A 72089-nucleotide genomic window follows, 5' to 3' on the forward strand; every position below is an offset into this window, starting at 1 on the left:
AGGCAAGTGCAGGGAAACACTAGTCTGAAGGAAGAAAATGCATTACAAACACGTGCATAGGGACTGCCCTGGTGGCGCAGTGGTTAAGAATCCGCCTGCCGACGCAGGGGACACGGGTTCGAGCCCTGGTCCAGGAAGATCCCACATGCCACGGAGCAACTAAGCCCGTGCGCCACAACTACTGAGCCTGTGCTCTAGAGCCCGCGAGCCACAACCGCCGAAGCCCGCACGCCTAGAGCCCGTGCTCCCCAACAAGAGAAGCCAAAAATAAATAATAAAATAAATTTACAGGAAAAAAAAACAAAAACAAAACACGTGCATAGCCCCTAGCTGTTTATAAAGTTCTTGAATATGTGTGCCCCCTTCCGATTCTCACGTCTTTCCGTTTTGCAGATAAGCAAACGGAAGTTCAGAGCATTTAAAGGACTTGCTCAAGCTGGGAGGTGATGGTGCAGAGAGGGAGCTACCTCAGTGCAACAACTTTCAGACAGTGTGCCACCCCGGTCCCGCACAGAGGTGCACAGATGGTGGAGGAGACAGGCCAGCACGAGTAATGATCACAACTCTGAGGGACAGATACAATGAGAGACGTGTGTTTGGGGACGGGATCTATTCAGAGGAGGGCTTCTGGGGCATGGGAAGGAGTTATGGGTTAGGGAAGGCTTCACAGGGGAATTGGCACTCACCATCGTCCACGTTTCCTGAGATTTTATGAAAGGACACACTAAGGATCGCCACTGCCAACTCTGCCTTATTCAATACAATTAAACCATGAGCTGAAATGGTTCCAATTGAGCCCAGCGTCTTACATTCCTATCGATTCCACCCAGTAGCTGAATTTGGGGGAGGCAAAGAAAAAGGACCCACACAAAACTTTCCCAGTTGAAGACATTTTTATTTTGGTAACGCACCTGAGTCCCTGGCAGGATGGGCCTGTCCTCCGCGGGGGCAATGGGGTGTTTGGGAGAGGATGGGGGCCCTGCCCTGAGGGGGCAGCTGGGGGATGAGGCAAAGGGCTTTGCGACCGTGATACGTCACAAAGGGCATCAGAGGATAAATAGGCTGTGCCAGGGGGTTAGGCTGAGAAAGTGGTTACTTCTCTCACTAGGACGGAAGTTCACCACAGCCTCTTGGGGAGATAAAAACCCAGAAGCAGAAGTGAGGTGAGGCGGAGGGCAGCCTACCATAGCTCTCGACACACTTGAAGAGATTCAGCCTGGGCTCCAGGCGCCCTGCAGCGTCCCCGCTGGGATCATCTGTGCCCCTACCCACACCCCTGCCTCTGGGAGACCCTGAGGCAAACGTGGGGGCCTGTGGGGCGGGCTTGGAAGACCTGCCGTGGGGCCGCCTGTGTGCCGCAGGAGCGTCGCAGCTCGCTCTTCTGCCCGTGAGGCCGAGGGAGGGAGGAGCCAGGGACCCGCCTTCACCGCGCTGCCTGTCGGGATCAAAGACAGCCATGAGTGGGGACTCTCTGCTCCCGTATCACACGGCCCGGAGCAGCACCTGGGTGGACCTGTTCCACACCACCACGGGGAAGCTGCAGCGGCAACTGCACAAGGGCGAATACGACATATTCAAGTGCGCAGCCGTATTCGAGAGCGACTTTATCCAGGTCACGAAGAGGGGAGACGCGATTGACGTGCACAACTGGGGCGGCATGGTGACCATGGGCATCACATCCAGCAGCCCCGTCCTCCCACTCCCAGACATCATGCTGCTGGCCCGACGGGCCACCGGCTGTGAAAAGCACGCCGAGCGCAGCCAGGCCACCAAGGGGAAGAGCCACAAGGCTGCAAAGACCTTAGAGCTCACCAGGCTCCTTCCCTTGGACTTCGTGAGGATCTCCACTCACAATCGTGAGAAGCAACAGCTGCGCGTGAAGCTTGCCACTGGCCGCTGCTTCTACCTGCAGCTGTGTCCCCCGCTGGACGCGCGGGAAGACCTCTTCGCCGAGTGGGAACAGCTCATTGACCTCCTGCGACCACCAGTGGACAGCGAAAGCCACACCTATGCCGTTCCCGTCTGGGACATGACCTGCATGCCTGTGCTCGAGGAGGAGCAGGACGGGAGGAGCCCGGCTGTGGAGGATTTCCAAGGAAAGGGGCATCGGGACCAGGTGAGCGTCAGCAGCTTCCACACGTGCCCTGAGGTGGCCGGGGCCACGCCTGCAGCTTCTGCTGGGGGGCACGGAATCCAACTGGACTCCCACCAGCCCGACACCATGCCCGATGTGGCCACTGCGAAAGCACAGCCTACTACACGGCTTGACAAAGCGTCAGCATCGCAGTCAACGACAAAGGTGGAGACAGCACGGGTGGCAGGAGGCACCGCAGCGGGTGCTTTGAGCACGGCAGTGATCAAGTCTCCTGCCGCTGAAGAGCGGAGCACGGCCATAGCAGCCACAGCCAGCGACGGGCCCGGAGGAAGCGAAACCACCATAGCCACTGGGGACACTGCCAGAACATCCCTGAGGAGCGGGAAAACGGCCTTGGCAGGTGCTGAGAACAATTCACAGTATGCTTCCAGCACGTCCACCAGCCTCTCCGCAGGGGCCGGCATGACTGTGGTCGGAGCAGAACCTACCAGCAAGACTGTCAAAGGAAGAGCCGACAGGGAGGATGAGGGGACCCTCGTCTCAAGCTTGCCACAGGAAGGCAAAGTGAGCGAACAGGATGGCAGCTCACAGAGAGTGTCCCAGGCCCGCAAGGGAAGAAGGGAGAGGAGGGAGCACTGGGGAGAGGACAGAGCTCTTACGAGCCCCTCGCTCTGCAGTTCCGTGGAAAGCCACCAGGAGGCAGCGGGGAGCAAGACCATCCCCAAAGCAGCTGGCCCGTGCTCAGGCGGCCGCAGAGCCACTAGAGATGACCAAAAGGCCAAAGGCCACGGCAGCCCGGGGGGCAGCGAGCAGGGCACTGCTCCCAAAGGCATCAACCGTGCTCCCATCACCAGTGAGTCCAAGACCTCGCACAAATCGGGCAGGAGCACATCTCCAGCGCGTTCAGGTCCCACCAGCAAGAGACTCAGCAGGATCAGCGCTTTCTTCAGGAACATGAGAGCCAGACTTACCAGAAAGACAGTGGCCTCATCATGAAATAAACATGGGAGCATCCTGGCGAAGCCAGTGCAAGGGACCCGAATGGAGGCCATCCCAGAGACAGCAGAGAGTGGCCAGGGGCTGGATATCGCTGGTGTGACATCTTAGACCATGGAGCCAGTGACCGTTGAAGGCCATCAATAGGACCTAGAGCTGGGAGCTGCAAAGGGGACCAGGGCTCTGGGAAATACCCCTGGAGAGCCCATTTCAGCTTCCTTACTGCAATTTAAATAAAAAACCATACACTCTGAGAATGCATGCAGTGTTTTGTCTGAATTTCTAGGTCCCGAAGCCCAGCCGTAGCCTCACAGTGGATTCTGTGATGTCAGCTGTGCCACAGTCTGAGACCCAGTGTCCAGGCAAGGGCAGCCCCACCTCACACACATGCTCAGCGCCAACAGCAGTGCTCCATCTGGCTTCGACTCCTTTGTGGCTTTGCCCCTCAGAGCCATGGCTCAAAGTCAGACTATGGTCTGGGAAGCTCTCTTTCACTATCCCCCTATTCTTTTTTTTTTTTTTTTTTTTTTTTTTTGCGGTACACGGGCCACTCACTGTTGTGGCCTCTCCCATCGCGGAGCACAGGCTCCGGACGCGCAGGCCCAGCGGCCATGGCTCACGGGCCCAGCCGCTGCGCGGCATGTGGGATCTTCCAGGACCGGGGCACGAACTCATGTTCCCTGCATCGGCAGGTGGACTCTCAACCACTGCGCCGCCAGGGAATCCCCCCCCCCCTATTCTTTGTATAAACGCTTATTCCCCCGGAAGGTCTGTAAACAGAGCCAGAACAGGACTCACGGCCCCTCGGGCTATTCAGTGGACAGAAATAAGGGTGGCAGTATTAGCTAGCAGTCAGAACAGCAAGCACTCTCATCTAGACTTAGCCGTTCCCTGCCCAGGTATATACCCTGGAGAAACACACATGTTCTAAGAAACAACTCTGAGAATGTTTAGGGCAAAAATAACTTAACAGCAAAACACGGGAAACAGCCCAAATTTCCATCAGCAGAATTAATACAGCAGGATATGAAGAGACTGGAATATTCAATAGTGAAACATAAATGAGCTACACCCATTAGCATAGATCAACTTCTCATGATTTTTAAAAACATCCAAAGAATGGGATACAGTTCCACTCATGGAACCATTCTGAAACAAGCTCAAACAATGGATTGCATAGGGTACATGTTTAAAAACAACGGTAGCTAAAAATGAGGGAAGAGTAAACACAAACTTGAGGACAGTTTTCTCTAGGGTGGAAAGGCTAGGTCAAGGAGGTTGACACAAGGCTGTTAGTGCTGCTGGGAATTGTTCTGTCTCTTAAGCAAGATGGTAGGTACACAGGTGTTGTATTTTTCACATTTTACTCACTCTGAAATCAGGATGGTCCTACGATCACCGTGGCAGTTGTGAGGAAGTTATTGCCAATGCCTCTCTCTTTTCATCACTTGTATTTATGCACAAAAATGATGTCAGAAAGGCTTAGCATCTTTAAATTACATTGATTTCAGGTAAAGTACAAGAACACTTGTTTGGCTATTAGGAAAAGAGGGAACGATATGCCTATTTTACAGATGAGAACACTGAGGCTCAGAGAAGGTAACCTGCTCCAGTCGCACAATGGGATCTTTGCAGAACAGTGATCCACCAGCCCACTTCTCTATGCAAAGCCCTGTCTGTAGTGTGCGAAGGAAGCAAGCAGACAAGCCTGAGATAGGACCAGCACAGGAACCCGAGGCACCAGCATTCTTACCATCATGTTCCAAAGCTACAGAGATGAGCATCCATTTTTACTAGATTGAGGGGAGGGAGGGGTGGGGGCTGGGAGCCGGCTTTCGAACTTCAGTGAGCTCACAGCTCTTAGCTGGCCTTATCTGGAGAGCATCCATTCCACCCTTGAGCTGTGTCTGGCTCCCAGGCTTCTACCTCTAGCCTCTGGCATGACCCGGGCTGCAGCCAGAAACAGGCTCCCACCTGAAATTCCAGCGTTCACTCCTGGAACGTCCAGCATCCAGTCCTCCTCCGGACACTAATTAAACTTTTGAATGCCCTGCTCAGAAGGGTTTCTCCACACCAAATCTGCAGGAACTTTTTTCTTCTGGGGCTCCAAAACCAAATCCTTAAAGCTCACATGAGGGAGAGTATTTGTTAGGTCAGAGCATCCTTGTTGATTGGACCTTCAGTTTGTGACTTCCACAGACCTCATCACGGGAGGGTGGGGAGAGGTCTCTTCTGTTGGTGGACGGAATGATGGGCACTTGGTGGGGAGCACTGATGAGAAATGGAGACAGCCCAGGACCTACACATCTGCACTCTTTCCCCTGGCCAAACAAGGTTCCTGACCCCAGAATTAACCCAGAGTTTCCGACAAGACTAGGAGCTGCAGGGAGACACAATTAACGGTTTACTCTCCACCAGCTTTTCCTTGGACCCAAGGAGGAGAAATTACAAAAAGATCACATCACACTCCTTTGATCTTATGATTTCCACACAGGCAAGTGCAGGGAAACACTAGTCTGAAGGAAGAAAATGCATTACAAACACGTGCATAGGGACTGCCCTGGTGGCGCAGTGGTTAAGAATCCGCCTGCCGACGCAGGGGACACGGGTTCGAGCCCTGGTCCAGGAAGATCCCACATGCCACGGAGCAACTAAGCCCGTGCGCCACAACTACTGAGCCTGTGCTCTAGAGCCCGCGAGCCACAACCGCCGAAGCCCGCACGCCTAGAGCCCGTGCTCCCCAACAAGAGAAGCCAAAAATAAATAATAAAATAAATTTACAGGAAAAAAAACCAAAAACAAAACACGTGCATAGCCCCTAGCTGTTTATAAAGTTCTTGAATATGTGTGCCCCCTTCCGATTCTCACGTCTTTCCGTTTTGCAGATAAGCAAACGGAAGTTCAGAGCATTTAAAGGACTTGCTCAAGCTGGGAGGTGATGGTGCAGAGAGGGAGCTACCTCAGTGCAACAACTTTCAGACAGTGTGCCACCCCGGTCCCGCACAGAGGTGCACAGATGGTGGAGGAGACAGGCCAGCACGAGTAATGATCACAACTCTGAGGGACAGATACAATGAGAGACGTGTGTTTGGGGACGGGATCTATTCAGAGGAGGGCTTCTGGGGCATGGGAAGGAGTTATGGGTTAGGGAAGGCTTCACAGGGGAATTGGCACTCACCATCGTCCACGTTTCCTGAGATTTTATGAAAGGACACACTAAGGATCGCCACTGCCAACTCTGCCTTATTCAATACAATTAAACCATGAGCTGAAATGGTTCCAATTGAGCCCAGCGTCTTACATTCCTATCGATTCCACCCAGTAGCTGAATTTGGGGGAGGCAAAGAAAAAGGACCCACACAAAACTTTCCCAGTTGAAGACATTTTTATTTTGGTAACGCACCTGAGTCCCTGGCAGGATGGGCCTGTCCTCCGCGGGGGCAATGGGGTGTTTGGGAGAGGATGGGGGCCCTGCCCTGAGGGGGCAGCTGGGGGATGAGGCAAAGGGCTTTGCGACCGTGATACGTCACAAAGGGCTTTGGGACCGTGATACGTCACAAAGGGCATCAGAGGATAAATAGGCTGTGCCAGGGGGTTAGGCTGAGAAAGTGGTTACTTCTCTCACTAGGACGGAAGTTCACCACAGCCTCTTGGGGAGATAAAAACCCAGAAGCAGAAGTGAGGTGAGGCGGAGGGCAGCCTACCATAGCTCTCGACACACTTGAAGAGATTCAGCCTGGGCTCCAGGCGCCCTGCAGCGTCCCCGCTGGGATCATCTGTGCCCCTACCCACACCCCTGCCTCTGGGAGACCCTGAGGCAAACGTGGGGGCCTGTGGGGCGGGCTTGGAAGACCTGCCGTGGGGCCGCCTGTGTGCCGCAGGAGCGTCGCAGCTCGCTCTTCTGCCCGTGAGGCCGAGGGAGGGAGGAGCCAGGGACCCGCCTTCACCGCGCTGCCTGTCGGGATCAAAGACAGCCATGAGTGGGGACTCTCTGCTCCCGTATCACACGGCCCGGAGCAGCACCTGGGTGGACCTGTTCCACACCACCACGGGGAAGCTGCAGCGGCAACTGCACAAGGGCGAATACGACATATTCAAGTGCGCAGCCGTATTCGAGAGCGACTTTATCCAGGTCACGAAGAGGGGAGACGCGATTGACGTGCACAACTGGGGCGGCATGGTGACCATGGGCATCACATCCAGCAGCCCCGTCCTCCCACTCCCAGACATCATGCTGCTGGCCCGACGGGCCACCGGCTGTGAAAAGCACGCCGAGCGCAGCCAGGCCACCAAGGGGAAGAGCCACAAGGCTGCAAAGACCTTAGAGCTCACCAGGCTCCTTCCCTTGGACTTCGTGAGGATCTCCACTCACAATCGTGAGAAGCAACAGCTGCGCGTGAAGCTTGCCACTGGCCGCTGCTTCTACCTGCAGCTGTGTCCCCCGCTGGACGCGCGGGAAGACCTCTTCGCCGAGTGGGAACAGCTCATTGACCTCCTGCGACCACCAGTGGACAGCGAAAGCCACACCTATGCCGTTCCCGTCTGGGACATGACCTGCATGCCTGTGCTCGAGGAGGAGCAGGACGGGAGGAGCCCGGCTGTGGAGGATTTCCAAGGAAAGGGGCATCGGGACCAGGTGAGCGTCAGCAGCTTCCACACGTGCCCTGAGGTGGCCGGGGCCACGCCTGCAGCTTCTGCTGGGGGGCACGGAATCCAACTGGACTCCCACCAGCCCGACACCATGCCCGATGTGGCCACTGCGAAAGCACAGCCTACTACACGGCTTGACAAAGCGTCAGCATCGCAGTCAACGACAAAGGTGGAGACAGCACGGGTGGCAGGAGGCACCGCAGCGGGTGCTTTGAGCACGGCAGTGATCAAGTCTCCTGCCGCTGAAGAGCGGAGCACGGCCATAGCAGCCACAGCCAGCGACGGGCCCGGAGGAAGCGAAACCACCATAGCCACTGGGGACACTGCCAGAACATCCCTGAGGAGCGGGAAAACGGCCTTGGCAGGTGCTGAGAACAATTCACAGTATGCTTCCAGCACGTCCACCAGCCTCTCCGCAGGGGCCGGCATGACTGTGGTCGGAGCAGAACCTACCAGCAAGACTGTCAAAGGAAGAGCCGACAGGGAGGATGAAGGGACCCTCGTCTCAAGCTTGCCACAGGAAGGCAAAGTGAGCGAACAGGATGGCAGCTCACAGAGAGTGTCCCAGGCCCGCAAGGGAAGAAGGGAGAGGAGGGAGCACTGGGGAGAGGACAGAGCTCTTACGAGCCCCTCGCTCTGCAGTTCCGTGGAAAGCCACCAGGAGGCAGCGGGGAGCAAGACCATCCCCAAAGCAGCTGGCCCGTGCTCAGGCGGCCGCAGAGCCACTAGAGATGACCAAAAGGCCAAAGGCCACGGCAGCCCGGGGGGCAGCGAGCAGGGCACTGCTCCCAAAGGCATCAACCGTGCTCCCATCACCAGTGAGTCCAAGACCTCGCACAAATCGGGCAGGAGCACATCTCCAGCGCGTTCAGGTCCCACCAGCAAGAGACTCAGCAGGATCAGCGCTTTCTTCAGGAACATGAGAGCCAGACTTACCAGAAAGACAGTGGCCTCATCATGAAATAAACATGGGAGCATCCTGGCGAAGCCAGTGCAAGGGACCCGAATGGAGGCCATCCCAGAGACAGCAGAGAGTGGCCAGGGGCTGGATATCGCTGGTGTGACATCTTAGACCATGGAGCCAGTGACCGTTGAAGGCCATCAATAGGACCTAGAGCTGGGAGCTGCAAAGGGGACCAGGGCTCTGGGAAATACCCCTGGAGAGCCCATTTCAGCTTCCTTACTGCAATTTAAATAAAAAACCATACACTCTGAGAATGCATGCAGTGTTTTGTCTGAATTTCTAGGTCCCGAAGCCCAGCCGTAGCCTCACAGTGGATTCTGTGATGTCAGCTGTGCCACAGTCTGAGACCCAGTGTCCAGGCAAGGGCAGCCCCACCTCACACACATGCTCAGCGCCAACAGCAGTGCTCCATCTGGCTTCGACTCCTTTGTGGCTTTGCCCCTCAGAGCCATGGCTCAAAGTCAGACTATGGTCTGGGAAGCTCTCTTTCACTATCCCCCTATTCTTTTTTTTTTTTTTTTTTTTTTTTTTTGCGGTACACGGGCCACTCACTGTTGTGGCCTCTCCCATCGCGGAGCACAGGCTCCGGACGCGCAGGCCCAGCGGCCATGGCTCACGGGCCCAGCCGCTGCGCGGCATGTGGGATCTTCCAGGACCGGGGCACGAACTCATGTTCCCTGCATCGGCAGGTGGACTCTCAACCACTGCGCCGCCAGGGAATCCCCCCCCCCCTATTCTTTGTATAAACGCTTATTCCCCCGGAAGGTCTGTAAACAGAGCCAGAACAGGACTCACGGCCCCTCGGGCTATTCAGTGGACAGAAATAAGGGTGGCAGTATTAGCTAGCAGTCAGAACAGCAAGCACTCTCATCTAGACTTAGCCGTTCCCTGCCCAGGTATATACCCTGGAGAAACACACATGTTCTAAGAAACAACTCTGAGAATGTTTAGGGCAAAAATAACTTAACAGCAAAACACGGGAAACAGCCCAAATTTCCATCAGCAGAATTAATACAGCAGGATATGAAGAGACTGGAATATTCAATAGTGAAACATAAATGAGCTACACCCATTAGCATAGATCAACTTCTCATGATTTTTAAAAACATCCAAAGAATGGGATACAGTTCCACTCATGGAACCATTCTGAAACAAGCTCAAACAATGGATTGCATAGGGTACATGTTTAAAAACAACGGTAGCTAAAAATGAGGGAAGAGTAAACACAAACTTGAGGACAGTTTTCTCTAGGGTGGAAAGGCTAGGTCAAGGAGGTTGACACAAGGCTGTTAGTGCTGCTGGGAATTGTTCTGTCTCTTAAGCAAGATGGTAGGTACACAGGTGTTGTATTTTTCACATTTTACTCACTCTGAAATCAGGATGGTCCTACGATCACCGTGGCAGTTGTGAGGAAGTTATTGCCAATGCCTCTCTCTTTTCATCACTTGTATTTATGCACAAAAATGATGTCAGAAAGGCTTGGCATCTTTAAATTACATTGATTTCAGGTAAAGTACAAGAACACTTGTTTGGCTATTAGGAAAAGAGGGAACGATATGCCTATTTTACAGATGAGAACACTGAGGCTCAGAGAAGGTAATGGGATCCGCACATTGTCCTTCGCACAATGGGATCTTTGCAGAACAGTGATCCACCAGCCCACTTCTCTATGCAAAGCCCTGTCTGTAGTGTGCGAAGGAAGCAAGCAGACAAGCCTGAGATAGGACCAGCACAGGAACCCGAGGCACCAGCATTCTTACCATCATGTTCCAAAGCTACAGAGATGAGCATCCATTTTTACTAGATTGAGGGGAGGGAGGGGTGGGGGCTGGGAGCCGGCTTTCGAACTTCAGTGAGCTCACAGCTCTTAGCTGGCCTTATCTGGAGAGCATCCATTCCACCCTTGAGCTGTGTCTGGCTCCCAGGCTTCTACCTCTAGCCTCTGGCATGACCCGGGCTGCAGCCAGAAACAGGCTCCCACCTGAAATTCCAGCGTTCACTCCTGGAACGTCCAGCATCCAGTCCTCCTCCGGACACTAATTAAACTTTTGAATGCCCTGCTCAGAAGGGTTTCTCCACACCAAATCTGCAGGAACTTTTTTCTTCTGGGGCTCCAAAACCAAATCCTTAAAGCTCACATGAGGGAGAGTATTTGTTAGGTCAGAGCATCCTTGTTGATTGGACCTTCAGTTTGTGACTTCCACAGACCTCATCACGGGAGGGTGGGGAGAGGTCTCTTCTGTTGGTGGACGGAATGATGGGCACTTGGTGGGGAGCACTGATGAGAAATGGAGACAGCCCAGGACCTACACATCTGCACTCTTTCCCCTGGCCAAACAAGGTTCCTGACCCCAGAATTAACCCAGAGTTTCCGACAAGACTAGGAGCTGCAGGGAGACACAATTAACGGTTTACTCTCCACCAGCTTTTCCTTGGACCCAAGGAGGAGAAATTACAAAAAGATCACATCACACTCCTTTGATCTTATGATTTCCACACAGGCAAGTGCAGGGAAACACTAGTCTGAAGGAAGAAAATGCATTACAAACACGTGCATAGGGACTGCCCTGGTGGCGCAGTGGTTAAGAATCCGCCTGCCGACGCAGGGGACACGGGTTCGAGCCCTGGTCCAGGAAGATCCCACATGCCACGGAGCAACTAAGCCCGTGCGCCACAACTACTGAGCCTGTGCTCTAGAGCCCGCGAGCCACAACCGCCGAAGCCCGCACGCCTAGAGCCCGTGCTCCCCAACAAGAGAAGCCAAAAATAAATAATAAAATAAATTTACAGGAAAAAAAAAAAAAAACAAAACACGTGCATAGCCCCTAGCTGTTTATAAAGTTCTTGAATATGTGTGCCCCCTTCCGATTCTCACGTCTTTCCGTTTTGCAGATAAGCAAACGGAAGTTCAGAGCATTTAAAGGACTTGCTCAAGCTGGGAGGTGATGGTGCAGAGAGGGAGCTACCTCAGTGCAACAACTTTCAGACAGTGTGCCACCCCGGTCCCGCACAGAGGTGCACAGATGGTGGAGGAGACAGGCCAGCACGAGTAATGATCACAACTCTGAGGGACAGATACAATGAGAGACGTGTGTTTGGGGACGGGATCTATTCAGAGGAGGGCTTCTGGGGCATGGGAAGGAGTTATGGGTTAGGGAAGGCTTCACAGGGGAATTGGCACTCACCATCGTCCACGTTTCCTGAGATTTTATGAAAGGACACACTAAGGATCGCCACTGCCAACTCTGCCTTATTCAATACAATTAAACCATGAGCTGAAATGGTTCCAATTGAGCCCAGCGTCTTACATTCCTATCGATTCCACCCAGTAGCTGAATTTGGGGGAGGCAAAGAAAAAGGACCCACACAAAACTTTCCCAGTTGAAGACATTTTTATTTTGGTAACGCACCTGAGTCCCTGGCAGGATGGGCCTGTCCTCCGCGGGGGCAATGGGGTGTTTGGGAGAGGATGGGGGCCCTGCCCTGAGGGGGCAGCTGGGGGATGAGGCAAAGGGCTTTGCGACCGTGATACGTCACAAAGGGCATCAGAGGATAAATAGGCTGTGCCAGGGGGTTAGGCTGAGAAAGTGGTTACTTCTCTCACTAGGACGGAAGTTCACCACAGCCTCTTGGGGAGATAAAAACCCAGAAGCAGAAGTGAGGTGAGGCGGAGGGCAGCCTACCATAGCTCTCGACACACTTGAAGAGATTCAGCCTGGGCTCCAGGCGCCCTGCAGCGTCCCCGCTGGGATCATCTGTGCCCCTACCCACACCCCTGCCTCTGGGAGACCCTGAGGCAAACGTGGGGGCCTGTGGGGCGGGCTTGGAAGACCTGCCGTGGGGCCGCCTGTGTGCCGCAGGAGCGTCGCAGCTCGCTCTTCTGCCCGTGAGGCCGAGGGAGGGAGGAGCCAGGGACCCGCCTTCACCGCGCTGCCTGTCGGGATCAAAGACAGCCATGAGTGGGGACTCTCTGCTCCCGTATCACACGGCCCGGAGCAGCACCTGGGTGGACCTGTTCCACACCACCACGGGGAAGCTGCAGCGGCAACTGCACAAGGGCGAATACGACATATTCAAGTGCGCAGCCGTATTCGAGAGCGACTTTATCCAGGTCACGAAGAGGGGAGACGCGATTGACGTGCACAACTGGGGCGGCATGGTGACCATGGGCATCACATCCAGCAGCCCCGTCCTCCCACTCCCAGACATCATGCTGCTGGCCCGACGGGCCACCGGCTGTGAAAAGCACGCCGAGCGCAGCCAGGCCACCAAGGGGAAGAGCCACAAGGCTGCAAAGACCTTAGAGCTCACCAGGCTCCTTCCCTTGGACTTCGTGAGGATCTCCACTCACAATCGTGAGAAGCAACAGCTGCGCGTGAAGCTTGCCACTGGCCGCTGCTTCTACCTGCAGCTGTGTCCCCCGCTGGACGCGCGGGAAGACCTCTTCGCCGAGTGGGAACAGCTCATTGACCTCCTGCGACCACCAGTGGACAGCGAAAGCCACACCTATGCCGTTCCCGTCTGGGACATGACCTGCATGCCTGTGCTCGAGGAGGAGCAGGACGGGAGGAGCCCGGCTGTGGAGGATTTCCAAGGAAAGGGGCATCGGGACCAGGTGAGCGTCAGCAGCTTCCACACGTGCCCTGAGGTGGCCGGGGCCACGCCTGCAGCTTCTGCTGGGGGGCACGGAATCCAACTGGACTCCCACCAGCCCGACACCATGCCCGATGTGGCCACTGCGAAAGCACAGCCTACTACACGGCTTGACAAAGCGTCAGCATCGCAGTCAACGACAAAGGTGGAGACAGCACGGGTGGCAGGAGGCACCGCAGCGGGTGCTTTGAGCACGGCAGTGATCAAGTCTCCTGCCGCTGAAGAGCGGAGCACGGCCATAGCAGCCACAGCCAGCGACGGGCCCGGAGGAAGCGAAACCACCATAGCCACTGGGGACACTGCCAGAACATCCCTGAGGAGCGGGAAAACGGCCTTGGCAGGTGCTGAGAACAATTCACAGTATGCTTCCAGCACGTCCACCAGCCTCTCCGCAGGGGCCGGCATGACTGTGGTCGGAGCAGAACCTACCAGCAAGACTGTCAAAGGAAGAGCCGACAGGGAGGATGAGGGGACCCTCGTCTCAAGCTTGCCACAGGAAGGCAAAGTGAGCGAACAGGATGGCAGCTCACAGAGAGTGTCCCAGGCCCGCAAGGGAAGAAGGGAGAGGAGGGAGCACTGGGGAGAGGACAGAGCTCTTACGAGCCCCTCGCTCTGCAGTTCCGTGGAAAGCCACCAGGAGGCAGCGGGGAGCAAGACCATCCCCAAAGCAGCTGGCCCGTGCTCAGGCGGCCGCAGAGCCACTAGAGATGACCAAAAGGCCAAAGGCCACGGCAGCCCGGGGGGCAGCGAGCAGGGCACTGCTCCCAAAGGCATCAACCGTGCTCCCATCACCAGTGAGTCCAAGACCTCGCACAAATCGGGCAGGAGCACATCTCCAGCGCGTTCAGGTCCCACCAGCAAGAGACTCAGCAGGATCAGCGCTTTCTTCAGGAACATGAGAGCCAGACTTACCAGAAAGACAGTGGCCTCATCATGAAATAAACATGGGAGCATCCTGGCGAAGCCAGTGCAAGGGACCCGAATGGAGGCCATCCCAGAGACAGCAGAGAGTGGCCAGGGGCTGGATATCGCTGGTGTGACATCTTAGACCATGGAGCCAGTGACCGTTGAAGGCCATCAATAGGACCTAGAGCTGGGAGCTGCAAAGGGGACCAGGGCTCTGGGAAATACCCCTGGAGAGCCCATTTCAGCTTCCTTACTGCAATTTAAATAAAAAACCATACACTCTGAGAATGCATGCAGTGTTTTGTCTGAATTTCTAGGTCCCGAAGCCCAGCCGTAGCCTCACAGTGGATTCTGTGATGTCAGCTGTGCCACAGTCTGAGACCCAGTGTCCAGGCAAGGGCAGCCCCACCTCACACACATGCTCAGCGCCAACAGCAGTGCTCCATCTGGCTTCGACTCCTTTGTGGCTTTGCCCCTCAGAGCCATGGCTCAAAGTCAGACTATGGTCTGGGAAGCTCTCTTTCACTATCCCCCTATTCTTTTTTTTTTTTTTTTTTTTTTTTTTTGCGGTACACGGGCCACTCACTGTTGTGGCCTCTCCCATCGCGGAGCACAGGCTCCGGACGCGCAGGCCCAGCGGCCATGGCTCACGGGCCCAGCCGCTGCGCGGCATGTGGGATCTTCCAGGACCGGGGCACGAACTCATGTTCCCTGCATCGGCAGGTGGACTCTCAACCACTGCGCCGCCAGGGAATCCCCCCCCCCTATTCTTTGTATAAACGCTTATTCCCCCGGAAGGTCTGTAAACAGAGCCAGAACAGGACTCACGGCCCCTCGGGCTATTCAGTGGACAGAAATAAGGGTGGCAGTATTAGCTAGCAGTCAGAACAGCAAGCACTCTCATCTAGACTTAGCCGTTCCCTGCCCAGGTATATACCCTGGAGAAACACACATGTTCTAAGAAACAACTCTGAGAATGTTTAGGGCAAAAATAACTTAACAGCAAAACACGGGAAACAGCCCAAATTTCCATCAGCAGAATTAATACAGCAGGATATGAAGAGACTGGAATATTCAATAGTGAAACATAAATGAGCTACACCCATTAGCATAGATCAACTTCTCATGATTTTTAAAAACATCCAAAGAATGGGATACAGTTCCACTCATGGAACCATTCTGAAACAAGCTCAAACAATGGATTGCATAGGGTACATGTTTAAAAACAACGGTAGCTAAAAATGAGGGAAGAGTAAACACAAACTTGAGGACAGTTTTCTCTAGGGTGGAAAGGCTAGGTCAAGGAGGTTGACACAAGGCTGTTAGTGCTGCTGGGAATTGTTCTGTCTCTTAAGCAAGATGGTAGGTACACAGGTGTTGTATTTTTCACATTTTACTCACTCTGAAATCAGGATGGTCCTACGATCACCGTGGCAGTTGTGAGGAAGTTATTGCCAATGCCTCTCTCTTTTCATCACTTGTATTTATGCACAAAAATGATGTCAGAAAGGCTTGGCATCTTTAAATTACATTGATTTCAGGTAAAGTACAAGAACACTTGTTTGGCTATTAGGAAAAGAGGGAACGATATGCCTATTTTACAGATGAGAACACTGAGGCTCAGAGAAGGTAATGGGATCCGCACATTGTCCTTCGCACAATGGGATCTTTGCAGAACAGTGATCCACCAGCCCACTTCTCTATGCAAAGCCCTGTCTGTAGTGTGCGAAGGAAGCAAGCAGACAAGCCTGAGATAGGACCAGCACAGGAACCCGAGGCACCAGCATTCTTACCATCATGTTCCAAAGCTACAGAGATGAGCATCCATTTTTACTAGATTGAGGGGAGGGAGGGGTGGGGGCTGGGAGCCGGCTTTCGAACTTCAGTGAGCTCACAGCTCTTAGCTGGCCTTATCTGGAGAGCATCCATTCCACCCTTGAGCTGTGTCTGGCTCCCAGGCTTCTACCTCTAGCCTCTGGCATGACCCGGGCTGCAGCCAGAAACAGGCTCCCACCTGAAATTCCAGCGTTCACTCCTGGAACGTCCAGCATCCAGTCCTCCTCCGGACACTAATTAAACTTTTGAATGCCCTGCTCAGAAGGGTTTCTCCACACCAAATCTGCAGGAACTTTTTTCTTCTGGGGCTCCAAAACCAAATCCTTAAAGCTCACATGAGGGAGAGTATTTGTTAGGTCAGAGCATCCTTGTTGATTGGACCTTCAGTTTGTGACTTCCACAGACCTCATCACGGGAGGGTGGGGAGAGGTCTCTTCTGTTGGTGGACGGAATGATGGGCACTTGGTGGGGAGCACTGATGAGAAATGGAGACAGCCCAGGACCTACACATCTGCACTCTTTCCCCTGGCCAAACAAGGTTCCTGACCCCAGAATTAACCCAGAGTTTCCGACAAGACTAGGAGCTGCAGGGAGACACAATTAACGGTTTACTCTCCACCAGCTTTTCCTTGGACCCAAGGAGGAGAAATTACAAAAAGATCACATCACACTCCTTTGATCTTATGATTTCCACACAGGCAAGTGCAGGGAAACACTAGTCTGAAGGAAGAAAATGCATTACAAACACGTGCATAGGGACTGCCCTGGTGGCGCAGTGGTTAAGAATCCGCCTGCCGACGCAGGGGACACGGGTTCGAGCCCTGGTCCAGGAAGATCCCACATGCCACGGAGCAACTAAGCCCGTGCGCCACAACTACTGAGCCTGTGCTCTAGAGCCCGCGAGCCACAACCGCCGAAGCCCGCACGCCTAGAGCCCGTGCTCCCCAACAAGAGAAGCCAAAAATAAATAATAAAATAAATTTACAGGAAAAAAAACCAAAAACAAAACACGTGCATAGCCCCTAGCTGTTTATAAAGTTCTTGAATATGTGTGCCCCCTTCCGATTCTCACGTCTTTCCGTTTTGCAGATAAGCAAACGGAAGTTCAGAGCATTTAAAGGACTTGCTCAAGCTGGGAGGTGATGGTGCAGAGAGGGAGCTACCTCAGTGCAACAACTTTCAGACAGTGTGCCACCCCGGTCCCGCACAGAGGTGCACAGATGGTGGAGGAGACAGGCCAGCACGAGTAATGATCACAACTCTGAGGGACAGATACAATGAGAGACGTGTGTTTGGGGACGGGATCTATTCAGAGGAGGGCTTCTGGGGCATGGGAAGGAGTTATGGGTTAGGGAAGGCTTCACAGGGGAATTGGCACTCACCATCGTCCACGTTTCCTGAGATTTTATGAAAGGACACACTAAGGATCGCCACTGCCAACTCTGCCTTATTCAATACAATTAAACCATGAGCTGAAATGGTTCCAATTGAGCCCAGCGTCTTACATTCCTATCGATTCCACCCAGTAGCTGAATTTGGGGGAGGCAAAGAAAAAGGACCCACACAAAACTTTCCCAGTTGAAGACATTTTTATTTTGGTAACGCACCTGAGTCCCTGGCAGGATGGGCCTGTCCTCCGCGGGGGCAATGGGGTGTTTGGGAGAGGATGGGGGCCCTGCCCTGAGGGGGCAGCTGGGGGATGAGGCAAAGGGCTTTGCGACCGTGATACGTCACAAAGGGCTTTGGGACCGTGATACGTCACAAAGGGCATCAGAGGATAAATAGGCTGTGCCAGGGGGTTAGGCTGAGAAAGTGGTTACTTCTCTCACTAGGACGGAAGTTCACCACAGCCTCTTGGGGAGATAAAAACCCAGAAGCAGAAGTGAGGTGAGGCGGAGGGCAGCCTACCATAGCTCTCGACACACTTGAAGAGATTCAGCCTGGGCTCCAGGCGCCCTGCAGCGTCCCCGCTGGGATCATCTGTGCCCCTACCCACACCCCTGCCTCTGGGAGACCCTGAGGCAAACGTGGGGGCCTGTGGGGCGGGCTTGGAAGACCTGCCGTGGGGCCGCCTGTGTGCCGCAGGAGCGTCGCAGCTCGCTCTTCTGCCCGTGAGGCCGAGGGAGGGAGGAGCCAGGGACCCGCCTTCACCGCGCTGCCTGTCGGGATCAAAGACAGCCATGAGTGGGGACTCTCTGCTCCCGTATCACACGGCCCGGAGCAGCACCTGGGTGGACCTGTTCCACACCACCACGGGGAAGCTGCAGCGGCAACTGCACAAGGGCGAATACGACATATTCAAGTGCGCAGCCGTATTCGAGAGCGACTTTATCCAGGTCACGAAGAGGGGAGACGCGATTGACGTGCACAACTGGGGCGGCATGGTGACCATGGGCATCACATCCAGCAGCCCCGTCCTCCCACTCCCAGACATCATGCTGCTGGCCCGACGGGCCACCGGCTGTGAAAAGCACGCCGAGCGCAGCCAGGCCACCAAGGGGAAGAGCCACAAGGCTGCAAAGACCTTAGAGCTCACCAGGCTCCTTCCCTTGGACTTCGTGAGGATCTCCACTCACAATCGTGAGAAGCAACAGCTGCGCGTGAAGCTTGCCACTGGCCGCTGCTTCTACCTGCAGCTGTGTCCCCCGCTGGACGCGCGGGAAGACCTCTTCGCCGAGTGGGAACAGCTCATTGACCTCCTGCGACCACCAGTGGACAGCGAAAGCCACACCTATGCCGTTCCCGTCTGGGACATGACCTGCATGCCTGTGCTCGAGGAGGAGCAGGACGGGAGGAGCCCGGCTGTGGAGGATTTCCAAGGAAAGGGGCATCGGGACCAGGTGAGCGTCAGCAGCTTCCACACGTGCCCTGAGGTGGCCGGGGCCACGCCTGCAGCTTCTGCTGGGGGGCACGGAATCCAACTGGACTCCCACCAGCCCGACACCATGCCCGATGTGGCCACTGCGAAAGCACAGCCTACTACACGGCTTGACAAAGCGTCAGCATCGCAGTCAACGACAAAGGTGGAGACAGCACGGGTGGCAGGAGGCACCGCAGCGGGTGCTTTGAGCACGGCAGTGATCAAGTCTCCTGCCGCTGAAGAGCGGAGCACGGCCATAGCAGCCACAGCCAGCGACGGGCCCGGAGGAAGCGAAACCACCATAGCCACTGGGGACACTGCCAGAACATCCCTGAGGAGCGGGAAAACGGCCTTGGCAGGTGCTGAGAACAATTCACAGTATGCTTCCAGCACGTCCACCAGCCTCTCCGCAGGGGCCGGCATGACTGTGGTCGGAGCAGAACCTACCAGCAAGACTGTCAAAGGAAGAGCCGACAGGGAGGATGAGGGGACCCTCGTCTCAAGCTTGCCACAGGAAGGCAAAGTGAGCGAACAGGATGGCAGCTCACAGAGAGTGTCCCAGGCCCGCAAGGGAAGAAGGGAGAGGAGGGAGCACTGGGGAGAGGACAGAGCTCTTACGAGCCCCTCGCTCTGCAGTTCCGTGGAAAGCCACCAGGAGGCAGCGGGGAGCAAGACCATCCCCAAAGCAGCTGGCCCGTGCTCAGGCGGCCGCAGAGCCACTAGAGATGACCAAAAGGCCAAAGGCCACGGCAGCCCGGGGGGCAGCGAGCAGGGCACTGCTCCCAAAGGCATCAACCGTGCTCCCATCACCAGTGAGTCCAAGACCTCGCACAAATCGGGCAGGAGCACATCTCCAGCGCGTTCAGGTCCCACCAGCAAGAGACTCAGCAGGATCAGCGCTTTCTTCAGGAACATGAGAGCCAGACTTACCAGAAAGACAGTGGCCTCATCATGAAATAAACATGGGAGCATCCTGGCGAAGCCAGTGCAAGGGACCCGAATGGAGGCCATCCCAGAGACAGCAGAGAGTGGCCAGGGGCTGGATATCGCTGGTGTGACATCTTAGACCATGGAGCCAGTGACCGTTGAAGGCCATCAATAGGACCTAGAGCTGGGAGCTGCAAAGGGGACCAGGGCTCTGGGAAATACCCCTGGAGAGCCCATTTCAGCTTCCTTACTGCAATTTAAATAAAAAACCATACACTCTGAGAATGCATGCAGTGTTTTGTCTGAATTTCTAGGTCCCGAAGCCCAGCCGTAGCCTCACAGTGGATTCTGTGATGTCAGCTGTGCCACAGTCTGAGACCCAGTGTCCAGGCAAGGGCAGCCCCACCTCACACACATGCTCAGCGCCAACAGCAGTGCTCCATCTGGCTTCGACTCCTTTGTGGCTTTGCCCCTCAGAGCCATGGCTCAAAGTCAGACTATGGTCTGGGAAGCTCTCTTTCACTATCCCCCTATTCTTTTTTTTTTTTTTTTTTTTTTTTTTTTGCGGTACACGGGCCACTCACTGTTGTGGCCTCTCCCATCGCGGAGCACAGGCTCCGGACGCGCAGGCCCAGCGGCCATGGCTCACGGGCCCAGCCGCTGCGCGGCATGTGGGATCTTCCAGGACCGGGGCACGAACTCATGTTCCCTGCATCGGCAGGTGGACTCTCAACCACTGCGCCGCCAGGGAATCCCCCCCCCCTATTCTTTGTATAAACGCTTATTCCCCCGGAAGGTCTGTAAACAGAGCCAGAACAGGACTCACGGCCCCTCGGGCTATTCAGTGGACAGAAATAAGGGTGGCAGTATTAGCTAGCAGTCAGAACAGCAAGCACTCTCATCTAGACTTAGCCGTTCCCTGCCCAGGTATATACCCTGGAGAAACACACATGTTCTAAGAAACAACTCTGAGAATGTTTAGGGCAAAAATAACTTAACAGCAAAACACGGGAAACAGCCCAAATTTCCATCAGCAGTATTAATACAGCAGGATATGAAGAGACTGGAATATTCAATAGTGAAACATAAATGAGCTACACCCATTAGCATAGATCAACTTCTCATGATTTTTAAAAACATCCAAAGAATGGGATACAGTTCCACTCATGGAACCATTCTGAAACAAGCTCAAACAATGGATTGCATAGGGTACATGTTTAAAAACAACGGTAGCTAAAAATGAGGGAAGAGTAAACACAAACTTGAGGACAGTTTTCTCTAGGGTGGAAAGGCTAGGTCAAGGAGGTTGACACAAGGCTGTTAGTGCTGCTGGGAATTGTTCTGTCTCTTAAGCAAGATGGTAGGTACACAGGTGTTGTATTTTTCACATTTTACTCACTCTGAAATCAGGATGGTCCTACGATCACCGTGGCAGTTGTGAGGAAGTTATTGCCAATGCCTCTCTCTTTTCATCACTTGTATTTATGCACAAAAATGATGTCAGAAAGGCTTGGCATCTTTAAATTACATTGATTTCAGGTAAAGTACAAGAACACTTGTTTGGCTATTAGGAAAAGAGGGAACGATATGCCTATTTTACAGATGAGAACACTGAGGCTCAGAGAATGTAACCTGCTCCAGTCGCACAATGGGATCTTTGCAGAACAGTGATCCACCAGCCCACTTCTCTATGCAAAGCCCTGTCTGTAGTGTGCGAAGGAAGCAAGCAGACAAGCCTGAGATAGGACCAGCACAGGAACCCGAGGCACCAGCATTCTTACCATCATGTTCCAAAGCTACAGAGATGAGCATCCATTTTTACTAGATTGAGGGGAGGGAGGGGTGGGGGCTGGGAGCCGGCTTTCGAACTTCAGTGAGCTCACAGCTCTTAGCTGGCCTTATCTGGAGAGCATCCATTCCACCCTTGAGCTGTGTCTGGCTCCCAGGCTTCTACCTCTAGCCTCTGGCATGACCCGGGCTGCAGCCAGAAACAGGCTCCCACCTGAAATTCCAGCGTTCACTCCTGGAACGTCCAGCATCCAGTCCTCCTCCGGACACTAATTAAACTTTTGAATGCCCTGCTCAGAAGGGTTTCTCCACACCAAATCTGCAGGAACTTTTTTCTTCTGGGGCTCCAAAACCAAATCCTTAAAGCTCACATGAGGGAGAGTATTTGTTAGGTCAGAGCATCCTTGTTGATTGGACCTTCAGTTTGTGACTTCCACAGACCTCATCACGGGAGGGTGGGGAGAGGTCTCTTCTGTTGGTGGACGGAATGATGGGCACTTGGTGGGGAGCACTGATGAGAAATGGAGACAGCCCAGGACCTACACATCTGCACTCTTTCCCCTGGCCAAACAAGGTTCCTGACCCCAGAATTAACCCAGAGTTTCCGACAAGACTAGGAGCTGCAGGGAGACACAATTAACGGTTTACTCTCCACCAGCTTTTCCTTGGACCCAAGGAGGAGAAATTACAAAAAGATCACATCACACTCCTTTGATCTTATGATTTCCACACAGGCAAGTGCAGGGAAACACTAGTCTGAAGGAAGAAAATGCATTACAAACACGTGCATAGGGACTGCCCTGGTGGCGCAGTGGTTAAGAATCCGCCTGCCGACGCAGGGGACACGGGTTCGAGCCCTGGTCCAGGAAGATCCCACATGCCACGGAGCAACTAAGCCCGTGCGCCACAACTACTGAGCCTGTGCTCTAGAGCCCGCGAGCCACAACCGCCGAAGCCCGCACGCCTAGAGCCCGTGCTCCCCAACAAGAGAAGCCAAAAATAAATAATAAAATAAATTTACAGGAAAAAAAACCAAAAACAAAACACGTGCATAGCCCCTAGCTGTTTATAAAGTTCTTGAATATGTGTGCCCCCTTCCGATTCTCACGTCTTTCCGTTTTGCAGATAAGCAAACGGAAGTTCAGAGCATTTAAAGGACTTGCTCAAGCTGGGAGGTGATGGTGCAGAGAGGGAGCTACCTCAGTGCAACAACTTTCAGACAGTGTGCCACCCCGGTCCCGCACAGAGGTGCACAGATGGTGGAGGAGACAGGCCAGCACGAGTAATGATCACAACTCTGAGGGACAGATACAATGAGAGACGTGTGTTTGGGGACGGGATCTATTCAGAGGAGGGCTTCTGGGGCATGGGAAGGAGTTATGGGTTAGGGAAGGCTTCACAGGGGAATTGGCACTCACCATCGTCCACGTTTCCTGAGATTTTATGAAAGGACACACTAAGGATCGCCACTGCCAACTCTGCCTTATTCAATACAATTAAACCATGAGCTGAAATGGTTCCAATTGAGCCCAGCGTCTTACATTCCTATCGATTCCACCCAGTAGCTGAATTTGGGGGAGGCAAAGAAAAAGGACCCACACAAAACTTTCCCAGTTGAAGACATTTTTATTTTGGTAACGCACCTGAGTCCCTGGCAGGATGGGCCTGTCCTCCGCGGGGGCAATGGGGTGTTTGGGAGAGGATGGGGGCCCTGCCCTGAGGGGGCAGCTGGGGGATGAGGCAAAGGGCTTTGCGACCGTGATACGTCACAAAGGGCTTTGGGACCGTGATACGTCACAAAGGGCATCAGAGGATAAATAGGCTGTGCCAGGGGGTTAGGCTGAGAAAGTGGTTACTTCTCTCACTAGGACGGAAGTTCACCACAGCCTCTTGGGGAGATAAAAACCCAGAAGCAGAAGTGAGGTGAGGCGGAGGGCAGCCTACCATAGCTCTCGACACACTTGAAGAGATTCAGCCTGGGCTCCAGGCGCCCTGCAGCGTCCCCGCTGGGATCATCTGTGCCCCTACCCACACCCCTGCCTCTGGGAGACCCTGAGGCAAACGTGGGGGCCTGTGGGGCGGGCTTGGAAGACCTGCCGTGGGGCCGCCTGTGTGCCGCAGGAGCGTCGCAGCTCGCTCTTCTGCCCGTGAGGCCGAGGGAGGGAGGAGCCAGGGACCCGCCTTCACCGCGCTGCCTGTCGGGATCAAAGACAGCCATGAGTGGGGACTCTCTGCTCCCGTATCACACGGCCCGGAGCAGCACCTGGGTGGACCTGTTCCACACCACCACGGGGAAGCTGCAGCGGCAACTGCACAAGGGCGAATACGACATATTCAAGTGCGCAGCCGTATTCGAGAGCGACTTTATCCAGGTCACGAAGAGGGGAGACGCGATTGACGTGCACAACTGGGGCGGCATGGTGACCATGGGCATCACATCCAGCAGCCCCGTCCTCCCACTCCCAGACATCATGCTGCTGGCCCGACGGGCCACCGGCTGTGAAAAGCACGCCGAGCGCAGCCAGGCCACCAAGGGGAAGAGCCACAAGGCTGCAAAGACCTTAGAGCTCACCAGGCTCCTTCCCTTGGACTTCGTGAGGATCTCCACTCACAATCGTGAGAAGCAACAGCTGCGCGTGAAGCTTGCCACTGGCCGCTGCTTCTACCTGCAGCTGTGTCCCCCGCTGGACGCGCGGGAAGACCTCTTCGCCGAGTGGGAACAGCTCATTGACCTCCTGCGACCACCAGTGGACAGCGAAAGCCACACCTATGCCGTTCCCGTCTGGGACATGACCTGCATGCCTGTGCTCGAGGAGGAGCAGGACGGGAGGAGCCCGGCTGTGGAGGATTTCCAAGGAAAGGGGCATCGGGACCAGGTGAGCGTCAGCAGCTTCCACACGTGCCCTGAGGTGGCCGGGGCCACGCCTGCAGCTTCTGCTGGGGGGCACGGAATCCAACTGGACTCCCACCAGCCCGACACCATGCCCGATGTGGCCACTGCGAAAGCACAGCCTACTACACGGCTTGACAAAGCGTCAGCATCGCAGTCAACGACAAAGGTGGAGACAGCACGGGTGGCAGGAGGCACCGCAGCGGGTGCTTTGAGCACGGCAGTGATCAAGTCTCCTGCCGCTGAAGAGCGGAGCACGGCCATAGCAGCCACAGCCAGCGACGGGCCCGGAGGAAGCGAAACCACCATAGCCACTGGGGACACTGCCAGAACATCCCTGAGGAGCGGGAAAACGGCCTTGGCAGGTGCTGAGAACAATTCACAGTATGCTTCCAGCACGTCCACCAGCCTCTCCGCAGGGGCCGGCATGACTGTGGTCGGAGCAGAACCTACCAGCAAGACTGTCAAAGGAAGAGCCGACAGGGAGGATGAGGGGACCCTCGTCTCAAGCTTGCCACAGGAAGGCAAAGTGAGCGAACAGGATGGCAGCTCACAGAGAGTGTCCCAGGCCCGCAAGGGAAGAAGGGAGAGGAGGGAGCACTGGGGAGAGGACAGAGCTCTTACGAGCCCCTCGCTCTGCAGTTCCGTGGAAAGCCACCAGGAGGCAGCGGGGAGCAAGACCATCCCCAAAGCAGCTGGCCCGTGCTCAGGCGGCCGCAGAGCCACTAGAGATGACCAAAAGGCCAAAGGCCACGGCAGCCCGGGGGGCAGCGAGCAGGGCACTGCTCCCAAAGGCATCAACCGTGCTCCCATCACCAGTGAGTCCAAGACCTCGCACAAATCGGGCAGGAGCACATCTCCAGCGCGTTCAGGTCCCACCAGCAAGAGACTCAGCAGGATCAGCGCTTTCTTCAGGAACATGAGAGCCAGACTTACCAGAAAGACAGTGGCCTCATCATGAAATAAACATGGGAGCATCCTGGCGAAGCCAGTGCAAGGGACCCGAATGGAGGCCATCCCAGAGACAGCAGAGAGTGGCCAGGGGCTGGATATCGCTGGTGTGACATCTTAGACCATGGAGCCAGTGACCGTTGAAGGCCATCAATAGGACCTAGAGCTGGGAGCTGCAAAGGGGACCAGGGCTCTGGGAAATACCCCTGGAGAGCCCATTTCAGCTTCCTTACTGCAATTTAAATAAAAAACCATACACTCTGAGAATGCATGCAGTGTTTTGTCTGAATTTCTAGGTCCCGAAGCCCAGCCGTAGCCTCACAGTGGATTCTGTGATGTCAGCTGTGCCACAGTCTGAGACCCAGTGTCCAGGCAAGGGCAGCCCCACCTCACACACATGCTCAGCGCCAACAGCAGTGCTCCATCTGGCTTCGACTCCTTTGTGGCTTTGCCCCTCAGAGCCATGGCTCAAAGTCAGACTATGGTCTGGGAAGCTCTCTTTCACTATCCCCCTATTCTTTTTTTTTTTTTTTTTTTTTTTTTTTTGCGGTACACGGGCCACTCACTGTTGTGGCCTCTCCCATCGCGGAGCACAGGCTCCGGACGCGCAGGCCCAGCGGCCATGGCTCACGGGCCCAGCCGCTGCGCGGCATGTGGGATCTTCCAGGACCGGGGCACGAACTCATGTTCCCTGCATCGGCAGGTGGACTCTCAACCACTGCGCCGCCAGGGAATCCCCCCCCCCCTATTCTTTGTATAAACGCTTATTCCCCCGGAAGGTCTGTAAACAGAGCCAGAACAGGACTCACGGCCCCTCGGGCTATTCAGTGGACAGAAATAAGGGTGGCAGTATTAGCTAGCAGTCAGAACAGCAAGCACTCTCATCTAGACTTAGCCGTTCCCTGCCCAGGTATATACCCTGGAGAAACACACATGTTCTAAGAAACAACTCTGAGAATGTTTAGGGCAAAAATAACTTAACAGCAAAACACGGGAAACAGCCCAAATTTCCATCAGCAGTATTAATACAGCAGGATATGAAGAGACTGGAATATTCAATAGTGAAACATAAATGAGCTACACCCATTAGCATAGATCAACTTCTCATGATTTTTAAAAACATCCAAAGAATGGGATACAGTTCCACTCATGGAACCATTCTGAAACAAGCTCAAACAATGGATTGCATAGGGTACATGTTTAAAAACAACGGTAGCTAAAAATGAGGGAAGAGTAAACACAAACTTGAGGACAGTTTTCTCTAGGGTGGAAAGGCTAGGTCAAGGAGGTTGACACAAGGCTGTTAGTGCTGCTGGGAATTGTTCTGTCTCTTAAGCAAGATGGTAGGTACACAGGTGTTGTATTTTTCACATTTTACTCACTCTGAAATCAGGATGGTCCTACGATCACCGTGGCAGTTGTGAGGAAGTTATTGCCAATGCCTCTCTCTTTTCATCACTTGTATTTATGCACAAAAATGATGTCAGAAAGGCTTGGCATCTTTAAATTACATTGATTTCAGGTAAAGTACAAGAACACTTGTTTGGCTATTAGGAAAAGAGGGAACGATATGCCTATTTTACAGATGAGAACACTGAGGCTCAGAGAAGGTAACCTGCTCCAGTCGCACAATGGGATCTTTGCAGAACAGTGATCCACCAGCCCACTTCTCTATGCAAAGCCCTGTCTGTAGTGTGCGAAGGAAGCAAGCAGACAAGCCTGAGATAGGACCAGCACAGGAACCCGAGGCACCAGCATTCTTACCATCATGTTCCAAAGCTACAGAGATGAGCATCCATTTTTACTAGATTGAGGGGAGGGAGGGGTGGGGGCTGGGAGCCGGCTTTCGAACTTCAGTGAGCTCACAGCTCTTAGCTGGCCTTATCTGGAGAGCATCCATTCCACCCTTGAGCTGTGTCTGGCTCCCAGGCTTCTACCTCTAGCCTCTGGCATGACCCGGGCTGCAGCCAGAAACAGGCTCCCACCTGAAATTCCAGCGTTCACTCCTGGAACGTCCAGCATCCAGTCCTCCTCCGGACACTAATTAAACTTTTGAATACCCTGCTCAGAAGGGTTTCTCCACACCAAATCTGCAGGAACTTTTTTCTTCTGGGGCTCCAAAACCAAATCCTTAAAGCTCACATGAGGGAGAGTATTTGTTAGGTCAGAGCATCCTTGTTGATTGGACCTTCAGTTTGTGACTTCCACAGACCTCATCACGGGAGGGTGGGGAGAGGTCTCTTCTGTTGGTGGACGGAATGATGGGCACTTGGTGGGGAGCACTGATGAGAAATGGAGACAGCCCAGGACCTACACATCTGCACTCTTTCCCCTGGCCAAACAAGGTTCCTGACCCCAGAATTAACCCAGAGTTTCCGACAAGACTAGGAGCTGCAGGGAGACACAATTAACGGTTTACTCTCCACCAGCTTTTCCTTGGACCCAAGGAGGAGAAATTACAAAAAGATCACATCACACTCCTTTGATCTTATGATTTCCACACAGGCAAGTGCAGGGAAACACTAGTCTGAAGGAAGAAAATGCATTACAAACACGTGCATAGGGACTGCCCTGGTGGCGCAGTGGTTAAGAATCCACCTGCCGATGCAGGGGACCCGGGTTCGAGCCCTGGTCCAGGAAGATCCCACATGCGACGGAGCAACTAAGCCCGTGCGCCACAACTACTGAGCCTGTGCCCTAGAGCCTGCGAGCCACAACTACTGGAGCCTTCACGCCTATAGCCCGTGCTCCCCAACAAGAGAAGCCACCGCAACAAGTGAAGTTCACGCACCGCAAGGAAGTGTAGCCCCCGCTCGCCGCAGCAAGAGAAAGCCACGCGCAGCAACGAAGACCCAATGCAGCCCAAAATAAATAATAAAATAAATTTAACAAAAACAAACAAACAAACATGTGCATAGCCCTTAGCTGTTTATAAAGTTCCTGAATGTGTGTGCCCCCTTCTGATTCTCCCATCTTTACATTTTTCGGATAAGCAAATGGAAGGTCAGCGAATTTAAAGGACTTGCTCAAGCTGGGAGTTAATGGTGCAGAGAGGGAGCTACCTCAGTGCAACAACTTTCATACAGTGTGCCACCCCGGTCCCGCACAGAGGTACTCAGATGGTGGAGGAGACAGGACTGCACGAGTAATGATCACAAATCTGAGTGACAAATACAATGAGAGACGTGAGTTTGGGGACTGGATCTATTCAGAGGAGGGCTTCTGGGGCATGGGAAGGAGTTATGGGTTAGCGAAGGCTTCACAGGGGAATTGGCACTTTTAAGGATTAATAGGGCTCAGGCAGGTGAAGGAAGTATGAGGAGCAAGGGTAAAGTTGGGGGAGGGGTGGGAGATGATCAGGCCACTGGAAAGAGCGTGTGCAAAGTATAAAGGCTTGACACACCACGCTGTTTTGAGCAACTACAAGTATTTCAGTACTACTGGTTGGAGGGCAAGAGAGGAGGGACGTGAGGTTGGAGAATCAGGCACCTGGGTCTTGGGGAGCCTTGGGTAGTATTTGAGTTTCTGGGACTTGGGGAACCACTGAAGGCCAGCATCTGATGGGAGTAAGATCTCTCTGGCTCCAGGGTGGAGAGTTGATGGGCAGGGGGCTGTCTGCAGACACGGGGACCTCCAGGAAGCCACTGCATTAATCCTGGCAGTTCGGGGAGCCCCAAACCTTGGTGGCACTGGGGAGACAGAAGGGTGCAGAGTCGGGAGGTGTTGAAGAGATGGAACAGGACAATTTTCCAGCCCACATACTGAAAGACGGGGAGCTTATGGTGCAGGTCTGGCCCTCATCTAAAGGAAGTGGAACTGACAAATGTGGAGGTGACTTGCCCCTGTGGCGGCTATTGGTCAGTAGAGTAGGTGGCCAGAAGAGAGGCTCATGGGAAAGCAAGGAGTAATGTGTTAAGATAGAAAACAATAGCTGCTAGACAGCTAAGGGTACAACATCAGGATAAGGCAGCCAAGGCGGGCAGTGGGGCTTCAGCACTTGGAGAGGACCAGAGCCCCTGAGCAGTTCCTTGTCTATCTGGGCAGTACTTCCCACAGAGCCCTCCTCCCCTGGGCAAAGGGTCTCCCCCAGAGAGCCCCTTGTGGCCACATGCTGAGACTGCAGGTTGGCGCTTGAATGAGGGGAGTCAGCACTGAGGCTGAGTCACCGTGACCCTTTCCCTCTGTCACACCACAATTAGTCTAATGCCAACCCCAAAGGTGTGAGCTAGGGGAGGTGAGGGGGTCTGGGCAATGAGGATGTGTCTCATCCAGGTGGCATGGCTCCAGGCCCCTGGCAGTGGAGTGCCAGAGTTTGAAATGGCTGAAAGGTCCCTGAGAGGCTGGGGATCTGGACCCAAGGGGACAATGAGTGACCACCAAGAACAGGGGTGGAGTTAGTGCCAGGGTCCCTCTGCAGCATGGAAGTCATTTGAGAAATAACTGTTGAGCACCTACTGTGGGCAAGATAGGAAATCAGGGACCATGAGGATGTTCACATACACACACACACACACACACACACACACACTTGTAACACAAATCACAGTGTGGTAGTGGCCTCAGTGTATAGAAAGAGGCTGCACAGAGAAGTGGAGGGCTTAGCACAGGGATGGCAGGCTGAATGCTCTGGCAGAGGGAATGGTGTGATGGAGAGAGAGCAGGGCTTGGGAGATGTTCACAGGCGACAGACATGTGCAGTGTGCCCAGGGTGTAACGTGCTCGGGAGACAGAGTGGGGCGTTTGGTGGGAAATGAGGCGAGAAATAGAAGTAAGGCCACAGCATAGAGGAGGGACCCAGAATCCTGCACAACTCCCCTGAAGCCCATGATCTTCATTACTGCAAATGGGCCCTGTAACCCAGCATGAGGGGTATGCAGAACTGGTTTCTCCAAGAGCAGAGGGGCAAGGGAAGCCTAGACGCTTCCTCTTTGCCAGTTCAGAGAACGTGAAATGGATAATGGAGGCCCATGGCTTCCCACACTCTCTCTAAGAGGACATCATCCCACAGGTGTGCTGAGGTTAATACCCCTCATCCTGGGAGCACCTGGAGGACCAGGCCACTTGGCTTTGGCTGCCAGGAGCCCCATCTGGTACCCCAGTGTGTGCCATTCCAATGTTGTCATTTTCTGCACGTGCCACGGCCTGTGAAAGGTTGGGAAACATCTTTCTAGATATGCACATGCATGTACATGATACAGTGTGCAGGTGAACTGTGACTGCAGCAGCAAGGAGCTGCTGAGAAGTACCTTCCCTGGAGAGCTAGCCTGCTCCCCACAGCTTCAGCTGATGCTCACGTCGCCCCTCTTTTCTTTTCCCTCTGACACTTTCACAGTCCCAGGACCCTGCCATAATGCAATATACACTTGTTCAAGGGAAAAACAAGAACAAATATATTGCTTTTCATAAAACTAAATTAGTTTTTTAAAGAGCTATCCTTGGCTTTGAGATCATGTCCTGACTCCTTGTTTCTTAACATTTTATTCTGAAGTGCAGCTGACCCTTAAACAACACGAGTTTGAACTGCTCGGGTCCACTTAAGCTTGGATTTTTTTTTACTAAATACATACTACAGTACTACACATTCCATGGTTGGTTTCACCCGCAGATGTGGAACCGCGGATTCAGAGGGCCAACGATAAAGTTATATACAGATTTTCACCTGGGGGCAGGGAGGTTCCTAACCCCTATGTTGTTCAATGGTCAATTTATAACGTTCATGAAGGAAAGTTTGCCATCGTAAGCATACCACTCGATGACATTTCACAAGATAAGCAACCCCACGAAACTACCACCTGGCGAAGAATCAGAGCATCACTGCACCTCTGGAAGTGCCCCCTTGCGGTCACTCAAGGGTAACTACTACCCTAGCTTCCAACACCATAGATGAATGGTGTTGGCTTTTCAACTTTATATAGTGGAATCACATAGTATGTACTCTTTGACTCTGGTTTCTTTCCCTTAACATTATATTTATGAGGTTTGTGCATGACTTTCCTGGCGATCGTCCATTTATTTTCACTGCTATACAGTATTCCACTGTGTGATGATACTACAACTTATTCTGTTATTGATTTAAGTTATTATCAGTTTTGGGCTATTAAAATAGTGCTATTATGAATATTTATATACAGTTCTGTTGGTAAAAATATACATAAACTTCTGTTCGGCATATACATAGGAATGGAATTGAATATATGCATATGTTCACCTTCTGATTATACTGCTAAGCTTTTTACTTCCAAAATGACTGTGGAAATAATAATTCCCACCAGGAATGTATTAAAGTCCTGGTTGTTCCACATCCTTGCCAACATTTGATACTGTTTATCTCTTTCCTTTTAGCCATTCAGGTGGGATATAGTGACTTTTCTTCCTTTTTCATGATAAAAATATACTGAAAAATATATAATTGGGCTTCCCTGGTGGCGCAGTGGTTGAGAGTCCACCTGCCGATGCAGGGGACACAGGTTCGTGCCCCGGTCCTGGAAGATCTCACATGCTGCGGAGCGGCTGGGCCCGTGAGCCATGGCCGCTGAGCCTGCACGTCCGGAGCCTGTGCTCCACAACAGGAGGAGCCACAACAGTGAGAGTCCCGCATACCGCAAACCGACTGTACTTTACATGTTTTTACTTAACATCGAAGCTGCTTCAGATTATCTCATATCTCCAGTAATATGAAAAACAAAGTATCATATTCCATTCTGAAATCGCATGGGAGCCAGTTAAAAGAATTTCATCATATTATTTTCACTCAGACTTTCCTATCTTTAGTGAACAACCACATATGTTTTTTTATGTACTACAAACATGCGCATAAATACCATCTTTAGCCATGGTATCTTGATAACAGCTGGTAGCTTTTAGCTCTCGTCAAATTGTTTCAAGTTACATGTTATTTACTGATCGGGAATAGAGTAAAAAAAAAGGAGACTAATATTGAGGACACTGTGAGGAATAAAATCGTAATAATATTAGGTTTAGGATTTTCATATTTTTTGGTCTTCAAGATCTTTTGCCAATGCTAATTAATTAGTTTTCATAGTACCTAGGGAGCTAAATATTATTATCTCAATTTTAAATAAAATTAAAGAATAAAGGTTTAGTGGTTTCCCTCAGGCTACAGAGGGATTAAAATTTCTTTTTTACAAGGAAAATGAAAATGACTGTTTAATAACAATGTTAAATAAGATAGAGGACATGGAAGTGCTTATTTACAACACCGGACGCATAGCAATAAATGTGTGTTGAATTTTTTAATTGTTATACTACAAGAGAAAAAATGTTCAATATATCTTCTTCCCTTAACCTGAAATTTATATGATTTATATGATTTTTACATCTATATATGCTTAGTCACTGATTAGAAGAACTAGAAAAATTCTAGAATGCATGAACTTGTTTATTCTTTTCTCTTTATTTTTTAATTTTCTTTATCTTTTTGGCCACGCAGCATGTGGGATCTTAGTTCCCTGACCAGGGATGGAACTGGTGCCCCCTGCATTGGCAGCGTGTGATCCTAACCACTGCACTGCCAGGGAAGTCCCGTTTTCTCTTTAGAAAGGGTTAGCCTCTTTCTTTGAGACAGGAAGGCATTTATGTTTTTCAACATCTCCATGAAATGAGATTATAGATTATCTTTAGTACCTAATGACACCCATGTTGATAGCAAACAGTGTGGTAAATTTAATCAGGACAATAAAGAATTCAGCCCATCATTAATAGGCTTTATAGCTCTCATAATGCCACATATATGTCCTGGTTGGATTTTTTTTCTTCTTAATCCAATTGGCTGAAATTTGATCTAAATTTATTAAGGATTTTAGCGTCATGGTCAAATATTCTTCATGTCAGATTGTTCTTCCTTATGTCTAACCTACATTCTTTATGATACACTACTTGATTATTAAAATATTGTTGTTTGTTTTGGTCTCTGTTGAGTATGAGCTCAGGATCAGGGCTCAGGGGATCCTGAGTGTTACAGCGAAGAGCTGTCAATCTAACTTCAGAATTCAGGTACTTTTTATTCTTACCCTCCTTGGAGTTTAATAGTGTAGTACTCTCCTGACTCTTTCCTGCTTTCTTTCACAGTAAAGGAAGATTGCTTTTGGCTGTGTTACTGTATGAAAGAAATGAAAGCATATCCATTCTTTGGATAGTTCCAAACCCAAACTCATCTCCCCTCCTTACGTGTTCAAGTATGTTATTTGGTTGACATATTTATACAACTTACAAATTCTCCTTAGGATGCTTGGATCCACTTTTGCATGAACATATGATAACAGCAGAATGCAACTAGATTAATTGACGGTGGAGTTCCAGGGTTTAAGTTAGGGTACCGGGATGAACCTGGATCCCTCCCTGGAGCCGTCAGCCAAGTACCAAAACGGAGTCATCAGGAAGTGAGGGAACCAAGCCCAGAGAAGCAGCTCCCTGGGGCCAGGAGGAAAGGAAACTGCAGAGCGGGCCACCCCACAATGGGGCAAAAAGGCGGCAGAGGAGGTGAGGTTGCAGTTACGGCAAGGAGCATAAGCCCTGACTTTCCCCCAAATTTCTCATTGTTATTATTGTTGACATTCTCAGAAAACTCAGAGAGGGACTCCAGTTTGAAAATATTCTAATATTTAGTAAATAATTCTGGCAAGCTACTTCATCTTTCTGTGCCTCAATTTCCTCAACTGAAAATAATGAACAATAATACCAATCCCATGGTTGTTACGAAGGATAAATGAAGTTAAAACATCTAAGGAGGGCTTCCCTGGTGGCTCAGTGGTTGAGAGTCTGCCTGCCGATGCATGGGACACGGGTTCGTACCCTGGTCCTGGAAGATCCCACATGCCGCGGGGCGGCTGGGCCCGTGAGCCATGGTTGCTGAGCCTGCGCATCCAGAGCCTGTGCTCCACAACGGGAGAGGCCACAGTGGTGAGAGGCCCGCGTACCGCAAAAAAAACAAAACAAAACAAAAAAACTTTTGATATAATTGCTTTTGTTAGTAATTCATAAAAGTGATAGAAATGTAGTAGTGTTGATATATGGGCTCATATTCCATGTTTGCAATTGTACATATAAGGTATCTCATCATCACAAAACTAGATGTAAAGAATAATGGAGGTTTGCAAATGTGAACATTTGTTTCTTTATTTTACACTTGCAAAGAAGAATAGTTAAAGAAATAAAGGAGAAATAAAGTCTCTCTCTCTCTCTCCCACTAATTATAAAAAAATAGATCCTATGGACTTATCTACCATATTGGTTGAATGGAGTCATAGAACCAAATATCCAGATACTTAAGGACACAAACTGTCCACACTCAGTAAGAATATATATTTCTAAATTCTTAGTTAATAATCTGACCATCTTGACAAAATGGTCTATTAAATAATCTGGGTTAAAAAACTGAGAATAGGCGGTTCTAGGTGGGCTCGTGGTGAGTCATAGTGGGAATTTCTCTTGGGTATTGAGGGGTTCGAATCCTGTCCTCAGGGTCTTTTTCCGAGCTGAATTTCCCGAGCTTCCCTTTTGTACTGTGTTTGAGCTTGGGAAGGGGGAGAGGAATGCATGGGCAACTCTCTTCCTTCTTTATAGATAAATTTCGAGGTGAAGGTCACTTCCCTTGTATCTTTAAAGCTGAAACTGGCCCAGACGTAAAGGATAAGAAAGAACAAAGTTGTCTCCTTCAAAATGAGAGTGAAGTTGCTCTGTAGAGAGTTTTATAGGTGTTAGTAATTATTTCCATATTTAGGTTCAATCTGGAAAATGCTTGCTGAGAACCCATTCTTGCTGAGAACCCATGCAACTGGGAAACACTATGGTCAAATTTTCCCTCTCTTAAAAACAGCACATCTTTTGTCTTTTAGTGCAAGCACATGGATATCTTATCCATAAAATCACCAAATTCTGTCAATATTTATTTTTCTTTTAGAATGTGGTGTATCAGTTCTGACATAAAAGACTAATGTTACATAATAGAAACTTATATTAACATGTATATAAAGAAAAATATTCAATGTGAACTATAGTTTTTGCATTTAAAGTATTTCAAGGGTTAAATCAATAGCATGGTGGCTTCAAAGCCTTGCTGAAAATATGCCCCTTATTAGGGGAAAAAAAAAAGAAAAAATGCTGGGTGTTCACTTGATTGACAACCTTTCCAAATAGAAGTGTTGCTATAATTAAGTAATAATGTATGAGTGAGTGTACATTATGACAAATTGGAAGCCTGGTTGATTAGATTGAACATATAAGCCATCAGTATAATTATCACATTTTAATTATTTTTCTCCATTTTTTATAACAGCATTGTCTTCAGCCTCATTTGGTGCTTATTAGATTGATATTCTAAGAGGAATTGTACAACATAAAACATGTCCTTAAACAGGATGAACTTTAGATAAGGGCTTTACTTATGTCTATAAACATTTATAATGATTGCTGTTATGTTTCTACTTTCTTCTACTATTTCACTTTGTGTAACAATGAAAAAAATTTCAAGATAAAATGGATAAACTTGAGCATATCTGTCTCTGTGAAACGCCACTATGTTTCAATAAAATATTTATTAAGACTGCCTTCAAAATGTAGGGTTTTTTCCTTCCATTGCCTGTTCTGTCTGTAGACAGATCATTTAAATAGATAACTCAGTCCTTTAGGGTGAACACTTTGCTTCTGTTACATTGTGAATAATCACAAATGTTGAATCTGCGAGCCACACAGGAAAGGAATTTTGTATGAAAGGAGGGGAGTGGAAGTGATGGTCTAGCTTCTGCTTCCCAAGGGCTGCTCATGTAAACAATGAGGAAGAAATCCTAAGAAAAAGGCAGGACACCAATTCGTACCCAAGTTTTCAATACAAAACCTGTAAACTGGTTATTCTGATGCTGTGATGTGGAAATTTAGGAAAGACATTAAGCGACTTGAATATTAATATTCATTTCTCATCTCCAAATCAGGATGTTAGCTCGACAGTCCCAGCAATTCATCCATCCTCCTAACATGGAACGGAAGGACTCACCAGGCTCTCGGCTCTCTATTTTTGTCCTCAGGAACCTCAACAAGTTAAAGTAGTCTGAAATACAGGGTTTGGCGTGTATGCGAACATGCACACCTAGAACTTTATATGGTCTCTATTTCCTCCAGTTTTTTAGGGTGTGAAGAGAGATGCCAGAGCTTTGAGTATACCCCTCCAACTAGGTATGCTTTTACCTCAATAATGTGTGAGCTATAATATTTCCCCATTTATTCATAAACTTTTACTGGTCATAAAAAGTGGACTTTGTTAAGGACATTTGTTTCATGGAAGTAAATGATGCTATGTAATACCATCACTACCTTGCAGTAAGAGTAGTCCAAATCCTTAATCAGTTAGGCAACATGCTAGGGAATCCAACAGTCTCAAGCAATAAATGGAGAATAGATCACTCTTCAACATGTCCAGAAATCTGTACTGCCAAGCTGTCTTTCTGTTGCACGCAAGCACATTTTGAAAAAAAGATTTGGAAATTATACAGAGAGATTTTTATATATGTTGATCACAGACTAAAATTCTGGTGTAGTTTTAGGCAAGTAGGTAACTATGGTATATTATCTAACACCTACAAGTTAGATTAATTATTAGTCATACTCAGGAGGGAATTACACATGATACATAGGTTGCTATGTGAGATTGGTAATATTTTTACAAAGGCATGAATAAATTCACAAATCAGAACATTGGACTGTTAAGGAAAGAGCAGAAATTTAATTCAGCATAAAGGCATATAAAGAATAAAGAATGAACAATAAGAATTATTTATTAAGACTTGATATTATTTTAATGTCTGTTATGGACTGAATATTTGTGTCCCCTCAAAATTTGTATGTTGAAATCCTAACCCCCAATGTGATGGTATTAGCAGGTGGTGTCTTTGGGAGATAATTAGGTCATGAGGGTGGAGCCCTCATGAATGAGATTAGTGCTCTTTTAAGGAGACAAGAGAGAGAAAGCTCTCTCTTCTCTCTCTCCTTTCTGCCATGTGAGGATACAATGAGATGACTACCTGCAAACCAGGAAGAGAGCCTTAACCAGATGCTGTATCTTGGACTTCTTAGCTTCCAGAACTATGAGAAATAAATGTTGCTTAAGCCACCTAGTGTATGATATTCTGTTATTATAGCCTGAACTAAGACAATGCCTTTATTTAAACTTTTGATTTGAGTATGAATAGTATTTTGTATTTTCTATAGATTTACCCAACAAGTAAATTCAGAAAATCACCAGAGTTAAGTTAATGTTGTGTATTTATGAGACCTCTTTTAAGGTATGTAATACAGAGACTTCCCCGGTGGTCCAGTGGTAAAGAATCTGCCTTCCAACGCAGGGGATGTGGGTTCAATCCCTGGTCAGGGAACTAAGATCCCACATGCCACGGAACAACTAAGCCCATGTACCACAACTACTGAGCCCGAGCTCCTCAACTAGAGAGGCTGCGTGCCACAAACTACAGAGCCCATGCGCTAATACACATATGAGTTTGCTTATAAGATCAAGATTCACTTAATTGAATGTTCAATAATAAATTAATTGATTAGCTAATGTAAACAAGAGATACTTATTGAATACATAGAATGTGTGAAATACACTAGGTGTTTGGGCTACAAAGATGAGCAGGTTCTCAATGATCTTTCTCTTTGTTTACATAGGAAGGCCTTCTTGAAAGGCAAATGGCTTCTCTATTAAATGAATTAACCTCAAATTCCAGTTAACACAACAGCTCTCATTCAAGACAGTTATCTGAGTCTGAAAAGAACTTAGTTTTGCAACTTAAAGGGTGTTAGTTACCCAATATCTTTGAATGTTGTCAAACTGTTTTCTTTTTTTAAATTTTATTTTATTGAAGTATAGTTGATTTACAATGTGTGTTAATTTTTGCTGTACAGCAAAGTGATTCAGTTATACATATATACATGTTATTTTTCATATTCTCTTCTGTTATGGTTTATCACAGGATATTGAATATAGTTCCTGTGCTATACAGGAGGACCTTGTTGTTTATCCATTCTATATATAATAGTTTGAAGCTATTTTCATAATGATGTTATAGGTACACCAGAATTTACTGAAGGAAGTACTGTGTGGTTTGTGGCTTAAATTGTTTCTACACAGACTAGTGCACTGAATAAGAGCTTAGGTTGTGGGTTTTTATTCCAGCTCCAACATATACTTCATCCAAGTTACTTAGCTTCTTTGTATCTCAGTTTTCTAATCTGTCAGATGGGCTTAATAATATTATCTCATCGGATTTTTGAGAAGATTAAATGAGATGATGCTTATAAAACATTTGTCTGACATATTTTATGAATTTAATAAATGTTTACTAATAAAGCACACCATTTACCCTGGGAGAATCTAAAAAAAATCCTATCCAAAATTCAAATATTGAAGAATTATAAGATTTTTTATATAATCAAACATCACGAATATATATATATATATATATATATATATATATATTGAAGCAAGGAATACCACTTTATTCAGAAATCTGGTAGACTGAGAAGGTGGAAGACTAATACCTCTGATAAACCATCTTATCTGGGTCTGGATGCCAGTTTCTTTTATAGAGTCAGAGAGGGAGAGGCGGTGAGGAAGTAATAAGTAAAAGGGCCATCAGTCTTGCAAAACATCTTCGGGAATGACCAGCCTCAGTGAACGGATGTGTTGGTTTCTTTTTTCTTGCAGCCATTCACAGGTGGGCAGTGTTCCCTGAGGCAGGCCATTACATATGATTATAATAGCGAAATCAACGAAAAACAAAGGTTAAAGTCAAAGAAACAGATCCAACGTGGAGTCCGATTTAGCTCTTGCCTGTGACAATTCCCCACTGTCAATGTCTATTCCACAATCTTGTGGAAAAAGGGGTGACAACGTTCTAACAGCTCCTCAGATGGATCTTTCTGGGAGTGTCCGCCACCGGTGTCAGTGTTCCACATGTTGAGATTCGTCTTTTGTTTCGCTTTGGAAGTGTCTGCTTTATACCTGTAGACTTAAAAATATTCACAACCTAAAAGTTGAGAGTTATCAGGAATTTTGAGGGCTTTAAGCCCAGGAGGCCACATCTCAAGTTAAGGAATTTAGTGTTTCTCTATGTATGGGAAGGTGCAAGAGTCTGGGCTCACTGAAATAATTTCTTCGATGTGCACCTCAGAAACATCACGGATATTAACTTATTTTGAAGATGTTCCATGTTGATAACTCATGTTGTGCAGACACTAAATTGGGATAAACTTGAGGCAGTCCTTTTGGATGGATCTGCTTAAGAGCTGTCCTTGAAACAACTTGAATTTTGAACTATCACAAAATATCATATTGCTCATAGGAGTCAACAGATTTCAAAGCACATACGTATTAACATGCATTGCAATTATTTTTATTATAAGCCAACATGAGTATTTTTTCATCTTATAGATGTAAGCAAATTGTTTTACATTTTGTCCTGAATGAACGCAGACTCGGTCATTCATGTATATGTTCTATCTTTGTTGATTTCACTATTTCTTAATTTTATATTTACATCTAACATGTTACTCCTAGTTGTGTAAAATAGTGGTATTGTACTAAAACAGAAAGGGTTATGTTGTGTAGTTACTTTGTAACTCTAAGGTATAAAAGCAACATTCTAAATTTATAAACAAGTCCAGGGGTCCACAGAAAAATGGATATTGCAACTAACTCCCGGCAAATTTTCATGTTAAGTGACCAGATTCTAGCCTCTTTTTACTATTAAAATGACATTTTAATTTTCTTGACTAAGACATTCTGGTAAGGAGTCTCACATTGTCCTTACACATCTAAAAGGACCTTCTCTTTCCCACCTAGGTTTTCCCACTCAGATTTTCCAGAATTTGGATACAGGTTCTCTTTTCAAGCAATTTCCTATGTCGTCCTATAACATTAGTCTGCTAGTGAAATGAAATGCTGCAGTGACCTTTTTAATTCCCCTGACTTTTTACAATCTTGGAAATTTAGCGCAACAGCAGGAGTTTAATCATATTCAGGGATGTAAAAGACAAAATAAGGTACCTTTAAATTCAGAGGGAGATGTGACCTCCAAGGTATCAGAGCCTTCAGAGATTCCCTGGCTGTCCCTGGGGAGAGCTGAAGCTGTGTTCCTTGTGTTTCTCACGATGCATCACTACATTCCGGGCTGACACATCTACCCACCGCTTATACTTGAACATATAAGCTACAAACTCCTGCACATGAAACTCATTTACCAGAACTATTATATTTAGTATTCATTTTTTTCTTTTCTAACAATGTCCTTTTTGATTTATTCAGAATAGTATTCATTCAAAGATTTCGACCTCTGGTGATTTAATTTTTTTCTACCAGTTTTACTGAGATATAACTGACATACAGCACTGTGTAAGTTTAAGGTGTACAGTGTAATGATTTGACTTACATACATCATGAAATGATGACCACCATAAGTTTAGTGAACATCCATCACCTCATGTACAGAAAAAATTAAACAAATATAAAAAAATGTTTTCCTTGTAATGAGAACTCTTAGAATTTACCCTCTTAACAACTTTCATAAAAAATGTATCATAGTGTTAATTTCATTTATTATGTTGTACATTACATCACTAGTACTAATTTATCTTACAACTGGAAGTTTGTACCTTTTAACTACCTTCACCCAATTCTCACTCCCTCCACCCCCTGCCTCTGGTAACCACAAATCTGATCTCTTTGATTTTATTTTGAAAATGTATTCTATTACATTGGATATTTAAAGTCTTTGCAATACCGGAGACTATTAGATACAGGATGCATAATGCCAAATACTCATTTGTTTGCATGAGTACCTCACAACTGGTGGACTGATTCTTTAAATCAAACTGAATGGTTACTCTGATTCCCTGTGGGTTTAGCAGTGCCCAGTCATTTAACTAAGTGTCATTATATGTGTTTTTAGTTTTAGGTCTCAATTGTTGTGCAGTTCAGTTGATGGATGAGATGGCCTAAAGAAAAGTAAGAAAGAAAAAAAGAACAATGTAGCCCAAAGTGACAGAGCAGATCAGCTCTCTTAAATTCCCTGTCCATACAGCCATTGTGATCAAGGTGATTGATGAAGAATCCTATCAGCTCTGAGCTGTTTACATGTCAAACTGATAGGGAAAAGCAGTGCTCACCATGTTCTTGCAGTTTTGAGAGGTCAACAGTTAACACATCTCTACGACTAGAGACAGGCTTCTGTTCTTTAGATGCAGGCAAGAGGTTATCAATTTACATTAGCCATGAAGATTTGCTTTATAGGTAGTCACCTTTAAAAGGCAAATTACTGAATGTTTCATCTCCCAAAACTACTTCTTCTAAATCTTCAACTGAGCCCTGCTGATAAGCCTAGGTGTGTTAGTGCAACTGAGAAATTACGATACTCATTTTTTTTTAAGCTAGCAAACACTTCTTACTGAGTGTATTTTGTGGATTATCCTGATTGCAGTGGGAGAAAGAAGCCCTGCTGCTTTTCAACCTCATAGCTTTTCTTCCCAAGAGAATGTGTGTCTCCCAACAGCCTATGTGGTCATAATTAGCCCCTCAAACATGAGTCCCCATGAAAACTGAAACCAAAGAGTAATGAGAAGGAGAGATGAGTGAACTATATATGATTTATTTGGGGGCTTGACCTTAGTAAGCTCCAGGCATCTGGATGCTTGGAGGAAATGTTTCTATTTCTCCTTATACTCTAAAGCAAATTTTCTGGTAAATCATTAATTAATTTAAACATAAGATATGTTAACATTAACCAAAATCTAGTATAGTTGTAAGAGTATATATTTAGTGAATTTATTATCATCTTAATCTTTGACAAATATTTAAACTCTAAAATATCATATATTCCTGATCATTGATCTGAAGATTCTTGGCAAGGGAGTTCTTTTTCTTTATTTAAAATTGCTTGTCTCTTGGTTGAGTTGGAAGTACTGGAAAAAAAAAAGATGTCATTGCTATGATCTGAGACTAGGAAACTTCAGGCTCCATAAATTTGTTTTATTTGATTTAGATTAGGCAGTAGATAATGTAGCTGGACACAGTTGACATGAAATTATTTTTCATTTAAAGAACTATTTAAAGAAGAAAAAGCTCATTAAAGAAAATTTAGTGGGAAAAGTAGAAACAGGATATACAAATACACAAATAGCTCTATCACAAAAAGTAAACAGGCAATATATTACTAGCATTTTAGTATTGCTATTTGGTCTTTTTGAATATGCCAAGATTTAAACATATATAGTTGTGATCATTTTTATATGTACCTTTTAAAAATCCTGTAACTTAACCTAACATTAGGTAACAAGACATATCTACGTTATTAGATAATCTTCATAAACTGAATAACAATATATTCTTATAAATTCTGTTTACAGATACTGCTAAGTGATCTACCAAATATCCTTTTCCCCCACTGGATCCTTGCAAGAAAAGCCCCAATCTGTTCAAGTGATTATGCCTCTCCTACATGATTTAGGGAAGAGGGATCCTTTTTCCTGAAATATCTTGGATTGGGTTCCAATCAATCATAGTGGTCTTATAACTCTTTCCATTGAATGGGTACAGGGTGCCATGTGACCCAGTTACGTCCAGTGACGTATAAGTGGAGGTCTACTATTTTGCTTATAGCTGCATTTCAAGCACTTAGACTATTGGCAGGCATTTATCAAGTGTTGAATAAATAATTATTGAATGAATGGATTTTAAATGCTAAAGAGTTTTTCATTCAAAATAAGAATTCATTAGAACAGAGTGTTTTTTCCAGGCCATGACTGTGTCAGGATGTGTTGCACGGAACTGCTGCAACCATCTTGTTACCAGTGTAAGGGTGAAGCCCACCCACAGGTGAGGCTGACTCAAGAGACTCAAAGAAGCAGAGCCCAAGCCGTCATGGAAGATCACTGACTTCTGGATTTCTTGAGATAATAAATTTCTTTCTTGCTTTCATCAAGTTAAGCTGAGGATTTCTATCATTCATTGATGAAGTAATCTTAACTGATATATGCTGGTTTATGCCAAGAGTTACCATATTTGTTGAGTAATACATATAAAAGACTTTATAAGGCCTCCATTTGGCTACCTACCATTACAGGGCATAATAATAAAATCTCTTGATATATTTAGTAGAAAGGTGGATAGTGTTTTTTAAAGAAATTATACTAATGTGATACATATTTTATAAAATTCAATAACATTTAACAAATCATGATAAAGCATAATTTTAGGTACTACCAAAGAACAAATATCAATGGCTGGGAGACCCTTCTAGAGGACCAAAGATTTCTGAATCTCAGCCTTCACTGCTTTTAAAGCTGTGCATAGAACAAGATTATTCTTCATTACCTTAATTTCAGCACCAAGTTTCTGACAGCCATTGTAGTTATCTATTGCTACGTAACAAATGACTCCCAAATTTATGACACAATGACATTCATTTTATTATTCCTCATGATTTCTGTGGGCCAGGAATTTGGGAAGGGTTGAGCTGGCTGATTCTGGCTGTGGGACTCTGATTGCAGTCAGATGGTGGCTGGAGCTGGAACAGTGACAGGGGTGGGGCTGGCAGCAGTCAGCTGGGGGATCTCTTCACATGGTCCAATGGCCTCTTCATGTGACCTCTGCTCGTGGGCAGTTTGCGCTTCCTCACAACATGGCAGCCTCAGGGTAATCAGGCTGCTCACAAAGCCTGAAGTTTTCTAGAGAGAAGCAAACCAAATGGGAGTTACATTGCCTTTTATGATCTTGCCCAGAAGTCACACAGCTTAATTTTTGCTTCATTTTATTTTATTTGTGCAAGAGAGACACAAGCCTTCCCAGAATCAAGGGGAAGAGAATTATACTCCATCTCTTGATGGGGGAGTGACAAGATTCTAGAATAGCATATGGGTCGAGAGAGATTTTGGTGGCCATCTTTGGAAAACACAACCTTCAATAACCATTAAAGATGTTTCTGTGTGGCTTTTTTTTTCTTCTTCTTTCTTTTGTGTTAATTTTGCTGTCTAAAATCTGTGGAATGACCAAAGCTGTAAGTTCCTTGGAGTTAAGGAACTCATTCTTTCTTTCCATGCAATTCCAGGACCACTTGGATTCCATATCAAGGATCAAACTAAGTTCAGAAAGTGAGAGAACGGAAGAGAATAATGATGTAAAAAAGAGCATGAGTTTGTGTCAAGAGAATATGAAGAGAGTGGTGTGTTTCAGTATGAGTGATAAGAAGTGGCAGGTGCTTTGAAAATAAAAATATTAAGATTGAAGGTAAGCAACAAACTTGGGGGAAAATGTTTTAAAAGCAAACCCTTGTAAGAGCAGTTAATTTTCACCCTGCAAACTGATTAAATCTAGTTATAAGTATATATCATAACATCTAAGCATCTCCATTCAAGTTTTTTTGATCAACAACTTTGTGTGATACGGCTGATGACATGCATTATTTAGTTTAAGAAGCTACTCATTTGCTTAGTGATCTAAATGTTTATTTAAAAAGCCTTTTGCAATAGGAAATTAAAAGTGCATATTAGAAATAAGCAAGTTTTAGAAACATAGAAGATTTCTTTATGAGAATCACACATTATTTTATTAGGAAAAATGTGAAACTGTATTTGGAAAGCCAATTTAATTTTTCAAGAGACAAAAATTTAGAAGAAAATGAAATTCCAGCAGATGGTGGTAACGTCCAGTCTTACATATAAGTAAACTTAATGTAGTGTGCTCTTTTTTGGTAGACTTTTCTCCTGTCTTGTGACTGTTGCAGCCATACTTACTATGTTATCATAGTTAGAAAAAACACATTCATTCAGTTTCAGAAGTGTTTCTGTGTAATGTACATCTTGTGGAGGCATGCAGGAGGGTGTTACATTGTACATCTGTTTGGGATAGCAGAACCTGGGGCTGCCTCTCTTCTGAACCTGATTTTACTTTGGTTCTTTTTGATCTTGTACTTCTTATTCAAGCATTATGCTTAACATGTGTTGTAAACATAATATGGTTAGTTATCTGTCTCTCCCATTTGACCATATGGACATGAAAACAGGAATTGTTCCTGTCTGGCTCACCTTACGGAGTGAATGAACAATGTCATTAATATTTTATTCAAAGAGGACAATAACTCCGTGTGTGTGTGTGTGTGTGTGTGTGTGTGTGTACATGTTATGAGAGTAATTATGTAGAAACTGACCTGTTTTTCTAGTTCCATAGAACAAAACTAAACCTGGTGTGAATGTATCAGCAAGACAGGTTTCGAGTCATTACAAGAAAGTTCTTTTTAAAAACAAGAGCTTTCCAACAATGGCTCAGGTAGCCGCCATATATGATGAGCCTCCTGTCATGAAAATACAAGCAGAAGTCACATGGGTATCTCTCAGAGGTATTATAGAATGAGGTTAAATGAACACTAAATTCCCTTCTAACCCGATGAATCAAATCCTAGCAAGCTGTCAATTCCAAATGGAGTGTCTAGGGGAAAATTAACAATTACTAAGCACCTGCTATAGACAGAGGTAGTTCTAGCCATTGAGGATAGAGCTATGAATAAGGCAGAAATGTCCCTGTCGTCATGCAGCTTAGATTCTAGTGAGGGAGATAGATAATAAAAAAGTTTTTAAAAATAACCAAGTAGGGCTTCCCTGGTGGCGCAGTGGTTGAGAGTCCGCCTGCCGATGCAGGGGACACGGGTTTGTGCCCCGGTCCGGGAAGATCCCACATGCCGCGGAGCGGCTGGGCCCGTGAGCCATGGCCGCTGAGCCTGCGCTTCCGGAGCCTGTGCTCCGCAACGGGAGAGGCCACAGCAGTGAGAGGCCCGTGTGCCGCAAAAAACAAACAAACAAAAAGTTAATTTTAGAAGGTGATTAACACCATGGGAAAAATAATAGGCTAATGTACAGAGTGGGGTTGGCTCCAGATAACATTAGCTGAACCAGCTAACAAGAAAACATTTTATGTTTCATAGAATCTGTTTATATTTTAGTAGCATTTCTATATAAACAAATACCCAGGACATATTTAGTACTGGCACTTCAAAAGTTAACATTATCTCTGAAAACCCTGGTTCTGCGAAGTACGTGGATACCAAAGAGGGGAGACACACACCCCGATCTGGGGAACTTGCAACCATTTGGGAAAGACAATTCTGTCATTAGTGAATAGTTAAATAGGCTTGTTGATAGCAAATGAGAAGCATAGAGAGTACATATTACAGGATATAATCAAATGGAAAAAATAATGTGGTCAGCAGCAATCCGGAAAGGTGTGGAAATTAAGAGGGCTCTAAAAATATATAATTTTATAGTAAAATCATCAGAAAACCAAATGCTCAGATTATGATTAACATGATAATGGAATGCCTATTACGGGCCCACATATTTGATCTGTTACAAATTTCTGACATGCTTCTGCATGTAAAATATATCATTGTAAGCTCAGGGCCCATTAATGTGTGCAAATGTTCATATAACAGATGGCATCTCACTGTATAAACATTATCAATGCAGATATTAGCCGCTAAAACGTTGTCTATTTCATGTACCTCCTTCTATAACACGGACCCCAAGGATTGCTTAATTGTAAAGGTTCTCATCTCTTTCTTTCTTTTTCTTTTTTTTGTCCAAAGAAAAGGATGTTCAAAGCCTTCACACATAATGTGACTGTGTGTGTTGTAATAATTTATCTTGCTGTTTTCTCTCAAGCATGGATAGATGCGTATTGGAATTTTATGTTCTCTTTTAGGCGAAAATTACTGATACTGGAGGAAAAAAAAAGAAAAGCACTTTTGCATTCATTCATTACTTATTTATTCATTTTAAAAAAATCATTGAAATCCTACCATGTGCCAGGCACTGAGAAATCAAAAGCCAGAAAAAAAATTGATGTCATCCTTTTTCTCAGAGCTATGAAAACAGCAGAGAGTTCATACCATGGGGAGACAGGGCGTGATGAGGGCAGAACACGGCTTCACATTCAAAGAGCCCTGAAAAAATTTGAGTATTTTTAACGGGAGAAATGAACACCAACATTCATTAGTGGGTACATAGAGTTGTTTTTATTCTAAAACGCTTTGAAATTTCTTTTCATTCCTTATTCACAAGTCTCTGCTAAGAAAGATATCCTATCTTCAAAGCACTTGGCGAGAGAGTTTTCATACATAATGTAACTGCATCAATAACTATTTAATGTAAGAATAAGAAGAATTATCTCCAAAGGGGAAAAAAAAAACCACTATGGCTTCTATTATTTAGCATTCCTAAAATTACCTGGGCTTTACAGAGCAATGTCTATGTAAATGGTAAAACTGATTCTTACTTTTAAAACATTCTTTCAAGATTCTCGTCAATTTGTGGAAATATCAACCTTTCACGGATAAATTAATAGAAGTGTTTTTACGTCTTTGATTACAGTGGTACAGGAGAATGCCTCCCATTCACACTGCTGAGTGTTCCTGAGTATTCGAAAAGTTCTACTGAAAGTTTACTCAGCAGAATCACAATAAACAATGAATTCAATCTCCTGCAGGATATAAAGGGCATCGATGAGGAAGACCAATAACCAAGCCAGGACCATCCACCCCATACATTAATTCAGTTTAAAGCTATGGAGAAATGAGGAAGAAACAGATGTTGATCATAGGATACTATTGCTTAGCTGCCACTACAGAAGGATTTATGAAATGCTACAACGACGGAACCTTTTCGGAAATCAGTGGCATTCTCTGTTCTGAGTGTCACACAGCCTCTTAGATGAAGACATCAAAGAGTCACACCAGAAACAACCAGTGGAGTCTAATACTTTGCCTACATACACTGAGCAAAATGGAGATTGGAGGCAATTAATTGGAGGCAATTACCAAGATACGATTTTTTCTTTTTAACTATGAACATTTTTCACACTGTTTGGTTAAATTTTTTAGGAACATAAATCATGCAAAAGCTTTCTTCTCTGGCTACTTCATGTCACTTTGAATACGCACCAGAAGATGCCAATTCTGTATTAATTTCTAGTTTTGTATTTTGATGTTTAAGGGTAAAAAAAAAAAACTTGTTATTCGGGTTTAGTAATACATTTAAAAATTATTTGAAGGACATGTTAAAATTATAAGATAAAATAACTTAGAAAAATCTACTTTATGAAACATTAATAGTACTAGTTTTATTTTTAGCTGTTATTGTAATTTACTTACTGCAAAATTTAAGCAGGATTAATTTTGAATAACAAACATATTACATTGTAATAGGTTGTTAGTCTTAGAACATAGTTTGCTGTACCAATTTTGTGATTCTTTTGGATAATTTTAATAAAAATAGTATTATGGGCTAGGAGTAAATTATTATCAATAGTTTTGTCCTATGAATTATTATTTTTTAATAGTTCTTTATTGGAGTGTAATTGCTTCACAATACTGTTAGTTTCTGTTGTACAACAAAGTGAATCAGCCTTATGCATACATATATCACCATATCCCCTCCCTCTTGAGCCTCCCTCCCACCCTCCCTATCCCACCCCTCTAGGTCATCCCAGAACACCACCGAGCTGATCTCCCTGTGCCATGCAGCTGCTTCCTACTAGCTATCTATTTTACATTTGCTAGTGTATATATGTCCATGCCACTCTCTCACTTCGTCCCAGCCTCCCCTTCCCCCTCCCCTTGTCCTCAAGTCCATTCTCTACATCTATGTCTTTATGTCTTTACTCCTTCCTGCCCTGCCACTAGGTTCATCAGTACCCATTTTTTTTTAGATTCCATATATGTGTGTTAGCATACAGTATTTGTTTTTCTCTTTCTGACTTACTTCACTCTGTATGACAGACTCTAAGTCCATCCACCTCACTACAAATCACTCAATTTTGTTTCTTTTTATGGGTAATATTCCATTGTATATATGTGCCACATCTTTAGCCGTTCAGCTGCTGATGGACATCTAGGTTGGTTCCGTGTCCTGGCTATCGTAAATAAAGTTTACCTTTCAATTGAATGTTTAAAATCTTTTTGTTGCCATTCTTGCTCTTTGTTAAAAATAACTTTAAATTTCTTTGTGAATTTTTAATTTTTAATTTGTTTATTGGGAAGATTTAGGGAAGGTTAATTTTGATCCCAAAAATGTAACATAAAACTAACTTTCTATGAATTAATTTAATAAATCAAACTATTTCTAAGCTAATATTTATTATTATTTTAAAAAGTAACTGCTTACCAATATTTTCACTCTATTGAAAATACATCTTTAACACAAGCAATATTTAGGAAATGTAAATATAAGAGAGGACTCCTGGCAAATTCATTAGGAGGAAGCAAAAATGTTATGAAAATGTCTAAAATATAGACAAAATAAAAGAATTTATTTTATCAAAAATTTATCAATTTTTTTGATTGCGTAAAAGCCAGGAGGTGCTTTACAACAACCCTCTTTTATTCTGATACTCCTCCGTCTCACCACCAGATGTCAGACTCTCACTGTAAATTTAAATTCCTTCATTGCACAGTAGACAGCGTTATCTTTTTATCTGTAAATGTTCACTATTCCAAAATCATTTCTCTTTTCAAGTCCAGCACACGACTTAAAAACTTGCCTTTGAAAATGAATTCGTAGACATTGATTTTAGCTGTTTCAGGCATACCTTTACAGTTTCTATGTAAGTATCCTCTTTCAGTTCACTCTTGTGAGTTTTGTATTCATTTTGAGATACAGTTTACGTTTATACATGTACATCAATAATAGATGTCTTGGTCTTAAAATAAAAAATGATACACATATATGCCAGAACAATAGGAATATATTTGAAACAAATATAGAAAAATGAAAAATTAAGATTATTAAAATAGTTTATTTTTGATAAAAAAATGTGGTGGGAAAATACTATTTAAGTATTGTATTTTTACTATTATATAGGTGCTATTTTCTCAAAAATATCTACATGTATGCCAAAATTCCTCACTTTCTCATTAGAGAAATAAGCACAATTTGATTTAGCATATTTAGTTTAATATAATTTTAACTGGCAAAAATTAAGCAGAGTACTATATTTTTATTTGTATATACTATGGCCCAAATAAATAAAAGTTCTTAAAATATACATTTATCCTTTCTCTGAGTTATAAAGTGTTGTGAATATTGAATTAATTTATTGTAAGACTTTATTCCATGTTTTTAAAGAATCGTGCTTTTAATTTCTGTGTATAATGCCTGAAATGCTTAAATAGAAATATAAGGAACAATATGTAAATATAATCAAAGAACATTGATGTTACAGTTTTTATGTATATTAAGAATCACATTTAATGTTTATTGGTTTAATTAATTTCTGATTCTATGTGATGCAGAACCTAACTAATTTCAAGAAGTGTGTAATTGGGACAGTATAAACCAGGAAAAAATATTTCTTGTTTTGATGATTCATAATATTTTTTTAAAAAAACACATAAACCCTATCATAAGCATAAGCATTCAAGTACGGTAGTAAATTGGTAAGCACACATAAATATGCCGCTGTAGTTTATGCTTCTGACTTGTCATTTACAATAGTAAAGTGTGTAGTTACTAAACAACTAGTTACAGGGAATTAACAGAAGACCTTTCCTATCTGAAAGGAAAGGAGAAGAAAGAAAAGCAAAGAGATTCATCTAGGACATGCGCACGAGGGAACTATCTTATGTAAACCCAATCTCCCTACCCTGTTAGACTCTATGTATCAGAAAATAGGGTTTTTCTCTGTCTTCAGTCCTTTTAAAACTTTACATTCTATTGTTCTTCCCAGTAGAAAAATACCTAATTCTAAGAATTACTAAAACTGACGAGCAGTCTTGATTTCTTTTAAGACAATCCCTTGATTTTTTTTTATTTTTAAAGTTTGATTAAAATAAAAATACAAAAAACTACCTTATTATTTTTCACTGCTAACGTAGTTATTTCTCAATTACAAATGTATTGCCATTTCCTGAAATATGATTTGGGGTTTTTTTTAAACATAAACTAGACATATTTATCATGGATTTTTACATTTAGTGGTGCTGCTAGATGCCTCCTCATTTTTATAAAGCCTCATTCATCTGACTTCTTTTAATGAATATGCATATATTCCTTAGTAAGTGAATAAAACTTTTGCTTTCACTTGTTAGTAAGAACTTAATCCTCATTATTGAGACAACGCTGAAACCTTGAATACTTGTCAACGATTCATTTTATAATCCTGAGGTTGGTTTGGCATCCAGTGATTTACACAGGGGCTCTGCTTACAATAATTGATTCATTCCATACTTAAAACCCACTGATCTCATTACAATTATGGGAAGGCATTTTAGCTGTTGCAATTTAGACTTACAGCAAAGAAAAAAGAAAAAGAAAAAAAGAAAGAGACACCCTCTACCCCCTTCTGGATTTCTGCAACACATGAAAGAATTAGGTCATATCATGTATAGAAATAAAATCCAAGTACTGACCTTTCCAGACTCAAAAGGTTGCCCTGGAAATATAAAATAATGAAACATATTTCATTTGAGCAATATTTGCATAGTTGAGAATGAAAATATTACCAACTTTATTATCCTCATGTACCTATTTTTCCATTAAGAATTCGATAGTATTAAAGTGACTAAAACAGTTTTAAACTGAATTTTAACATTTAAGTCAGTGTCTCTACAGAGAAGCTATCAGTTCTAAGAACCCAAAATATGAAATATAGCATTTTAAATGTATTTGGTGAATATTACGGACATGCTGGCTTCTCTTTAAAGATATATACCATATTTCTTTATTCCAAATACCATTCTATTAAAAACAAATAAAGATATATTTTTAAACCAATAGATCAGGTTAACTATGCATCGAAACACTTTCCACTTTTTGGAGGCTTTGCTAAAAACGCAGGAGGTCTTAAAGAGCACCTGGAGAGAGCTTCTTTTATATCTTAATATTTGGAATATTTAAGAAGATAGAGACTTATTGGTGAAGGAAGTACTAGTTATTAAAGGCAAACTGAAGCAGGATTTTTATTTCATAAATCATTTAAAGGCAGTTAAAGAAAAAAAGGGAGTGTTGTACATCTTTTCTAGATTTGTTCATTTCATTGAACTTTCATTATTGTTGCAAAGACAAGAAAACAATAGCTGTGGTTTATTAAGACTGTAATTTTATTCACAGTAGAAAACATGTTTCATAAAGTGAAAGGGATATTTTACAAAAAGCATTTTCAAGCACTTATGAAGAGCTTCATGAAATAAATACAACAAAAATTCGGTTCAAGTTTATTGCTTATGAAACATACTCTTTAAGCTAATATAATCGTTTCTATGAATTATCACTTCTAGCGATGGGAGGGCATTTCTCTGGTGGGGGAAAAAAGAAACTTTGAGTTTTCCTGTCAACTGTGAACGTTCTTGATTTGGCTGATGGGAATCTTGATCTCCCAATCCTAATATCGTCAAGTGTAGGGGAAATCTAATTCATTAACTTTTCCAAACGTTTTTAAAAGTTTCCTTTCATCAGGGACCATTTTGACCTTCTTTATCCATACCACTCTAGAGATCAGAAATACAAATGACAATAATTGACATCCATTAGTTAGTAGCTCAGAAGCCCACTCTGTATGACTGTACCCTCTAAAGGCAAATTATCTTTGTACAAGAAATCCATATTTTAAATGAACTGTTAAACACATCATACCATGATTCTAAGATCAGTATAATATGATTTTAAGATGTTTTAATATTAAAAATGTGAGATATAAAATATTTCCTAAATTTTGTTTATAGCAAATGTATTTTTAAATATCCTGAGACAATTTACTTGTCTCTCTTCTCTTGTTTATGTGTTTAAATCAGATATTAAGTCAAGTGTAATAAATGGCCAATTTTCAGAACAAAGGATAATTGTTTTTCTTCCAGTTACTTTAAAATTACAGGAGAAATAAGACTACTTACTTAAATCTGTATTTACATAAACAATAATGAATTAAATTTACCTATGTGCTTTTTTACTGAAGAATTCTTTAATAATTAGAATATAAGTATAAAATGCATTTTAAATAATTCAGTGGACAATATCAGATACATTTATCAAGAATTTTTAGTCCTTATTCAAAACTCTCTTAAATGATTATTTTATTTCCAATATTAAATAAAAAGGTTTACAGTTCATCTGTTACAAAATCATCATATTATAAGCCAAATAGTGTGATACATAGAACTGATAGAAACAAAAGGGAATTTTTGTGGTTCAGATTTAGAATGTATTGAAATTTAGAAGAGACAGTAAACAAATAATTTAAAGCATTTTAAAGATTAAGACTGACGAAGATGATTTTCAAGGTTATCTATGTCTTTTGTGCTGTTATTGAATTTTCTAGACTTCAAATTTACATTTTTCTTCACAAAGCTATATTATATTCACCAAAGGGGAGGGGTACATAAATTGGAATTTTTTGGACCTTTAAAGGAGAAATTAATATAAGTGAATACTGTTACTTTCCTTAGACATCTGTAAATAACTTCATTAAGGTGAGAGAAATTAATCTCAATACTTTAAGTTTTTAAAATAAAAATGTTAGAATTATCTAGAAGATCAATTTTGAATGACAATATTCGTAAGAATAACTATAAAAATCTATCCATTATTTTAGAATTGAATCAGTAAAAGGTGACTATTATGGTGAGATAAATATTCTTAAAAGTTATCAAATTTTCCATCAGCTATGCCTGTCCCTTTTGTCTCATATAGTGTTTAGATTTCATATCCTCTAATATATATTTCACTGAAATTATAAAACATACAACATTGTCCTTAAATATATAAAGTACTAGTTAAGTAAACATTTCAAAGTGCACTTAAAATGCCTCTAGAAAACATAATAGAAGAGATTTAAAAATAAATCTTGAAAGACTGCATTACCATAAGCTTTTCATTGACTAAAATATTTACTCATTACACACGTTTATTTTCCATATTTTGTTGAAATAGAAGACATCTAGACGTGGACTTTTCTTACTCTTGGAGAAAAGATTTCCCCCTTTTCAAGAATAACTAATACCTTGAAATCACTTTCTTCACTTCTATAACTGCAACCATTAATAAACATTTGTGTGGCAATATCACCAAGCAGCACCTAAAGTCAATTCGTACTTTACAAATTCTGGATTATGGTCTCAATTTGCACTACACCTCCTCTTTCCACTCGGTTATACTTCTCCCACTTCTCTTATTAAATTTCTTAATCACACCAAGAGCCACAGTGGTTATGATGACAAACACTGGGTACAGAAACATTTTCTATGGCCAATTTATAAGTATATTCATTCATTTGTGGTGCTTTTTCAGGTCACTCTACATTTGCTCCTTGTTTAGGGCACTTACATAACTCCTCTCCTCTCTCGGTTAGCTTTGGATTTCATCACAGACCCTCTCCCAAATCGAACATTAAGCCCCTTGTAGGAATACACCCAAATCTTATCCTGTAGATGGGTATATTAATTTTAATTTTAAAATTGGGTTGCTTTTGAGGGTTGGCTTTATGATTGGACGTCTTCAAAATTTCTTTGCATTGGGAACCTGAGTAGTCTTACTTTTTCTTTTTCACTCCTCATCATAATGCCAAATAAAGTGGGACTGAATATTTTTGATAACTTAAGTCCAAACAAGGCTTCCTGTTCTAAAGCCCATTTCCTGAATAGAGTCTTCAAGAAAAAAATAATATGCTGATAGTAACCCCTAAAGACGCTTAAAATTTTTTTTCTCATTTGCATAGTAAGATTTAATTTCCATCCCTTAAATATGACGAATTGCTGAGATTTTCTCCAGTTAATGCTTTTAACAGCTCCCAATAAACTTCATTAATCAGGCAAGCTCGAGGCCCAATGTGGAGCCTGGAAGCAGCTAATTTGCTTGATGAGACCCCGACTTTAGTGAATAAACAGGTGGATAATCTGAGGGCTTTATGGCCTTAATTACAGTCTAATCAGTTCAGCGGTTGGCGGGCAAAAAAGACAGAAAAAAGAGGGGGGTAGCTCAAAGCCACTTTTCCTAAAATAGATTTGCACCCTTTTTAAAGACCCCTCAATTACTGACTTCAATTTACCTCCCAGTCTGTTTCCTCTTTTCTCCTTCTCACTTCCCCCACCCTCCCACTTTCTCTTTCTTTCTACTCGGCTTCTTTCCTTCCCCCTGACTTCTGTTTGCCTCCTGCGTCTTTTCCGTTGTCTTGTTGGAACCGCCCGCTTCCCCCGTCTCTGGCTCCGCACCTCCGCGGACGCTGGATTCTCCTTTTCCTCGGGCGGTGGGGTCACTTCGCTCCCCCTCTCCTCGGCTTCTCCCTCTTTCCTCCCCTCCTTTCCCGCCCTCTCCTCTCCTCGCCCCCTCCCCCCCCCCCCCGCTCCACGCCGAACAGCCTCCCTGTCACCAGTGGGCCGCCTGACAAATCACTTCAAGGGCAGTCGAACTTTGAAGGACAAAACAAAGCTTCAGCATATGGTCCAATCCCCAGATGTTTGTCTTGCTTCATCCCTCGCTCCCCACCTCCCCCTGCTCGGGCTGCGTTCGGAAGCCCTGCTCGCGGCCGCCTTCTCCGCGCGCCCCGCACCGCCTCTCCACTTCCAAGTTCAGCGCCGACTGAGAAGTAGCTTAATCTTCCTTTACGTCTTTTGTTTCCCCGGCCTCCCTTTCTAGCTGATTCGTGGGAGGAAGGCGAGGTTTCTGTGAGCCTAGTGATTTCTGTTGAACTCTGCAATTAGCGTGAGGCTCCTGGTCAGTTACACTACAAGGGGTGCGGAGGAGGGACCCCGGGAGGCTGTCGGAGGTGGCGGATGCCACGCGGGGAGAGGATGCGGTGGGACAGTGGAGGGCCCCGGGCCGGGCGCCGTCCCAAGACGCCTTCGCCTTCCGTGTCCCGGTGGGGGCGAGGCCTGGGGGACCTCCCGGGGTCCCCGCTCCGCCGAGATCGGGGAGCCCCCGGAGGGAGGGGAGGGTGCGCGTCCGAGCGGCGGCCCCAAGACCTCTTTCCCCCCACTCCCCCATCCCGCGGCGCCCTGGCCTCTCCAGGCCCCAGTAGCGGGAGAAGCGAACCTTCCTCTCGCCGCAAACCAACTCCCGCAGCGAAGCTGGCGGGGGTGTTGGGTGGGGTGATGGAGGAGACACCCCCAGTTAGGGCGCACGGAAGCTGGCGCGCTTTGGGCAGCAGGGGAGGGGCCCCGGCCGGCGAGCGCGCGGAGGACATGGGCTCGGCCCGGGCCCCCTGCCGGAAAAAGTGCGCGACGGGATGGGGAGGAAGGAGCCACCCGCCGCCGGAACCAGCGGGGCTCAAGGGGGAGCGGCCCGAACACTCTAGGCGGTTCCCCGAGCCCCACCGGCTCGTTGATCAGCGCGCATTTCTTCCCCATTTCGGACCCGCCAGACCTCCCACCCCGTTTCATAGGTTTGGCGAGGACCCGTGGCTGACGAAAAAGGCTTCGGGTCTAGAGAGTCGCGCACATCTGGCCACTACAGCTCTGGGGCGAAGGAACTGGGTTTCACTGAGCCAAAGTGCCACGCAGTTTACTTTATTCCACCCCCCTCAACCACTACGCCCTTCGCAGTGATCCATCCGATCCGCAGACACCCAGAAAAAGTCAGGTCCCCCCCCCCACGCCTTTCTTAATCCGCTGCCCCGATCTATTTATAGCCACACAACTTCCCTGGCTTTGGGTCAACAAAGGCGTGGAGAGCGGTGAAAAAGATTCTCCGCAGTGGAAACAATGAAATAAACGGGACGTGTGTGTTTGCCTGTACATTATCCAGTAAAATCCGATTGTCCTAGAACAAGCCAGCCCTGTCAACGCTGCGGTCATTTCATTTCTCTGTAATTGTATTTGCCTCTATTTAAGGAAGGTGGACGGTAATAATACTGAATAAGAAAAATAGAAGGGCACCGGGCAAACCGTCTACGCTCTGACACAAATATTTTTAGAAGTCTTAGCTTGTGGCGAGGTCCTGTAGCATAGAGAATGGCGATTCAGGCAAAAATGTGAATTCTAACGTGAGAAACTGAGTTTACATATCCAGATTTGTTGTGTTTATTGTTACTATTTTCCCTCCTCTTTGGTGGGGAGAGTTTTCAATGTGTAGTGAGTTTTTCACTGTTTGTTTATTCCCTGCCCTCCAGGATTTTTAAAAATAGGTAATAGTATTATTTTAACAAAAGTATTCATTTAGTCATTTCAGAAGCTCAAACTCGAATTATGTGAGCAACGTACACAATAAAATATATTATCAATATTTTATTCTTCTATAATAGAAAAACACGTGATTCTACACTGAAGGATCAACTCAAATAAAATATTGAATCCTGTAAAAGAGGCACTTTAACATTTGTTTTTTCCACATATATTTTCAATAAATGGCTGAATTAGCAGAAAATTATTCAAACTGTATATACTTTAATTTCAAGTTCTTAACAGATGATGGCACTTAAACCATTTAAATAACTGGACTGTGACATTACATCGGAGGTTTCCAAAAAAAGTGCAGGAAGAGTTTAAAAGATGAAAAAAGAATTTTTTCCCTGCTATCCTGAACTAAGTTAGATTATACAGTCTTTTTGGACAATAGGTGAGGCTTGACTTTTTGTTCTTTTTCTTTTATGTGATCATAAAGGAACACATGTCTGTTTTGCAACTGGGTGAGTGAGACATCTCCAAAAGAATGGCTCTGATCAGCATCCTCTACTTATCTAAACTAAATTACAGCTTAATAATATTGCATCCTGGGCTGCTCTGATGCTCTCCTACACCTGAGCGGACCAGGGCATTTTGCTGCCTAATTTCTCTTTTGTGTTACATCTTCATAATCAAAGTGCATTATTCTTTTTTTCAGAATACAATGGGAATCCCTCCTTCCCCACCCCCAAGTTCTGAAAATTCTCAAACTGGCCCTGGAGAAATACAAATGCACAAAGCGACAGGCGAAGCAGGCCCTGTGTTCAGCACTCAATCATTTCCTGTCACAGGTGCAACCACTATGCGTTATCCTGCAATGATTGATAGAGTGGGTTTGTGCAGACTGGGGGAGCTGGGGAGACTCAGATGGGGTCCTGTCATTTGGGCTCCATTTCATACTACCTGTAGGGAAAAGGAATTTCTTTGCAGGGATTGGCTGTTTAGGGGGTTTTAAATTTTAGTTTCTTGTGTATAATAGAAAGGTCATATTTTCTAAAAGTTATAGCTTGAAGCTTTATTTTAGCATAAACTTTATGCTGGGGAAAAGTGAAACAAAGCAAAATAGCTAATCATAACACAACAGACTTCATTTCAAGTTGACATGTTATAGAGTATAGCACCTAATTCCCCCCTAATTGTGCTAAGTATGTAAAGTTATTTTTTTCAAATAGAAAAAAATTCAAAATGTTTGTTTTATAACCCCAATGGCTTAAGTACACAACCACCTAATACTGAGCTTAATGTCTATACAATAAGGTTAAGAAGTGTACTTATCATGAATCACTTTACTAGATAATGAATTGTGTTATTGTATGCCATTCAATAATACACTAAATATAGAGACTATAAGGTAAAGCAGAAATTTTTAGCATTATAGACTCTGGCTGTACTTCATTTTAGCTGGGGACCAGATTTTTGAGTTTGCTTTTGCTATGATCAGTCAAGATCTTAACTAATTAATGTAAGATAAACATGACAACCATCTCATGTAAAACTAAAATCCTCTAGGTCCTTCAATTCTTTTTGAAATGGCTAAAGGCAAAATGATTTGCATAAGGAGGTCTCAGATTTTAAAATGTAAAACTTCTTTCATGGGGATTATTAAGTGGCTTTCACTGATGTCCACAGATGTTCATGCACCCATTGCAATGCTTTAATATTTTTTCCTGTGCTTTTTACATACAGCCTGATAGACTGATTAAACTGAGAGAACAGGAGTGGGAAATAAAACAACCTTTAAAATGTTTCCACTTTTTTTGACACAAGAATATTCTTTTACATCAATACATCTGAATTTTATAATTGTAGCAAACAATATTAAATTTCTTCTAAAATTTGCAACTAAATTATGTTACCAAGCATCAATTTATGCTTTGTGAATTTTTCTTAAACTGGTAAATGATATATATAAATCCATATTATATATATGGATTAAACATTTTAGCTGATAAATACCTTTCTAGAAAACATTTTTGTTTACTTCCTATTATAGCAACCATCTGGTATAATACAACAGTTTAAAAATCTGATGGCCCGAATAATCAATCCTTTAGGGAAAACGTTTATAGAAGAATATTTATGAAGCTAGATTGATAAAAGGTAATTTATATTGTCATTTTCTCTTTTTTATAAGAACAGGGATGAAAAGGGGCATAAAATCTTAAATGTTTTCTAGTAAACTTACAATGACTAGAAAATTAATGGATATTATTAAATGAGCACAATGCTGTATTTGTGGATATATCACATGTAAATACAAACAATGTCAACCACTGTCTTTAAAAAAAGTTTTACATTAGTTTCATTTGGAGCAATGTTAAAGAAAAGACTCCCCCAAGACTTTACGTATCTTTTGGATGGCCTTTAAATATAATAACTATTAGAACAGCCCATTTTAAGATGCTAAAATACAAAGAAACACGTTTAAAATGTACATTAATTTATTTTACAATTAGCATTAGGCTGTATAATAGATTCATAGTTGATTCTGCCCGTTTTATTTTGTTAACCATCATGCAAGACCAGTAGTTATAAAGTGTTCATGATACAGAATGCTCCTTTAGCATGTCATTTATTATCATAAGGTGAAAAGTGTCCTCTTCCTTATGTTACAATATCACTGTATTAAGGTTCTTATTCCACAAGAAATCATTTTTATGTACACATGGAGAGAAACCTACCGTTTTCTTGAATTACCAGTGAGTTTCAGTTTTGCATTGAATTACGTTTATGACTTACAAAAAAATGGATGCAGATTGAAAGATGATTATGGTTAAATGAAACAGAAACTTAGTGAGAGGGTGAAAGAAACTTTGATTGGCATTAAGTCCGAGTAGGTGTCTGTCCTTTTTACACTGGTTTTTGGACAATGTTATTTAAGGGTAGACACAGACACCCAAATTGACAGCTAAACCAAAATGAGACACCACACAAGGGGCGAGTTAACCTCCTTTTGCCTTTCATACTCAAAAACAGACCCGAAGCTGCCAATGTGGCCACTAGGTGAGTTAGCCAAAGAGCCAGAGGCTGTAGCATGGGAATGTTTTCATGGTCTCTGCAGCTTCTTGGGGTGAGACCACCTCAGGAAGAAAAGATGTGGAGAGGGATTACTTCTAAATGATAGGGGATATTGTTCAGTGAATAAAAACATCTGTAGATTTATTTCTCTCTAAACACATACACACACAGAGGCATTCTCCAAAGAATAACACTGTAGCATCACATTGGTGAAAGGGAAGGAGAAAAAAGAATACAAAAAAATATAAAAAGCTAGAGCTTAAAAGTGTTTGTGATTAGCATGAATAATGTCATACCATTTTTGTTTGTTTGAATTTTTGCTTCTTGAGGGCTGCAGAACCCTGCTAACAATTTTTAGGTGAAAGCTAGGACAGTGCCTTTAGAAACACATCTCAAAGTGAGCTGAGTTAGGAAGGAAACCATACCACAAGTGAAATCTCAATTGGAAAGCCATAATTCTCACCTTTCTCCATCCTCCAAACCCCCAGTAGATCTCAGTGCAGCCTTTATGGTTGAATATCTTGTAGCTTTTCATTCTTCATGGCTTCTAAGCCTAGCTTTCTTCTTCCTGTAAGGTATTGTGCACATAGCTTGTTAATGTAACTTTTTGGGGTAGACTGGCATGGTGTTTTATTAGTAGGAGTATTAATAATAATATACACAGAGTATTTCTCAAGTGACAGCAATATAATTCTATACTCTATAGGGAGTACAAAATAGATAGGACTCAAGTGCCTGTGTAAGAAGACAAACATGTAACCAAATCAGCTTACAGGTATCAATTCAACTCAATGTATGAACTCAGACTATTAGTCTTGTAATTTACTTTTTAGCTAAAAAGTAACTTAGAAAAATTAATAGAGCTACAGTTCTAAATTGTGTAGAGAAACTGAAAAAAATCAAAGGCATGTAGGTGGCAATGTGATTTTCCAATTGCATAATTGCAACCTACTTGCCTCAATAATAACCGAGATTGGCAGAAAAACTGATAAAATGTAAACTTGAAGCTATTCTGAGGCAGATTGCCGTGCAGAGCAGTGCTACTCAAAGTGTGGACTGTGGACCAGCAGTACCAGCACCATCTCACATCTCATCACCTGGAGTCCCACTCCAGCCCTACTGGATCCAATTCTTCAAGGGCAGGGCCCAGGAATCTGTACTTTAATGGGCATACAGGTAATTCTTATACATAATAAAGTTTGAGGACTCTATCTTGGAGCATAGCAAGATGTTTTAGTCTTTTTCAGAAATGTATTTTCCAGAAATAGTTTATACCTTAAATATGTTTATATCAGAAGATATTTCCTATACAGGAAATGAGACTAATTAGAAAGTCTTAGACATTCGGAACTTCTGTCTAAATTAAGTTTATAGACACCCTATAGAATTTGCTTAAGTTGAAGTCTTTAAAGTTGAGATAATGTACAAACTTTCCTCTATGTATAATGTATAAACTTTCCTATATATCTAATGCATAAAATTTCCTATATTAGTTTTAATAGCATAAAGCACAAGTGCGTTAAGTAGTTAGATCCAAATGGGGTAGCTGTTTGTTTGTTTTTTAGGTGGGGGGGTTTGTGGGGTTTTTTTGCAGTATGCGGGCCTCTCACTGTTGTGGCCTCTCCCATTGCGGAGCACAGGCTCCGGACGCGCAGGCTCAGCAGCCATGGCTCACGAGCCCAGCTGCTCCGTGGCATGTGGTATCTTCCTGGACCGGGGCACGAACCCGTGTCCCCTGAATCGGCAGGCAGACTCTCAACCACTGCGCCACCAGAGAAGCCCGTTTGTTTTCTTTTTAATGATAATATAAGTAGCCCTAAAGGCTCTGACTGACCAGCTACAGTTTTTGAAGGTCTGTAACAAGCCTGGTTCTCTTGTGTGTATCACTTCCCACCCTGGATCACAAAGGAGGTGGGAGACCAGCAGACACAATGGAGAAAAAAAAAATCGTCTGGGCAGTGGTGGTTGTGTGCCAAAAATAACAAGTGACATTTTGGAGAAACACCTTAGCTGATCAATCAAGACTGAGATGCCCATGGGAGAATAGTTGATGTAACTTAGATTTGGCCAATAGATGTTTGCTGAATAGAAGTATGGTGAAAATCTGCTTGGAGAGCTCTGAACCACTTCTTGTGTCTATAAATCTCCTTCTTGATACAGGGGATGACAGTGACTTCTGTACTGCAGTCCAGTGGAGCACCCCCACCAATGGAGCCAACAAACTGTAAAACATGTGGCACCATGGCCTAAAGAAAGGATGGGTTAGTCATTGAGGAATTAAACCATGAGCTAGCATTGAGCATCACCTCTGTACCAGCACAGTGCAAGCTGTCAAGAAGAGAAACAGAAGAATCAAAGCAGTCTGTTGGACCCTCAAGAAGCTTTCGACTTTGTGAAAGAGAGGTTGGTTGCTCATTCAAAAAATAGGAAAGCCAAAGCAAGCAATGTCTATTTATCATAAGTGTAAACTGAGTTCAAAGAAGATGGCAGTGTTCTTAGTTGCAAGTAACAGAATCCTTGAGAAACTGGCTGACACTCAAAGAGAATACTCAATTTACAAAACTGAGTAGTCTCTGGGCTGGCATCAGAAGGGCCTGAGCATCTCAGTGATTCACCAAATGTCTTGTTTGTTTCTTCCTCTTCATCTTATCTTCAGCAGTATCAGCTTCATCCTAAGCATAGCTTGCTCAGTCCCAAGATGTTTTTCAGAAGCTCCTAGACCTACATGCTTGTTTGTGCAGTAAGAAAAGAGAACATCTTTGTCCCAGAATTTTAGCAAAACCTTGATAAATTTTGTATGCCAATTTCTGAACCAAATTTGCCACCAAGGGCAATTCGATGCACTAATTAAATTCCCAGATCTCCAGTCCCAATTTTAGACCTGAAGTTTGCATCCTTGGAACCATCTTTGGAACCACAATCCTTGCCAAACATTATGTGGGACTTAAGAAGTAGGGAGTGGAAAATGCAGAGGTAGAAAACCAAGATCTAATATAAGGGGTAAATAAAGGCTGGAGTAATCAAAGAGTACTTCTTGTAAGAGGTGGCACAGGCTGGCTCTAGAAAAGCTGGTAAGTGGAGGAAAAAAAGAGAAGACTCCAAGTAGGGGAAAAGAACAAGTGAGCATAATGTCAGGAATGAGTACAAATTATAAGAACAATGAATCGGCCCTGACTAAACCAAAGCAATCATGTTGGAGAGTACAGGAATGAAGCTTGGTGTTTGGGGTCACCTCGTACAGGAGAGACCGGTTTAGGTTTAATGTGATAAGCAATAGGGAATTATTATAGATCGGTTGAGTGAAGGAGTCACAGCACAGAAGTATTCATTTACACTATTTTGTTTTTTCTCACACCAACCACATGGGTCTTTTTTTTTTTTAAGCAAACAATTACATATGAGATGCTGGGTATAAAAAGATAAGAAAGATCCTGCACTTAGAGAGTTCCTAGCCTAACAACATAGGTCCAAGTAACACCGTGCCAAATAACTTTAGTATAATTTTACTGCACTAATGAATTTATTAAAAATAGAAAAATATGATAAAATATGATTTTATATTTTTGTATAAAATAATTACACTCCCTGAATTTATCTTTAGGGGGACATCTTTTCAGATTTATGGGCCTTGCTTGGTCTTCTGTTTGGCCACATTAAAATAAACCCTTATGAACAATAAGGTCCTACTGCGGAGCACAGGGAACTCTATTCAATATCCTGTGATAAACCATCATGGAAAAGAATATGAAAAAGAATGTATATATAAATACACGTATAACTGAATCACTTTGCTGTACAGAGGAAACTAACACAACATTGTAAATCAAATACACTTAAATAAAAGAAATTTTAAAAAATAAAATAAATCCTAATGAGCTGTGGATATGAGGATGGGTATTCAGAAGCCTAAGCTGTAAGGGGGCTCAAATTTTGGAAAAAATAAAATAAAATCACAAACCTAAACTTAAAAGGCATGCCCTACATAGGAAGGTGCCGGGAGGCAAGAACCGGCCCCACGCCCCCCCGCCCCGTGCGCTCGTCTGCTGGGCCCTGGTGTCTCCCAGTGGGCGGGGCAGCCCGGCCGCCACGTTCCGCGGAGACTGGGGGGACCGGTGTCAGGCGGTGCGGTGGTGGTGACGGCCGGTGAGTGATTGCACCATCAGCTTCCTGCCGCGATCCATCATGCGGCCCCAGCCGGTGAAGAATCACAGCCTCAGCAAGGTGCTGAGCCCAGCAACATATCATTAAACAAGGTTACCACAGGCAGATTTGTTCCCATGATCAATCTGGCCAATAACCGTTCCACCTCACTGGACAATTTCTTCCCCACCCCCTACCTTCAAACATAAACAAGGATTATGAAAGCACTTGCCGAACAATGTAAAGCTTGCCGAAGTCTTCATTTCTCCTGTGGCATTCCACAAGCTTCTTTAAAAACCCTTATCAATCATGAAAAATACCCTTTACTACAGGATATATCCTCAGGCAAATGCTCTACCCTAATTCCATATTTTATTACCTGGTACTGACTGATTTTTTTTTCTCTCAATTGATTACTGAATAGCATTGGGACAATTTCTTTTTTTATTTCCCCTCAAGTCTGCAGAGCTCACTAGTTTCTTCCCTTAGGAGGTCCCAAATGTGATAGAAGTAAAAAACACTTACTGCTTTTACCGCTCAACTTTAATTCTGGTGCTTTGCATTTAACTCTTCACGCACTTCTGCAGACCAGTTACTCAGTGGGGTTGGATACTTGCTTAACAGAAAATATTTTGACTTCTTCAGAGTGTAATTGAGACTGGTAAATGTTCTGACCATTAGAATTTGGAAAATTCAACGGGAATCTCTTGAGAAAAACCTATTCTGTACTCTCTGCTAGTGAGTTTGAGACAAAGGATCCTAGTTCCTATGGGAATTTTTAAAAATGAAAAAAAATCACAAATAGGAGTGCTTATTTCAGAAAACAAAAACAAAACCAAAACAAAACAACCAAGGCTTTCCAAATATAATCCTTCCTTTCTGACTGAGTCCCCTTGATTATTTCAGGAACTTATGGTTGTATGTTTATATCCATAGAATTAAATATAAACAGATAAAAATAGAGATGCATTTGTGATCTTGGCCTTCTTAAAAACCATGAGAATTTAATTATATAACCTAACTGATTAATTGATTGTGGAGAACATTAATCACAAATCTGAATTCAAACTCCATTCCCACTTACAAAACTTTCATTATTACAAAAATAAAGTTTGTTTTCATCATTACCTTAAGACAAGACCCCCTTGTTGTAGTCCCACAGAGACAGTACAGATTTTGTTTTTAAATTCTGCCAGGAAAGTGTTTCTTAAAAGTGCCTTTTAAGTAATTACACTAGATAGAATGATCCATCTAGAAACTCAAGTTGCCTAACCTATTTTTCTTTATTCTTTCATTGAAATCCATTTCCTCCCTTCCTTCTTTATCTTTTTAGTGGAGATGAATTGTAGCTGAGCATTTATTTCTGCACTTTTAAATTAAATAGTTAGGTCTATCTTAAGCTAAGCATTCATGGATGGAAGTTAATTCCGTTAGATGCTCATGGTACAAAACATACCACTGGTTTGATTAGTCCGAGACTCTTGCCAAGTACAAATTTAGACATTTAGAGAAAGGAGAACTTATTGTTTAGACTTCAAAATACATGATCGCTTCTCCTTTAAACATATGATATATTTTCTAAACACTAATGGAATTCACTCTTTACCTTATTGTTTAAAAATGTTTATTCTTTAGCCTATTTGTGAATATTCTTGGAGTAATCCTTGCCAGTGAAGTCGGTTTTAAGAAGAATGTCTAACTTGTATTGATTATCATGAAGAAACTGATTACCTGCTGGTCTGGATTAAAAGCATGCATTGTTCTTTCAGAAGATGTGTGTTAGTCTATCCTATTCTGTCTAATGTGAGTTCCAAATTCTCCTCAGGAATATCATTTCATACATCAAGGCTGATGACATGATAAAAGTGTTATAGATTGGTAGCTCTTAATTCATTTATAAGAGTAAAATAGGAGAGATTTGTAGTAGGTCCAGGTCATACCTTCAGTTCAACAAATGTTTATTGAATGCCCATTGTGGATAAGGCACTGTGTTTTAGTTTTTTTCTTATAATAATTCCATGGTTGCAGATTACATTGCTATGTTCAGAAGATACTAAATCTGAGTCATGTAGTGGAGACTTAATTTGGTTAAAACCTAGATGACTTATAGTCTAGACACAATATACATGGCAGCTTTGTAATGGACTTAGGTGACTCTTATAGTACAATAATGCAAAAAAATTGAAGGAAGCTCTTGCTTCCATAATACACTATAATTTGACTTAGGCTCTGTGTAGATACAGTCATCAATAACTCTGTAAAAACAATTTCACATCTATGCATCGTCTCTAATGACAAAAATGCCTAGGCTCTTGAAAGAAAGGTGATGGAAATACAAAGCATTCTTTCTATTATCCACTATCTTTTGTCTGCTATTGATTTAACTAATGACTTAAACTCAAATTTAGAGGGACAAAATGAAAAAAACATGTATATAAATGAAAATATGTTAGTTATAGGTGACTTTAAATAGTATTTTCATAGCATTTTTGATATTGCTTACAAAATGTATTTTCAAGCATTAGTAAATATCCAAAGCGTCAAATAATAGCATTTTATTTTTAATTCAATAAGATTTTTCTTTTAAGCACCCTGGACTAAAGATATTTCTCCCTATTTATGGATCTTGCAAAACTTCCTCATTTGTGTATCTGTATGTTTCCTTGGGTCCCCATGGTAAGCCCCAGTGTGTGCCTCTCACAAATCAGATAATTTTCAAAACCCCTCCAACTCCATCTTACATACATTTTATTCTCAGTGGAAATATTGTAGGAGAGTCAATCAAATGTCTACCCTGACATTTACCACTATTTCTACATTTAATTCTTAATTCACAAACCTTTCCTAGGACTTCCACTCACCTCAAATTAAATGTGTCAGTGGGAACTCACTGTGGGTCCTGAGAGTCATTTAATGGCAGTGGCATCTTACTCTGCTTTTGTGTTTGTTTTTCTCTGGATCATTCCCTTTAGACACTATATGGTAAACACATTATATCAAGTGAGCCTTGAGCCTTTGCCTTAGCAGAGGTTGACCCCCTTTCTCTTATCTGGTATGTTACCAAGTGGCATCATGCAGTTGGCATGAGATTCAGTGCCAACTGTTATGTATTTTAGGTTATCCTGCCTATTTTGAGCTCCAATTTCTTCTCAATAATAAAATTTCACACATGTCCTTAGGTAACACAAAACCAGCTCCCTTTCTTCTGAGAGATAGAGAAATGGGTTTAGCTAAGCAAGAGTGAAGTTCTGGGGTGGGGAGTAGAAGTGGTGTGTAAGGCAAGATTCTTGTTTTTGTTTGTTGGATTTTAAATTTCCTTCAGGGCTAGACGTGAACTTACCAAGGCATCACAAATGGATAACTCAGCACTATAGGGAACAGGATTTTCTAGGGTTTTTGACTGATGCTAATAAAGAGTTCAGCCTAGTTATTTCTGAAGGACTTTGTCTTGAGGTTTCCATTTTGGCCCTTTAACTTCCGGCCACCATAGCTGGGATACCCCTTCCTAGTTTCCACCTGCTGAAGCACAATTACAAGTAGTCAGCACTCAGAGACCTAGCCCCCTCTAACAGCAGCTAGGGGAGTATTCCCAACTGATATATATCAGGTTTAGAGTCCTTCAAATGGTAACAATCTTACATAGGTTGAGATTACAGGGTCAGATATGGTACTTCTCCTTCTACAATATCAGGCATCTGTGTGGTGTTTGTGTTATCATTTCTGGATAGAGCTGTGTGCACCGTGGCAAAACAAGACTAATTGAGAGTTTCTGTGTGTCCAATCAGCCATGATGCATGAAGATGGCTAAACGTGAACAGCAGGAACCTGTAAGTTCAGGCTCTGGCAATTCATCTCCCTGGAGTAGACAAGTTGCAGGAAATCGAGTCTACTAAAACACTAAATAAATACACTTGATTTTGTCACGTTCTTGATGTTTTGCTTGCTTGCTTGCTTGCTTGCTTCACTCAACAAACACAACTGTGACCTTCTGCGGGCTCTGTGATAACAGGGTTTAAAAACACTGCTCCAGAAGCCCAGTGTCTAAAGCAATGACCAGAGAGGTAAAGAGACCATCCCAGGATTATGTGACAAGTGACACGAGTATGCACAGGGCGTTCTGAAGGTAAAAGTCAGGGAGCTATGCTTTCATGAGCCTATCAGGAAGAGCTTGGTGAAGGGGTTAATTCAGTAAGTCCCCTACATATGAATGGTTTCCCTTCTGAGAGCACGTTCCTAAGTCCAACAAAGTTAGCCTAGGTCCCCAACTAACACAATCAGCTATATTGTACTGTACTGTAATAACTTTATAATACTTTTCACACAAATAATATATAACAAACACACACACAAACACAAAAAAATAAAGAAAACATTTTTAATCTTACAGAACAGTACCTTAAAAAGTACAGTACACTACTGGCTACAGCATCCCTTTTATGCTTGCTTCGGACATCCTGGGCTTGAAATACTGCACTACTGTACTCTGTACAAGTACTGTACAGTAAAGTACACAAAAGCACAACCACTTGGAGAGGACACACGCACGTGACAATGTATGCCAGACACGTGAACTAACTTACGTGATTGGACATGCGAACGCATGTTCGCATCTTTGAAAGTTCGCAACTTGAAAGTTCATATGTAGTGGACTTACTGTACTATAAAGTGGGAGACTGCTATCCAGAGAAGCAGAGGCAAAAGGGACAGCATGTGAAGAGGTAAAGATGTGGAAAAAGCCAGCCTCCCTGTCCCCAGCCCCAGAGGAGTGCAATAATGTGGGTATACTGTAGAGAGATGAGGCTCTATCAATGGGCAGGACCCACCTCCTGAAGAGATATACTGAGAAATCTGGATATGATGCTGAAAAAGAGCCAAGTAACTCATCGCTGGCCTTGGAAAAGCATTTCCTCTCTTTTACGGAACACTTTAACCCAGGGTACCAACAATTTTTTAAAAATGTATTTCTCATCATATCATAATTGTAAAAGCAATTAACTCTCACTTTCAGCACAAGGCACACAGATCTCTGCTTTACTGAGGTTTATAACCATTGAGCCCTTTATAGAAGGCATCAACCCATTATGTCTGAAAGCCGTCAACAGAAATAGAAATAAAATCATTATAGAAACAGGCAATTATCGAAAGAAGCAAGAAGGTGAGTATCATGTGAAATGAAAATGGGTCCGCATACCTGTTGAAATTATACTAAGGGGGGAAATTACATGATAAGTTTGCACATATTTCTTCTTCCTTCAAGAGACATGACTTTCAAAAGGATTTGAAAGGACATCCCGAAAAATGAGGAAGAGGCCCTAAGTTTTTAAAGAGGGTATTATTAAGGACTGTTCTAGGTGGAGTGCTTGTTATGAAGAATTAGTATGATTTTCTCAGTTGGTCAGTTTTTCCTCCAGTAACCCCTATGAGGGATGGGACTTCTCCAGTGTACTTTTGCTATGAAGGCAGAAGCAATTCTCCTTAGGAACTTTCAGTGAGTGGGCGGGCACAGGTGCTGTGCTCAGAGGTTAGCATGATAGACATGGATTTGGTGGAAGCAACAGCAAAAATCTTTTACTCACTCTTTATCATTGCAATTATTTGGGGCCTTCTTCTAAGGAGAAGATATTAGAATCATATATGAAAGATCAAGTATTTCCATAAAGAATATATTGGAATAAATAAAATTTTAACACTTTGGCCTTAGACACAAAATCCAAAGCAGAAACGCACATCATGCAAAAGGTTAAATAGAGGACACTGAAGAGCTGACTTCCTGTTTCTATTTCAATTTCATAGATAATATTATTTTAGGCCAATTTCTGTGTCTTTATCACATGTAAACATTTGGAGGAATCAAAATAGAATCCATTTATAATGCAGAGAATAAATTTATATTTTAACATTAACAATTTTATGTTTTTCATTGAGTAAAGATGGAGAATCACTCACATACACAGTCTTCTTATGTTCACCCATGCAACATAAAATGCAAAGCTGAGTTCTTATAGTGAATGCAGTTGAATAAATGTAATAAAATTATTACATTCAGCATACTTTAGGTCTACATTACTGTATACTTGCATTAATTATTTTCTTCTAGCTTAGACACACTCAAAAAAGGGGGGAGATCGAATAATAGGAATGATTAAGTCGAATTGGGTGAAATGATTCCAAAGCTCTTTGAATGCAGTGAAAATGTGACTACAGACACTATGATAAGCAGAATAATGGTTCCCAAGGATGTCCACATCCTAATCCCCAGAATCTGTAGATAGGTTTTCTTACATGGCAAAAGGGACATTGAAGATGCAATTAAGGATTGTGAGATGAGGAGATGATCCCTCATTATCATCATGGATGCAATGTAACAACAAGTATCCTTATAAGGGGATGAAGGAGGTAGGAGAAGAGGATGAGATGTAGAATGGAAGCAGAGATCAAAATGATGGGGTTACTAGTTTTGAAGATGAAAGAGGACCACAAGCCAATGAATATGGGCCTCGAGAAGCTGGAAAGGTAAGAAAATGGATTTTCCCCTAGACCCTCTGGAAGGAAAGCTGACCTGTTGACACTTTGATTCTAGCCCAATGAGAATTCTGAACTCGATATAATAATAAAATTGTGTTGTTTTAGGTCATTACATTTGAAGGAATTTGTTGTAACAGCAATAGGAAACTAATACAAAGATAGAACCAAACAGATCATTATGATAGATAGTCATCTCACTAAAATCTTTCTCCAATTTCAGGGAGCAGATGACTTCATGAAGTTTATAGATGACAAAAAAGTAACTAGATTTCTTCTTTGGTTGTTCTAACCTGGCTTAATGTATTTCCTTTTTTAATCAAAAAATAAAGGAAACATTTCTACAGTGCTTTAGATTTCAAATCCGTGAGTCTACCCTGAAGAGTTTTCAAAGTATCTTGGACACTTGGGACTGCTTCTTGGCAGTATTTATTTTTCCTCATTAAAAATGAGATGACAATTATATTGAGCTAAAAGTTTAAAATTTCTCTTTAATATTTCCCCATTCTTCTATCCTATTCCTCTTGTTCTAATGAATTTGTGATACACTTTAAAATAATGTTATAATAAAAGCTAAAAACTTAATTAAAATATAAAGTATGTTCAGAAAAGTGAATTCTTCCCAGGTGGCAGCTTAACGAATGTTTTGGAAAGTGAATATACTTGCCTATCACCTACAACAAGAAATAGAGTAACCA

At 44.2% G+C, this 72089-nt stretch overlaps 5 pseudogenes across 5 annotated transcripts; all 5 read left to right on the top strand.

The window, feature by feature from the left end:
- The first annotated feature begins 1248 nt into the window (after window positions 1-1248).
- Window positions 1249-3386, top strand: LOC309800873 (Golgi-associated RAB2 interactor protein 4-like; annotated as a pseudogene). Its single transcript has one exon. The product of its transcript is annotated as a Golgi-associated RAB2 interactor protein 4-like (transcript).
- A 3473-nt stretch (window positions 3387-6859) lies between these two features.
- Window positions 6860-8997, top strand: LOC309800328 (Golgi-associated RAB2 interactor protein 4-like; annotated as a pseudogene). The gene has a single exon. The product of its transcript is annotated as a Golgi-associated RAB2 interactor protein 4-like (transcript).
- A 3455-nt stretch (window positions 8998-12452) lies between these two features.
- Window positions 12453-14590, top strand: LOC309800614 (Golgi-associated RAB2 interactor protein 4-like; annotated as a pseudogene). Its single transcript has one exon. The product of its transcript is annotated as a Golgi-associated RAB2 interactor protein 4-like (transcript).
- Window positions 14591-18072: 3482 nt separating this feature from the next.
- On the top strand, window positions 18073-20216 carry LOC309800943 (Golgi-associated RAB2 interactor protein 4-like; annotated as a pseudogene). Its single transcript has one exon. The product of its transcript is annotated as a Golgi-associated RAB2 interactor protein 4-like (transcript).
- A 3467-nt stretch (window positions 20217-23683) lies between these two features.
- On the top strand, window positions 23684-25827 carry LOC309799058 (Golgi-associated RAB2 interactor protein 4-like; annotated as a pseudogene). Its single transcript has one exon. The product of its transcript is annotated as a Golgi-associated RAB2 interactor protein 4-like (transcript).
- The last annotated feature ends 46262 nt before the right edge of the window (window positions 25828-72089 follow it).

Source organism: Mesoplodon mirus (assembly GCF_964341445.2).
Source record: "Mesoplodon mirus genome assembly, chromosome: 3".
Classification (NCBI taxonomy): Eukaryota; Metazoa; Chordata; class Mammalia; order Artiodactyla; family Ziphiidae; genus Mesoplodon; species Mesoplodon mirus.